This window comes from Centroberyx affinis, unplaced genomic scaffold (assembly GCF_046629955.1).
Source record: "Centroberyx affinis isolate AG114_WGS23_722 - 3 ecotype Tasmania unplaced genomic scaffold, CSIRO-AGI_Caff_v1 ptg004400l_1, whole genome shotgun sequence".
NCBI classification, from domain to species: Eukaryota; Metazoa; Chordata; class Actinopteri; order Beryciformes; family Berycidae; genus Centroberyx; species Centroberyx affinis.
In genome coordinates this window covers 123,704-189,732 of record NW_027282084.1, presented here as the reverse complement: position 1 = coordinate 189,732, position 66,029 = coordinate 123,704, and the positions used below count along the sequence as shown (strand labels likewise).

Here is a 66,029-nt window from a genome sequence, read left to right as displayed (position 1 = left end):
CTTCCATTTCTTATATAACTACTACATAATTTCATGCTTCTTTCTTGAAAACTCCAAAAGAAATGACCAGGTACTTACCAGCTCTAGCATTGCAACTCTTCCTCTATTTTCCCAGTAATTAGTACACCATGTCATGGCTCTTTCCAGCAAACATCCTGAGAAATGAACAGTTCCTATTATTAGGAAGTTGCGGACCAGGAAAACAAAGCGTTGCCTAGCTTTTTCCATTTCGTGCCATCAGAGCTTCAAACTGCAAAATGTGACTTTTTCTCAAGCTGTTCCTGAAGGCGTCCTGTCCCTCCTTTGCTCTTTCCAGACAGTCTTCCATGACGAGTGCAAGTTCAAGGAGAGCTTGCTGCCAAACAACTACAACGCCTACGAGTCTTGGGTTTACAGAGGCTCCTACATCGCTCTCAGCAAGCATGGCCGCGTGAAGAGGGGCAACAAGGCCACCACTGCCATGACTGTAACGCACTTCCTACCCCGAATATGATGAGCAAAAACTGGCAATAACAAACTTATTTGCACATGTGGATTATTTCCCAGGTAACATAAATACCGTATACGTACATGCATACACAAAAGACAAAATGGACTGTAAAAGAAAGAAATACCACTATATCTGATAGTATTTATTCAATCTTTATATGTATATTTGGGTAGCTTACTTTGTATTAGAACTTATGGAAATGTCATTCTTTGCTGCTTTTATGATTTTCATCATTTTGTTATATGAAGGGGATGGAGAGGCTTTGTTTGCCCCTTCAGTTTATATGGGTGCTTGCCATAATTGGTCGAGTCCTTGCCCTGTCAGTGGATGACGGTTCATCCTCTGGAGACGAAATGGATAAGTTTTATTACCTCAAAGCGCCATATCCCGAGAAGAAGAAGAAGAAGAAGAAAAAGAAAAAACACGTGTGCATGAAATTTCTACAGAGAAGAATGCCTGTTTACTTAAAACCGTTTTGTCGTCATCCATCAAGGACTTGGACCGTTTCCATCCTCCATGTTTGATGATTATTAGTATTATTGTCTGTGTCACTGTAAGGGCAACTAGAGCACTTGCAAATATGGCGGTGGTTTCTCCTGCTTTGTCATGAGGTAGCGGTGCCTTGGATTCCTACTTGTGGCCCCCTTACCCTTGCATGCGAGAAACGCGCTGCTCGAGTCAGAAATAGGAACGAAACGCAAGTCATCACTCCCTCAGACACCCCCGGGGGGCTTTAGCCCAATTCCTAGAGGGCCAGAAGTATCTTCACTTTATTTTCTTTCCAGAATTAGATCAATTAAGTAATTGAGACCGTGTGCTGCACAGGACCCAGTGGAGCCTCTTGTTAATATGGAAAGCTCGAATTGGAGTCAGTATTTAAACCCCCCATCATGTCCAAGGGAGCTTTGACAATCCCGGGTTTTATTTGTTCAGATATTGTAGCTAGATCGTCATGCCTGACTGATTTGTGTGTGTGTGTGTGTGTGTTTGTGTGTGTGTACATGTGTGTTATGTATGTATGTGGAATTGCTTAGTTACAGGGCCGCTTAATTGGAAAGGGTTTTTCCGCCCATTGTGGGAGGTCAAAGGAGTGTCTGTGTAGCAGAGTATCTATGCCTGAGACACTATGAAGCTAAATATCCTCCTTCACCTGTACATTTATTTATTTGACTGTCTGCTATATGCTACGTTCCCCCCGGTTCAGACGGCCCGGGTTCGATCTGCATCTGGCCTTGAGACTCTGTGAATTTGCTTAGTTGAGGACTCAAACAGTAATTTGTTCGATTTGTTTTTGAAACTGTTGAGAGATCTAGCAAAACAGAGGAAGGGAGCGGTTTGACTTTCGCACTGGTTTGATGATATTTATTACTTGGCACTTACAGGAACCTCTGTTTATGCAGACGGTGGTGAAGCTACAGTGGATGCTATTGATTTTCAAGCCACTATAGATATGAAGGTCTAATGCGTCAATTTGAAATAGTGTAAATATTCCTATTTGATTAAGGGAGAACTAGAACTGTTGCTCAGTTGATGATACTGGGGATTTGTGAACAATATTTCAGGTAACCCAGTCTGTCTGATATGTCTGATATCTGATATTTAGATGATATGGATTGTGCTTATTGATACCTGATTTTTAGGCTATTTATGCATCATTCAAACTGGTCACTGAGTCGTACTATGGCTTCTTGTGAAAGAAAGGAATAGGAGCAATGTTGCAAAAAAAAAGCAATGTACCAAAGGGTTATTAGTTCATTCAGGCTTTGTGTATGCAGCATACCATACTTGAATTCAACAACTGCTCGCTCTCCTCTTTCAAACACTGTAGTTTTCCATAGTGGAGACGAGGGGGAAGGAGGAGGAGGAGGAGGAGGAGGAGGAAAAAGGAGGGTAGCAGTGATGCACAGAGGACTTATATGGGACTCCGCATGTGGCGCCCATTGTTTGTTTAACTTGGTGAGGATGTGGATAATGTGGGGCGAATAGCTGAGCATCAGACAAGCTGGCCCCTTGGTTTCAGTTGACGCTGTGAGAGCGGAGCGGTCAACGCCGGGATTCCAGCAGCGTCTTCTCCCTCTCCCTCTCCCTCTCCCTCTCCCTCGGAGCCATTTTTGGTGCCAAGGTCGGAGGCGCGGGCTCTCTGCCCTCTCTGGTCCTGACGCTGGGCGGCTGCTTTCAGCTCCGTCACAATGGCTTTTACCTGGCTCTGCACCTGTTCAGCTATTCCTCCATCAAGATGAGATGGGTTGCGACTCGTGATGTGCAATGAACCGAGGTGGTGATTTTGGACCTTTCTCATATGTCTGGCCAGAGTCTTTTAATGTTGAACTGAGGTGCATTTGAGTTGAGTTTTTCAAATGATTTAGATGATTTTGAATTTGATTAGACTAAATTTTGGTATTTGGCCTACAACGCTCTGTAAGTAGCTAAGTAAGATCGGCTCGGTGGAATATGATTGAAATAAAGTAGCAAGATATACTTCATCATATTTTACCTCATGCCCTTTCTAACATTACTGTAAAGCGCTGATGAAATGTCTGAGCAATGGTGTACCTTTGGCGCCCTTTAAGATCCAGCTTTTGTCTAGTAGCAGAAACGAATGTGCAGTATCTGGTCAGAATGAGTGTGTGTATGCGTGTGTGTGTGTGTGTGTCAGACTGAGCGCATGCCCATCATGTTCTGTTTCTGCCAAAGCGACAGCAGAGATGGTATCAGATCAATTTACCTTGAGTCAGGAATAACAGGGCATTGTCTGACTGTGCAAGCTGATGTACTGTGCTCTCCTCACAGGAGAGGGAGGGCAAGAGGGATGGGAAATGCAACACAGAGGCTACTTAGGAAGGTCCGCCACTGTCAAAAGGAGACGCCTGGCTGTTGGTTGAGCAGGTAGTTATGTAGCAAAAGACCATGTGAAATAGAATCAAATGCTTCCAGGAAAACTACTGTTGAGGAACGGGGTGCTGCTGTTAAAATGGGTGCTGGCTGGTCGACTGAATACTGTGATCTGAAGGAGACACCTGAATACTCCCAGGATGTCGTGTTTAATGCTTTGGGATATCGACAACAGTGGTAACTGTGTGTGGAGAGTTTGCCTTGAGTGGTTATTTCAGCATCTTATTACCCAGTCTGACTGGACAGAGCAAAATAGTGCTGAAAGGAAAAGTAGTGCTGATCAGCCTTTACCCGCAATCTGCATCAACGGTCAGAAAATCACTTGTAGCTTTTGTTTTCTTGGCTGATACTGTGGCAGTGAGTAGCTGGTAGAGAGGGATTTGTTAGTTTGTTGAGGCGTACAAGGTGCAAACTCAACTAGAGGTGCAAATGGTGATATTTCTCCACGGGGTGCCATTTACCGAGCAGGGGCAGACGCTGTTTTCTGTCACTCTCCCTCGCTAAAACCTTTCATCACCATCAAAACAAGCAAGACATGCAAGATCAAAAATACTTGTTTTTGATGACAACATTGTGTTTTTTTTTTTTAATGTCACTTATGGTTTTATTATGGTATATTTTAGCCGGTTCATACAGACACTAAGACACTGTCAGGACAACAAGCAATTAATTTGAGCTGGCAGGAGGGGAATCGTCTGAAGTTATAATGGCTTCTGATGAGTTGATGCTTATGGAAAATGTTTGGTGTTTATGCCAAAGGTAACTCAGCACGTCAACTGGAACGGCATCATGGTGTCGGCTTTTCAAAACTTGAGGTTCAAGTCTGAAGGAAGGTACTAATATTACTCAAGTTGTACAACTTTTGCAGTGATGTTGTTTGAGGCAGAACAGGTTGTATGGTAGCAGTAACTGAGAGACGGTAGTTAACGGTCAGAAATGTATCACCTTTTCATATCAACCCCCTACTTCCTTAATTCCCTATATACCTGTTGAGTTCTGAAGGGACTGGGTATGTGTTACCCCTGTGATTATGGATCCAATGTCTGGATTTTGCCATTGTGCTTATACCTGTCCAACTGATTTTACAATGTATTGGTTCACAGGGAGTAGGAGGTCTGTGGGAAGATGTGGGATCAGACTTGTGTGTGTCCCTGTGTGCCGGCAGCCTTTGTGTTTCTCTCTCAGTTTTCTATTCCTGCACTGAGGGGAGAGTGCTTCCTCTGAGTCCCCCTCCTCTTTTTTAACATATACCTCACCTTCTGCCTTAGTTCCGATTTATTGAAATGATTGTAAATTAGTTTGAAACAACAGACTTCTCCAATCATTTGTTTCTGAAAAATATGATGACGAGTAAGTAAAATACTATATTACAAATGGTTTTCCTTTTATTTTTGTACGTATGTGCTGTGCACAGCAGTCAACTGTATTCCTGAAATGATAATAAAAGATGTTTTGTAAAAGCTGTTGTGGTTGAATGCTCATCGTCGCATGTTTCATTTATTTGATGCTTGTTCATCTCCAGTGGCACATACTTTAAGATAAGTGTGTATAACTGATAAGATATTATGACAGTTATGGACAAAACTTTGTGGCTCAAAATGCCTCAAACCCAAATCAAGTGAACTGGGTCATGAGTGAGCCTCTGGCTCCCTCTGCTGGCAAAGGCAGACATCTAGATTCACAGAGGAGACTATCTTTGTTTTCTCATCGGTCCAAATGAATTCTGGACAGATGAGAAAGCAAAGGTATAATTGAAACATGAACTCTTATGCTTTTCTGAAATTGATGCAAATTACCATTTCATCACTGCCAAATAAAAACAATCCAACAGAGCACTTTGCTGCCCAAATCACTGTATAATTATCATTGGCCTCTATACAACTACCTCACCAGCAGGTACACAGGGTCTATTCATAGTATTCTGTTACATCATCACACGGCCATCTTGGTAGGAAAATAGCAGGTGATTGTAATAGATTAACAGGTGATTATAATAAAACAACAGCCACAGCCAATGAACTGTCTATATTGTAAAGCACCATATTGGTAGGAAATGCATGTGACATCATGGGAATACTATGAATGGGCTTTTCCCTTTTTGACAGTTTCTATGTCCACTGCCTACCTGAAAGTGTCACTTATAGCAGGACTGTAAATGTAGAAATTACACCAATTCAAAGGTAGCCTGTACCTTTGTGAACCAAAAAAAGAAAAGAAAAAGGAGGCGTTGACATGCATCAGTATATATACTCCACTATACTATACGACTATACTACACATAAAAACAATCCTAACCTACAATATGCAGTCTTATGGCAGGACGAGACCGGCAGAGAAAACAAATGTGTACAGTCAATCAATAAGCAAGGCATGGCTTGTTCTACTAATGTCAGTCTACATACTCAGACACAAGAGAAACAAGTCTTCATTAGAATTATTAAATATTCATATATAATACAATTTATGTTGACCTCGGTAGAGCTACTATGAAAAACTGACTTCTCGTTAAAAGGTCTCAACTGAAACAGTGAAAACACTGATGTAGTAACATTGTGAATTGTTAATATACATATTACAATGAAGATTCTGGGTTAAATTTAAATTATATAGAGTGATCAACAATAAATTATGTTATGAATCTGAGAAAAATCTGACCCTGCTTGTAGACTTGTACTTGTCTGCTTGTTGAGAACCGGGTGAAGTATGATTGTCTGACATCTGGCCTTTGTTCTTTGCACCACTACACTCACAAAAGTGCATTTATAAGTGTAGTAAGGGGTGTATGCACTGCGACCCGACCATAATATCCCTCTGCTTACTTCTTAACAGAGAGTCCTTGCTGAAACTGCCTGCTCATATCCTAAGCTGACATTTGCAGTCCACTGATATAGAACTGCTTTTCTGTTTCTCCTTGCATGTCCAACCAAAGCACTAACATCACACTTTAAGAGTATGGGCCTCTGCCTCTAGTTGATGTGTTTCTCTCGAACTCGCTGAAATCACTTCTTTGAGCCATGGCAGCCAAAGCAATGGGCCACTAGCATAAAATGACCCAGCATAATTATGTACATATTATATGCAATAATCACTTAATTATCATAGGGACTGCACTTGTGACCTGTAAATATCCCAATAACGTCCACAAATTCAGAACCTGTCCAGCTGGGCTCTGAGCTGTAGGGGCCCTGCGCTCACACGCTCTCGCATTTCTAGACAGTGATGTGAGTGTTTAAAACACTGGTTCTCAACCTAGGGATCGGGACCCCCGAGGGGGTCACAAGATAATTTTGGGATGTCCCAGGATAATTTTGGTGGGTCCTGAGTTGACTTTTTGTGATAGGAAAAAAACAATATTCAACGTGTATTTTTTCCGATTTTTCTCCAATTTATGCTTTTTTCTACTTAATAGTTTTCAGCCCTAACGCCTCCCTTGTTGACATAATGAAACAACCTGAAAAGGGGAAATCATTCTGTGATGGGGGGTTGTGAGTAGGCATCACTTCATTTTAAGGGGTCGCGAGCTTAAAAGGTTGAGAGCCACTGGTTTAAAAGATGTTGGCTCTGTCAGTGTGTATGTACGGAGGACCAAATGTGACATGACAATCAGAATCAAATAAAAGGCTATGTTACGATTCGTCAAGCCTTCATTCATCATTGTGTAAAGTTGGTAGTCAAGAGGGTCAAGGGGGAAAGTGGACCTCCAATCACGTTTGCACCGGGGGCCTCTGAGCGCGTAATTATTATAGATTATCAGTTATAGTCTCCAGGACTGCGACCAATGCGACCCTTATCCACTGAAAAACAGGTAGGCTTTTCAGTAATTTTGGTAAATGAGTTAGCCAGTTTATTGACCCTCTGTTTAAATAGACCTGCTGGACTTTCTCCTCCTCCAGTCGCTGCCCACCCAGCAGCCTGAGCATTTGTGGTTTTAGAGTGAGCACATGGCATCCTCACTGATCATGCGACCGGCTTGCTTCTTGCTCCTCCTGGTTGCCATACATCAGTCTGTACCGGTGGATTGTAAACCCGGGCTGCTGGACCCAGAACAACCCCAACATCAGCTGAGCAGCTTTGGCACAGCTGCACGTCCAGGGAGATCCACCGGTACGGGACGCTTCTATTTGGAGATGAGTGGACCAGTGAGGAAAGGCATCAACCGGGACTTTCTGGGTAAATTTGTCTATTCCTCTATAACATAATAAGCCTGTTTAAGACTTTATGTAGCAATTTTTTTGGTCTAGATCAACTGTTTCATTTCCCATAATTAAAAAAATAAAAATAAAAAAAACAAAATATATATATATATATATATGCTTTTCACATATATTTGAGTGTTTATGATTTCACATATTTATGCTTATGTTTATGTTTACAGGTATGTTTCAAAATCTGCAAAAAATTGCCAAAAATTGTATTTGTACATATAGCTGACATTCACTGGAAATACATTTAGAGTGGCATTGTTTTGGATGCACTTGCAGATGGATGTTGTATTTCTAGTATTTCCAATGAATGTCATCTGCAGCAACAAATACATTTTTTGGTCAATTATGTATATTTTGAAAAATATCTCTGAACATAATTCTTAAGTAGTATATATGAAATATATATTTTTCAGTATAAGCAGATTTTTTTTCCCACCTGAAATTAATAATGGCATTTTAAACTTGTTTTTTTCTTTTACAGTTATTTTGCCAGTAAGAACAGAGACAAGCAACTTTGTGTCAATATTTGATTTGAGGAGAAAACGGTTTCTGTGCATGGATTTAGAGGGAGAACTGTACAATTCGGTGAGTAAAGTCTTTAGATGTGGTTCATTTGAATGAAGTCGGGAAGTGAGACCAGGTAAAGAAATCATTTTAAACCATTTTGTATTTGTTTTCTACCAAACAGAGGGAAAAGGACAGAGAAGAGTGTCTTTTCCAGCGCCTCTGGTTAGACTTGGAGAACCACCAGGATGTCTTCTACTCCGCCAGTGGGGGCCGACTGCTCAGGCTGGAGGAGGCTGAGATGCACGCTGCTCGCCAGAAGTCACCGAATCCCTCCTCTGCCCTGCTGGAGAAGTTCCTGGGTCCCTTGGTGAAGAGACAGAGGAGGAGCGAGCGGATGAACCCCTCCGATCCACTGAGATCAGAGTCGCATTCCACGAATCCTGCCAAGGACCACCAGGACCCGGAGCACGGGCAGCCAGAGCAAGACCAGGCAGGCGCTGTATCCAAAGAGACCATCACCTCCTGCGATGACCCCTTGCGGGTGTTGCATTCCAGCGGGCCGGTCAGTCCCGTCAAGACCAATATTGCAGACCGGGCAGAGCAAGACTAAGATACTGAACTTGGGTTTGACTGGGAATCCATTAATAAGTGAAAGCTGGGGTTGGAAGTCTTTCTTTTTTTTTGTTTTGAAAACTCACTTTTTGTTTGACTGCATAGTGGATATAGTTCTCTGTAAGCACCTTGTCTTGTGTTTGTGGAACGCAGGATCAATCAAAGTCAAGGTCAAGAACCTCAGAAAAACTTAGAAAGGGCTGGTAGACTGACACAAGGAGATGGTTTGGTATTATGAATAGAACAAGCATGACAGCTGATACATACTGCTATGTTTCCTCAACTTTCTCACCTTGGGACCCAGGCTAATCAAAACACACTTTTGTCATACAGCGAACCACAATTGTGGGTCCTGACCCATAATTTCGGACAGTCTGACAGTCTGGGCTGGATATCAAGGCTATAATATGTTATAGCTAGAGTAAAATATCCCACAGTTAAGAAATAATGGGAATTACCACGTTTCAAACAACCGTAATCTCTGAAGACAGCTGGCCAATAGTTACGCAAGTTTGGTGATGCACTTTGAAATATTTGCATTGGAATTGTGAACTCTTTCGGAGAAAGTTGTTTTTCTGAGCATTAAATATTTGACAACTGATTGTGAGAATGCAGATGCTATTTTTATGAGATCTTAAATCAGACACGGTGATTCAACACACTCGCAAAGGGCGTTACATCATTGTTTCTTATCATGCGGCGGCTTGTACAGATCCGCTGTTTGAATAGCGAGAGATGAAGGGCAAGTTTGGCAACATTCAACATTATGCTAACCTTTTAGGTGAGGCGAGTTTGGACCAGTGTCCTGCTGTCCTTTCACCTCTTTTGTCAGTTAAATTTTAAACCAGGTTGGCATAGGGCCAGATGTGGCAATGTTTGTTGTGCATGTGTAAAAATGTGTAATCTGTAAGTAATTATGAATATTTATTCAGGAATCTAATGACAAAGATGTTGCATAATGGGAATTTAATTATATAAAAATCAACCTTAGATGTCACTGCATGCCGAGATGAATCAACTGTCATTTGATGCCATTTATAAACAAAATCAAATTATTTCAGGTGCCGGACACCGATAGCCACAGCAATGAGCAGGACAAGAGTATTTATTTATTGAAATGTGTAAAATGAATTCACATATAGCCTACTGTTTTATTATTTATATGTTTCGTGTTTTGTTATTTCTCCTGTGGCAAAATAAATGGTAACTATTCAGTGGATTGTCTGATTTTAACTGTTCTACACATTCATGCTGTCCCAAAAATATATTGTCAATAATACATAGTGTATACACTTTCTGCTGCACTCATGAATACATTCTTGTTTTAACAACAATGGTGTCACAGACATGAACCTGGTCAGGAACATGTGAAACAGGCCCTCATACATCAGAATGAATGGAGGAATGACCTGTAATGACCCTTGATGGTCTGTGCACTCTCATCTTTATATTTTCTAATGCCAATGATTACTTTGAATAAAACTAAAAATGAGTTCCTATCTCATAAATCACTGCATACTGCAGGGATATGAGTAGGAATTGGGACTGAATGTGGGTCCCTCTTCCTTTGTCTCCTCTCCTTTGTACTTACTTGATCACATGTTCATTAAGGTCCCTTAATAAGAGTCATGAATATGTGATCATATCCTCTACAAAAATGTGCTATACACTGTTTATTTCTGAACGGCTTTTGAGAAGTACATTCCCCAAGGCATCATGAAGTGTCGGAGTCACTGAAGATTTAAACATTTTCTGTTCACTCACCCCTCTCCAGAAATGAAGACAACTGCACACAACATGCCAGAACAACAAACAAAACAACTGCATCAGCACAGTTTGCAAGCTAACCCATAGTTTTCCAGGGAAAGGACACACAAATCAGATGGTTATTAGCCACACTAATTTCAGCCAATTGGTTATGCAACTGGCAAATATTAGTTCTGGACAAGCGCAATGTCTGTGCTTTTCTGAAAGTACAAATATCCACACGAAAAATATATGTCAAATAAAGACACATGCTTCTATGAAAAAGCATAGTCAATGAAAATATATGCTTTTTATAATAAAACAAATTCCTTCTACTGGAGCCGGTATATATTGGTTGTGAGGTGTTATATGGTGTTTTTATATGAAAAGACTTGTACAATTGATATTGATAATGCTATGATGTGTGGAAAGGCACAACAGCTATATTTCGTAATTCAACAACTAATGGACAAGAAATAAGGAAAACTTAGTTAGTTTTGGTTGATTTTCCCTTAAACACTCACACATAAAGGGTAACTGCTTCACTGTCTGACTTGTATAGTATGTCATAAAAGGCACAAATCATTTTTGTTTGACAACTATAAAGTGTTTTCATTACAAACCCCCTTTGCCAAGTGCACTTGGGTCTGTAAACCTTTTTCCCATGCACTCTAATTCCTGAATGCTAGTCAGATCAATATTCTCTTGATTATGGGATTGAAGAAATAATCATCTAATATCAAAGGTATTACCCTAGTCTAAGAGTAAGTTTAGTGAAAAACTGCAACACAGAGAAACAGTATATTTATACATGGTACAGTACAACACACAAAGTGTTGGCATGCATGTGTCCTTGTTGACCATAGTGTTAATTCACAACAATGACAAAGTCACTGATTTCCAAAAAGTCAACACCGGTGGAGCTCTGCTCTATGTCCAGACACTCATCTATAAACTGCCACAGGATAAATATAGAAACAGAGACTCATTAGAGCACAAAGCTGCCCACATTTACAGTAATGAACAGCCAGAGAGCCACAAAGCCATGATGACGCTGCACCGCAACAGCAAGCATCCATCTAAGGTTGAACGAAGGTGCTGAGATCCAGTTATGATACAGCATACAAACCAAATCATAAAAACATATGTGTTTTATTGGAGGCCACAGTACAAAATGCAGAGGAAGAAGCATTATATTTGTACGATTCAAAGATTATGATTCAATTTAGTTAAAGCTGGAAACACCTTGAATGTACAAAGAAACTGGTTGGCGGATGTCGCTCATCTTTGTAATTTACTCCATATCTTTGTGATTTGATTTAATGGAATTCCCAACTAATTGGATATCTAATCAAATGCCACAAAAGTGTTTGTAGGTACACAACCTTTTTTTTTAGTCAAGATTTCCAGTGGTTAACAATATCTGACCTAAGCAATGTATTTTGCAATTCCATTGTCATAAAATGCTTACAATGAACTCCTATGAAAAAGCTAGAAATCAGTTTGTTCAACCAGTGTTTAACATTTGAATCAACTGCAAGGTGAGGTAATGACTGAGCTCCTAACGAAACAAATAAATACACAATATAAATATATAATGTGTTATATAAAAGTTTCATATAAATTATAAACTTTATTTCAGTGTTGAGTCTCTGCAGCTTTTTCACCTCCTTCCTCCTTCCCTCCATCTCCTCTTCTCTCTACCCCAGTTGTTTCACATGGTCGCCCCTGTGGACGAACACACAGCGGATCCCCAGCAACTTGAACCTGTCCTCCTCTTTTCTCGTGGTCAGGATGAACCGGCACAGGCCCGTGTTGGGACACAAGGAGAACATGTGTACTTTGTCAGAACCCTGAGGCAAGGGGCAGTGCAACTCCTCCACAAAGTAGCGCACCGCCACACGTATGTAAGCCCCGTGGCTGACCACCAGGGCGTGGACTGGGACACACCGGACCCCATCGTCCGCCTTTCCCTCCACAGGAGACGTTTCTTGTTCAGCAGACGAGGAGGCTTCATTCTGCCAGTGTTCGGCCCCGATTCGCTGCAGCATGAGCTCTAGAAACTCTTTGACCCGCTCCTTCACCTAAACAGAACAAGGAACTCGTTGGAAACTGGGCTTTTTTCTACTGTAACAGCATATGTTATTGATATGGACCTCTCCTGTTGAGGACACTTTCATCCCAATATGATTCCCTGTAAATGTGAAGGACATAAGCTAGAAGTACAATGTATTCAAAACAACACAACACAGCCTGAACCCCTCCCATCCATCTATCCAGATCACACATGCCAACACCAGTTTCATCCTGATGCAACAACCTGTAACTAGCTTAGGAAAGCTGGGAGGGAGGCAGCTAGGCGACATTGATTGGGGCCCTGTGTATTTACGTCACATATATCTTTGCATATCTGCATCATCACCCCCGGACCATGTGCTGGTCACGTACTGGGTTGGATCATACTGGAAGAGTTAACGTCCAAGCCAGGATCTAATGGATGAGGCCCGACAGGCCGTCTTTCAAATAGAACATCCTTCCTTCCCACACCCACACACACACACTGACCTCTCACAGCCTGTAACACAAAACTAAGTGGTGACTTTTTAATCAGGGGCAGTGACGAACATTGTATGATTGCGTGACAGTAGAAGAACATGTACTTTGATCCCACTCATTTCACACCAAGCGAACCGACCACATTCATAAGAAATAAACGCATGTGGATGCAGAGAGGCCCTGGGATACCAAGTTACATCCTTGCAGAACCAACGGTCGACTGAGGAGATGTGTGCATGCTGCCACCTAGTGGTACTTGGGGTACACTGCACCAGGTGAAACCAGTCTGGAGTCTGGAGTAAAGTCTGGATGTACATGCACATACAAATTCAATGTTATTACCATATGCAGTACAGATCTGATGTTTTTGTTGCTGCATTAACAGCTGGAACTGGAAATCTTCAGGAATCGACTTGATTGCATGTCAAATCAGTTAGGTATAAAACAATGCAGAACGTGCAATTTGTGTCTAGATATTTTTTTTCACTTAAACAGGAAAAGCAGTGCAAATGTTAAGTGAGTTAAGCAACTTACTTAAACAAGCAAAGACAGCAAAGCCACTCAGTTAAACTAAGTTGTCCTGTCTCCTTCAATCAAGAACATACAAATCAATTCCAAATAAATCTGTAGCATGCTTCTTTGTCATCATTATACTATTCTGTATGTCAGGAATGACCTGAAAGGCAGTCAGCACTTTTCCTATGAAAGAGTGCAGCCACTAGGGACATCATTAGTATCAGGACACACAGGCTTATCCTATGTGATGAGTCACTGCTGATTTATATCACATGTGCTGACTGAATGGTATGGCTCACTAATGGTTGGCCCACCCTGATGCTATGAGGTGAACAGAGGCTAAAACATGAGGTGGCCAAGAGAAACATCTTGTGGCTCTCTGTTCAGGGATAAATGCATTGAACCAGAGTTATCATTTTGGATTTTCATTAGTTTTTATTTGTATATAGTTTTACATTTTTATTTAAATTTCAGTTTAGTTCTAGTTTGTTTTCAGTGTAGGTTTAGCAATTTTAGAAGTTTCAGTTCTAGTTTTAGTATTTTTTGTAAGGTTGGTATTTTTTAAAGGTATAATGACAGAAGTCCAGAACAGATACATTTTGTACATCTTTCCAAAAGCTTTTGTGTAGCACAAACAATAAATCACACATTCCTCATACATGAACTTTTTTTCAACCTGCACATAAACAAAAAACGCACAAGCTTGAGACGTCAAAAAAAGTGGTGTTGAGACTGGACTTGAGACCGAAACTGGGCTTGAGTGCTACAGCCCTGGTACACTGGTTACACAAGCACCAGCGCTTTTTCAGTTCAAGTCTAAGCTTTATAAATAAAGACGGTGATGTGGATTGCTACTAAAATAGATTCAATCATTTCTATTAAAGAGGCCATTGATCTGTGGATTAGTCCAGGAACTAAAAGTTGGTAACAACTTGTAACTGATAAATGAAATGTATTATTTATTTATTATACTTATTTGTATAAATCAGGCTAACACTGGCAACTTGATTACTAACTGAAAATGAAATCCAATGAGTTGACAATGAAATCCAAGTAGGCTATGTGTCTATGAATGAGGCACCAGCTGGCATTTAGCAATCCACTTCAACAAGTCTCATGACCACTGGGTTTTGTAACTTGGCCTGTGGTGCACATGGATCCTGAATCCAAATCTGATGGTGTGCAGTTCATTCTAAATGTTAGCCATGCACAACATGACATGCTATACTATGTTAAGCCAAGCCATATGACTATATCACAACTGGCTACTTGCTTCTAAAAGAAGGGAGAGAGAGCGAAAGGGAGAGAAATAAATAGAGAGAGGGATAGGGAGAAAGTCATTGAGTGGGACAGAGAGAGAAAGAAATAACAAGACACTTAAATATTAAACATATGAAATGACAGAGAAACAGAGACTCTTTCTCAGCCTCACCTGCTCTTGAGTCTCCCCCCCTGGAGGGGTGAAGTCCGGACAGGACTGACCAGCTGCCTTGGCCATGTCTCTCATGTCCTGCACCGGTCGCCCCTCTGCTATCCCAAAGCTCTGAGAAATGACAAGTCATTTACTGGATGACTCGGGGTTCAGGTTTAACATTCAGGCCACACAACTGAATAGAATACATATGCAAATGTAACACCAAACACTCACCCTCTCCTTGAGTAAAGGGTCACACACCATTTCTAGACCAGAACAACTGCTGTTGTGTTTTATTATGGTTTGTACAGTCTGGAAGACAGAATACACAATCATCTGCATTACATACTGACATACTGTATTGAAGAGCAGAATGGCCTCAAAAGCTCTCTCAATAAATCTATCTATCTATCTATCTATCTATCTATCTATCTATCTATCTATCTATCTATCTATCTATCTATCTAACATTTCATTATATGGTAAAATAAAGATGGCCCACATTTTGATTTGCTGTACATTTTCAGGTTTGTGTGATAAATTATATAATCTTAGCCTTAGCATATTCCCTGTGTGAAAGCAGAGCATGTTACCTGCCGGGCCCGCAGCATGTCGCTGACAAAGACGTTGCTGAACTTGACATCTTTAAGGTACTGGCCTGCAGCCTCCGCCTGCCGCAGCCCTATCTCCGACAAGGAAGTATCTATGGCCTGGCCTGGGTGGAGACGGTGGGGAAGACAGAGAGAGAGAAAGCAAGACAGAGACAGATGGACCAATATGAACAGCAGGCTTTAGAGGGCAAAGTAATTAGCCACAGATTTCACATTACTACTGTCTGCTTTGTGATGATACTTTCAACCATACTGTACCTTGTAGCAGGCCATCTTTATTGTATTGCGTTTCCCCACTGCAGGAGATAAAAGATGAGCAGTCAGTTGGAAGGTAAGTAATGTCATCTTCAACAGGTTGACCAACGAGGCTCATGAAGTCTGCTGTTCACCCATCACATGCTCACTTCATGTGGGCCTGTTATCATATCTGTGGAGAGAAGCAGCTTTCTTCTAGCAGGTTGGAGAATTTTGTCTTTTGCTTCCCCCCCTCCACAGGGAGGTCAGAGGTCACGCTCAGCTACAGAACAGCACTGGAGCTGGTGGGGATTCAGTGCCTTGCTCAAGGGCACTTCAGCAGGGCGGATGCTTGAAACTGGTTCCTGTGACTGAGGGACTGTTTCCCTGCTCCACCCTGCTGCCCCCTGCTGCCCCAGGTTTTCTTTCATAGTCGCATGGCTGAGCACTCTGATATTTTAGTAAAAGTTGGATATGTGCCTCCATTCTGTCCAGGCTGATTTATGAACCATCACCTGATGCTTACAGAAGTCACATTATCGTTATTATATTATTTTTTCTTGTATGATTTCTCATATGCACATTGTTAACATTGATTTATGTGAACACACTTGATATGACTGTTTTAATTTGAGCTGAATGGTTTCAGCTGTCACCCACAAACAATAGGCACACTGATAAAGGCCAGAGTGGAGAAAACGTTTTGTCCGTATTGAAATAAACAGACTGCTGCTTAAAAATATTCTCTCTGTCAGTGCAACTCCACTCTTATTAGAGACTTGTCACTGGGAAATGTGACACCAGTTCAGAGCAAACTTCATACGATATATATATATAGCCTATACACAGGCAGCTTGTGTTTGCTATTCATTTTTCAGACCGATGTACATATCAATATGTTCCTTTTGTTATTGTTACTTTAAAACCAAGTCAGGTCCTGAAGCGGCTGGCAGCGACAGTCCGAGCCTCGACACTAGCCGCTCTAGGGAAGGTATCGACTACATTTAATTAAACACACACACACAACACAAACTATATCAACTGCACTTACTGTCGAACAATGGTTAGCCCAAATGTAAGCAATGTCATGCTTTGGAAATTGAGGTAACGACGAAGTTATGATGGATTAACTATCTGGTAGTTCAGTTGCCGTGTCTGTCAACTGTGGACGACGTAGCGTGTTGGTGACGCAGTCACGTCGACGCACTAAATCTGGGCCAGCCACGTGCTTTAAATTGCACCGGTAATCAGTATTGGCCCGGTAACGCGTTACAGTGATAGCATTACTCTCCCCGTAAATGAGTAACTAGTATAAAGAATTACTATTTGAGTTCCACTAATAATAACCTACTACAGCCTACTGTCATTGTTCACTGAAGTTGTTTACTCAAGTTGTAACCCTACCCAAATATCAGGTTGAAGTTAAATTATCCAAAAACTGTCTCCATACCACCATAAGGCCCTGCGCGTCGTTGACAAGTTTACCTCTTCCCGGTGAAAGGTTTCCCTGATTATCCACAGGAGAGGTGATTCAGTTATCCCAATTTCTGAAGGTAAGAGTGGATACAGTTGCCAATTTTAGTGTAGTGGAAGAGTAGGCTAATGTAACGAGTTTGAAATAAGTAGGCTACGAGTCGCCAAATTAGTAACATTTTAGGTTACTTTTTTGAGTAATATTGGTCGTTGTAAAATAATAATAATAAACCCCTTGTAAACCTTGCTTACTGCAGCTAGGCTATATTAAATATGAATTATAAAAACATAATTTCTGATTTCATTTCTGATTTCATTCCTCATTTCTGATTGGCTGAGTAAACTTGTAAAATACCTGATATGCATACACGTGACCATACAGTCAATTTAAATATTAATGCGCAGACCAAATTCATCAGTCATACTTAAGTGTTACTTAACCACTTTGTTTCTTTCATTTTCAATATAATGGTGTGCTACCTGTCTAATGAAAGCAATAAAGCCTGGAGGCCGTGCTCCACATCACGCCTAACAACGCCTCTTAAGCAGGGCCTCACACCTTACTGCTTAATAATTATGATCTAACTTAGAACAGCAAGGTTAGTTAATGACAGAGGATCATTTCCCAAATAATAACATCTAAGGAACATTGTGTAGCCTACTTTCTTTGTTTCTTTTTTTTTTTTTTTTTAGCTTAACCTGTCATAGATCACATAATATCATGTATGAAGTTTTTTTTTTTTTTTATACAGGTCTTCTTGCCTCATTCGCTTGATTTAGCCATCTAAGATGTTCCCCAGCCCAGACAGGACTATTGGGAGCCTAGTATCCCTCTGATTGTTTTTTGTTTGTCTGAGTGTGTTGTTCTGCATACAGTTTATTGTCCATAAGCACCCCATTACATTTCTATTTCCCAGCCATCTGGATAGGGCAGTCTTTGATAAGTGTGTTTTTGGTTGAGAGTTGTTTTTTTTTCTGATCAGTGTGTGTTTCCTTAGTTTTGGTTTTGGATTTACTGGACAGCAGGGAGCAACAAGGCATTTTATTGGTCCATTTGTTGAACACATTTGCATGGTGTGTTTATAACTGGTCTTCCTCATATCTTGACCAGAGGAAAACGTATTGTCCCATGTTCGTCATCGCTGCTTTGTATTGCTTTCTAGTGATTAATTGATACAGCTGAACTTTGCACCAAAGTAGCATCACTGGCTATGTACACACACACACACACACACACCACATACAAATATGTGCACATGAACGCACCCACACAAACTATTCTATTGATAATCAAACAATTCAAAACACAAATGAAAAGGAAAGCAGGCGTGGGAAATACCAGCGAACTGATATGGTGTCACACTCTTTAAAGCAGAAGTTTATTGAACAGAGGTTGTGCAACAGACATTGAGGTACATGATATGATTTATAGTGGAGGGGGGGGGAGGGGGGGGGGGGCAACTAAAAGGGAAATCTGCGCCATTGAAACTTCCAGATATCAGGATATTTATGGTTGGTTGTGACAGGTGTAGGCCGACCCATTATTTTGTGGCAGTTACAATGGCACACACACAATATTTCAGACCAAAACGTATCTTTATCACATACAGAATCCATATCAACTGACATTCAGAATGATTGTGGTGTATAAAGCAAGTACTGTACTTTGGCCATCATAGGAATGCTGTTTTCCCTCCCTCGCACAAAACAAGTCAGATGTAGCACCAACATGAACTTATGAACATGCTTGAACTATCTACGGTATAAACACCCCAAGGAAGTGTTGCGATGTCGTCATGCCCCCCCCTCCAATATAGGTTCAGTCCAGGTGGAAGCCTTGCATATTTCCTGTTTCTCATCTCACTGAGCAAGATGTTTTCCCCGCCAGAACAGTAGGAATAATCCACAATAAAGCGATTTTTTTTTTCCCCCACTGTACCATTCTTCTCCATTCCAGGCTCCCTAACTGCAGAGGTATAGGTGATGGATTTGTTTTTGTTTTTTTTGTCCAGTAATCCTGAGGTATAGGAAATACCACTGATGCAGAATGTGACTGAAAAAGGAGAGCAAAATAGATAAAAAAAGGAGGGGAAAGGAGACATGCTATCTAAGCAAACTGTCAAACTGTACAAAGAACATTTCCAGTCGAATACTCATTTCATGTTCTTCTATCACCATCTACTTCGGTTTTCTGAATGTATCTCTTAAGCAGTAAAATAATTATATTATAATACAAATGTTTATAAAATAGCAGCACACTCAAGTGACACATCACAACTAGGTAATGTTATTTTGTTGTATATAAGAAATGAAACAAATTCATAGCTTTTAGCAGCGCAAAAAGACAACAATAACTCAATAAAAATATTGACACTTTTTTCTTGATGTCTTCACACCTCCTCCTCTGTCCTCTCTTCACTTTGGAATACAGTATCTCTAAATCTTAGAAAACTCTTTTGTGGGTCTGGTCACCCCGTAAAACATAACAAACACAAATTGAAAGGTGGTCTCAATACATAACACAGGCAACAGTAAATCGCAGGAAAGAAAAATCACAACTAGTATGTTCGGGAGAGAGCTTACATAAGGCAAACAGAGGCAAAATTCAGGGGTTGTATCAATTGCTCAAAAAGGGGGGGGGGGGGGGATGTTTTGGCGTGAGTCATCAAATTGCCCAGTTTTATCAGTTAAGCTCCTCCATGATGCTTCTCTGAAAACATTTCACTCACTAAAACATTAAATCCCCACATTTTTCTTCAGTCTGACATACGCACACTCAGCAAAGTCAACATACCCTCATGAAAACTCAAGCATAAGGCAATAACACCTTGCTGTGGCAACACCATGTGTCAAAAAAAAAACAAAACAAACAAAAACAAAAACAAAAAAATCATCTGTCTCTTGTTTTGCGCTGATGTCTGCCTGGCTTACGAAACCCCCTTGCCAATGATCTGATAGAAGCAGCAAAGCTCATAGGGGAGAGAGGTGTTGACTGACAGACAGCAGGCCTGAACTACACAACATAGAACAGTTTGCAAACACAAGGCAGCGCCGTAAAAAAAACTGACCGACCATGGCGACGCACATCAGGTAAGGTGGTTTCGAACAAAGGCTCTGGTCTATCTTAACAGTTAAAACCTCATTGCCCTCTGAGGAACATGTGCAAATATTAGATGTTACGACCACCGTTTCTTTGTCGCTCGTTGCCTGCGTGACGTTTCGTCGCTGTGATGCAGATCAAAATGGAAAGAAAAAAATTCAAGTAAAACAAATATTTCATTTCTTGATAACCGAAAGAAAATAAAACAAAGACAAAAATCCATCGATCAGTGAACTTTGTATGTAGGCATTTTTGCAATTCATATTGGCATTTTTGTATTTGTTCAAATTACATGAAATGGTCAGACTCCCCTTAAACTTGCACTTTATTTGAATCGGAATGTTTTTTTGTTTTTTTTCGATGGGAATGTCCTCTCATCATAAGTTGCGATAAGCCTCTTAGTTTGACTCCTGCTTGACAAGGGTACGTCTGACGATTGGGAAACCAGCCCTACAAAGTAAACCAAAGAAAAGGCTAACAAGGAAATAGAACACATCCATTCATCTCCAATCCCCACCCACCGTATTTCATTTCATTTGTCTCTTGGGGAGCATGTTTTCAAAGTGCTTTGCCATTGAAATCATATAGGGGAGCTGAAGCAACCCTATGTGGGACTCCAGATGCATTGATAGTATATTATCTTCCTGTAACTCCTCTAAAACCCCCCCGAAAAAAAAAAAAAGTTCATCCTCAAACGATGATCTGGCAGCGTACAGTCTTAGTTCCTCGTTTATTTTCCGTTTACTTGGAAAACCAGAACTTTTCTTTTTTTTTTCACTTAGCCGTGTCACTGTAGACATCCGTTACGAGAAATTACTGTCGATTCAATCCAGCCAAATATGCAGATATCAAAGTTTTAACGTGAGGCCTTTGGGCGTCTTTTGTTCTGTATCTTCCAGCCACTGGCCGTACATCATCCCCGTCTCCTACACAGCAGCAAGCTCCTGCACCTCTACCAGCCCCCCTGCCCTACCGTCCCGTGCCCTCCACAGTTCCACAGTGCCTTCCTAGTTGCAAACTGTCCCTCTCTCTTCCTCATTCTCTCCGCACCACACCCTGTTCCCTCGCCGCTAACACAGAGGAGTCAAAGTCCTCCAGACTTTAAAAAAAAAGCCTTACTCTCTTCAAGACATCGTCCTTTCCTCTGTTTTCACATGTGCCATACGTGGCTGTACGTGTGAAAGTGTGACCATTAACTCCTCTGTCAAGACTCAAAGCAGCCTAAAACACCTTTCACAACTAAGGAAACACCATATAGTAACAATGTGAAAAATGAAGTATCTGGTAATATTTAATTGATAGAATGGCAGTGATCAACAAACACCTAAAATGACCTCTGAGTTTGAGGTGAAACACCTCAGGAAAAATGCTCTTGGAAAGATGAGGGGCTCCAAGTGACGCCCCCCTTTACCCATATCCTCTCTCTCTCTCTAACTAGTTTTCGTTCTCACTCATAGTCCATGCACATGAGTTTATTGTTGGCCAACAACGAACCATGAGACATTGTTAACGCATGAAGGCAGTGACATAGCGTAGATGCCCTGTTAAAATGACGGACATAGTATCTGTAGCCTCGGCTTGCTCCATAGTCTTTTAATATCGAACCGCAAGTCTTTGACTCGACTCGAATGTTTGCTCAAGTGCCTCACGCCTTAGAACGCACACTGCTGATATAGATACAGGATCACATATAGCAGTCACATACACATACAGACACACACGCACGCGCGCACACACACACACACACACATGCACATACAAACACAGAGACACACACTAACAAGCAGCCTGACAAAAGGAGCTTATTGATCTCTACTACTCGGAATTCCAAAATATGTTCAGTAATAATAATATTAATAATAATAATAATAATAATAATCCTGTCTCTTCCCTGGAATTGGGACCTACTAGCTCTCAGCATTATGTTCTCAATGCCTCCTCTCCGTTTCGTCTCCGACACACAGCAGAGACGTGGAGAGGACCTTCTCACGGTCTGAGGAGCTCCAACAAGTGTCCTCTCTTAGACCAGCCAAAAACATAATAGTGATAATACTAAGAAAAAAACAAAACAGAGAAAAAAAAAACGGTAGCCCCACTGTGATCCCATATATGCAATTTTCGAATGGTTTCCCCATTTCTAGGTTTAAAAGCCTCATTATCAAGCTATGGTTAAGATATAACTTAATGATCATACTGTACAATCAAGAGCAGAATGCAAAATATGATTGGCTTCCCTTCTGTATATCCAAGGCACCACAGAGCTTCTCCTCGTATCAAATTCATCGCTTTTTTAGAGTAGAACATCGTAGAACATCTATTTTTTTCTGTCTAAGATAGCTTTGATTTCATGATACATGGGCACGTGTTTTTGTATGGAAAAATAGAAATCTACAAAAACTAGCAAGCATTTTTTTTCTCTTTCTCTCAAGGGCTTGTTTGTTTTTAAAATGTTTTTTTGTTGTTTTGTCGTTTTTTTTTTCTTCTTTCAAAAAAATAGAGATTTTTTTTGATGTTGCTTTTTTTTTAAAATCCTGCGCAACGCCGCCCCCTGGTGGTTCACAAGTTGACGTCGCGGACGTCTGTCGGGGTGGAGGACTGGTCCAGCTCGTCCAGGCCTTTGCCTCCGGAGCCTCGCTGCGTCTGCTGCTGCTGCTGCTGCTGCTGCCGGCCCTCGCGCAGGCTGCTCACCAACACACGCTCAATCTGCTCCTGGCACTCTTTGAGAACGTCCTGCAACGCAGCGAGAGAGAAAGCACAGGCTGTCAAAAAAGATGTCCGTCTCATAGAAGTCGTTTAAGCTGCTAATGGGAGGGAGAAATCAGTTCTCTTGGTTCCAATTCAAATCAATCAGAATGTTCTTGAAATGTCTTTTTTTTTTTATACTAGTGGAGTGATCTGCTTTATTCTGCCTTGTTTCTAGAAAATTGATGCAACAAGTAAAACTGTACCAGCAACAAGTGGAAGTATCTCTTCCCACTGGCTGAATTTTTCACTTGTTTTTAAGAAAATAAGATTTTCAGACTGAATATGACACAAAATGTTTTTAAGATTTAGAATTTTGTGTCCGCATGACTTCTTTGGCAAATCCAAGACTTTCAGCGCACAAGCCAAAGCAAATATGAGTTTCTCACAGGTGAGTAGAAAAACAGCTGCTGTCACAGTTACTTATCTGCTCGATATTTCATATGGCTAGAAGGCTGTTCGGCTTGTCCTTAATCACACAGTTTGGCCTGAATCGGACAAGTTGCTCTCCCCCTGTGGGGAAATTGCCCTTCACAGCTATCATCAGAAGTGACAAGAGAGATAGGGAAAACTGTAGTGAATTTACGGGAAATGGGGGTCTGTGGTGCGGTGGCGCAGGGGCCCCTGGGTAGGAGAGGCCAGGGGTTTTGAATGACCGCTACCCTCCCAGCAGCTCCACACACTGCCAAGCCTGAGCACAGACAAGGAGCAGACCAAGCATTACATCAGCCCACCAGGGTTGTGCACTGAACACCACCCCTATAGTGTTCACGCACACACACACACACACACACACACACACACACACACACACACACACACCCATACATACACACATGCACACACATTACTCCCTGCCCCCCATCCAAACCACCCACCTATCCCACCTCCGCCATTCCAAAAACACACACAAAACCCAAACAGAAGTAGCCTTGACAACGCCGGGTGAAAACACAGGTAGTACTAAAGCTATGTTAATTACATCCACCTCCTGTGGGAACACAAAGGTGGTGCTTTTTTAACGAGAGCCAGTCTGTGTGCCTGCCTGCCTGCAGGGGATCCATCTGAGACCCGGCCGGCTCGCCTTTCACCATCAAAGGCCGCCGCGGCAATCCGAGAATCCTCCCGGGAGAGGAGCCTCTCAACAGCGCAGAGCCCTCATATCCTTCCCTGATGGAGGGTTGACAGAGGGGACAGCACCGCGAAGGCATAGGGAGCGACTAACCGGGAAGGGAGAGAAGCGGGGAGTTCCTACAGGGAGGAGTGTGGGTGGTAAAAAAAGAGGATCGAAGACAGGGGGTGAAACAGTAACAAAAAAACCCAATATGTTGCTTCTGTGTGGTGAGGAGCGGCGATGACAGTCATTCAAGATCTTGAGGAAGTAAAACCAGACTGCTGCCATGGTACAAGCCATGTGATATGTTCATATAAGGTAGGCTCCCATCATCCAGAGCACAGAGATAACACTGCTCTCTGGTGGTGCAATGCTGCAACACACCTGAAGCCGAGTCCTTTGCTCTCTCACGCACACACACGCATAACGCCCCGGACTTAAGCACCAGGCGTCTGTGGGAAAAATGACAGAGAGCGCCCCATGGCCGGAGGGTTGGGTGAATGTATACTGCTTGTGGAGAGGGGAAACATTCTTTAGAAATTTACAGCTAATTTAAACCTGATGGGCCACAGTTTGAGCCTGTGTTATAGCTTCTGGGGGCTGCTGGGCCTCGGTGAAACGAGAACAGAGACCTCACTCACATGGGAATTGCTCCTCAGGAGCTGCACACGGCTGAGTAACAGAAGGTCACAGTGTCAAAGGTCAAGCAGCATGACACATTACAGGGTGGAACATGCACTACGTCCTCAAAGGTAAATTATACGAATTTCTGACTGACAACGACCTCTACTGTTAAAACTAACTGGCAATTTGTTGAAATTCTACACTTGTGGCTGTTATGGCTAACTTGTTTACTGAATGAAAGCTCTTGTAAAGAAAGCTGAGAAACCCCTTACATCACAGGACCATTGACAAAATAATCCATAATATGAGCCTAGAGAGGTTTTTGCTGATATCTGCAGTCTGCCTGAAGTAATTCCTGCCTTGACATCTATATCTCTTTAAGAGCTCCAACATCTACAAATGATTACTTCTAGTGAGTTTTGTTTTGGTCAAAATCCATGAGGATCGATGTGATGCTGGGGAGGTTGGACTGCTCCGGGCCGGGTGCCTCTGGCAGAACGTTTCCCCCGGCAACGGGTTTGACGTGGAGGAAACCCGACCGGCGTCTGTCACTTTAATCTCCTCCAGAGGTTGGCCACTAACACGAGCGTGCGCACACAGACGCACACACACACACACACACACACACACACACATACACACGACATCTTCCCACCAACATGTGCCCCATTAGTCATAAAATCTCAATTCCTGTGAGAAAATTAAGTAAAGCACAGAACATGTAAAGGAACTGCCTGTGTCTTACCGCAAGAATGCAGGCCTTTACTTCTTAAAAGACATTCTGCCCCCCCCTCCTCTCTCTCTGCTGCTCTTTATAGCGGCAGTTCGGATCCCATGCCAAGCCCCGTGGGCTTTATTCGAGAAACTTTAATGACTTCAATGTGTGACTACTGGAAACACCAATACTGTTTTCAGAGAGGCTCAAGGTACTTGGATACCGAGGGGGGGCCAACAGCACCGAATAAGCCGGGCAATGGAAGGCAGTGCTACGCTGCAGCATCTTGTTGTTGCAGCCTCAGCCCCCGAAAAACACATGACCACCTCCGAGCCTCCCTCGCCGTTACAGCCCTCCCTCTGCCCCACCTCAAACATCCATCATATTGCAACAAACTGGCTTTCTGACGAATCGGGGCATGCGGATTATCCCTGGGCGGCCTTTGTGACATCACAGCCGGCGGTAGGGGGAAGTCGTGCAGACAGACAAAACCAAAAGGAAGAAATGTGTGAAGCCATGGAATGTATTTTAACTGCTGACTGTACCACACAAGACAGTGTTTGCTACTCTGGGAGGACTTGGTGGTCAGACAGCTGAAACAAACACACACAGGCAGAGGCACACAGACACACACATATACACACACACACACACACACACACACACACAGATCTTAGGGAATCTTAAAAAATGTATCCTGAGGCTGAGGCTGGAAATAAGTAGTCACCACATGACCTAAATTTGCACAAGCAACAATAGAAAATGTGACCTTTCTCTTTCTTTCGCCTGTGTGCTGAAACATCACAAGCAGTGACGCCACAGGCTCTATTAATGGGGAAATTATCCTTCCCAATAAATGCAATATTGTTGAATGTATTCTGGCTCAAACACATTACTGGTGAATCCCCCTTTGCAAAAAACACTTTCGACCATCTTATAACTTATTTAGGACGACTTCAGCGTTGGTCAGAGGCTGACGAAAGAGTGGAATGAAAGGAGGAAGAGAGGGAGAGACGGGGAAATGTGTTTCCGGACGGAAAAAAAGATGAATGAGAGAGTGAGAGTGGACGAGTGCCAGAGGATGAAAACTAGGAAGTGGTGGTCTTACCCCTTGCATCTCTCTAACCTCTCTTCCTGTTTTACTCCCGCTCTTCCCAAGAATAAAAGGAAGTTGTCCACATTTGGCCTGAATGCAACACCATCATCCTCAACTGTATTATTTTTATTAGAGCAACACTCTACCCTTGCAACAGATTCCACAAAGTCTACATTTTTTTCCGGAGAAGTACACGTGCCAGCATACTTACTGTCACTGCAGATGACCCGTACAGTTTAAAGGAATCACAACTGATCTCCCTCCCTCTCCAAACTCAACACTTTCACACAGTTTTCATTCTTTCTCTCTGCCAATCCCTTTGCCCATCATGGCTCGGCTCCCTGGCACGCAGACTCGTCTGCTGTCCCCAACCGGGAGCCCCACTGGGCCACACCAGGTGTGTGTGAGGCTGTACACACATTCCTCCGGGCGGCCCGAGATGGTGACTTGGCCCTATCACATTTCCACTGGAAAACCACAGCTTCTGGATACCACAGATGCCAGCGGGGTGCCAGGGGGGTGGCGTTGGCCATGATGCTGTTGGCAGCGGCAGCTGCAGAGGCTGGCGAAAGTTGCTTTGCCTTCATATTTTGCCTGGCTGTTTGGCCGGCGAGCTACGAGAAGCCCCAGGTCTCGCTGCCCTACATCTCTCCATCTCGCCAAGCCTGTACACCCCCGGCCAAAACCAAATATGTCGTGTGTACACTTTTACACTCTGCTTCATACCACCAGACTGATGACTGCAGTCAAACAGATAATTGAGGGTGAGGTGGCCATTGGGTGCTAAATTGACGTATTAAGTGGTTCAGCTTATGGGAAAGGAAGGTAGCGTAAGTGTTAAAGCGGCACAGCCAGCGATGACCAATTCCTCTTTCTTAGTGTGTGAAAGCTCGTCTGCTCAACAGTGACAAACAGGGTTAGCAGCGTTTAAGCAACCTCTTAACACGGAAAGTCGTCATGAGAAATTTGTGATGAAGCTTTTCATTTGAAGTTGCATCACAAGTGGTGCACAAGTCGGGGGTGAGTTGTGCGCTAAAGTAACTTTTAACACAAAAAATATCCTCTCCTTGATTATTTTTGGCTGGCTGCTTAGCGTTTCATACTAAAGCCCCTCATACACGTTGAATCAGGAGGGGTGCCCTCTGCTTTGCCTCCTGTGTTTTCTGAGAGCCATGGCTTGTCTGAATCCAGGAATGTGAGGAGTTGATCATGGAGAGATGGAGCGACTTAATTCCCTCAAGTCTAAGACCTCGCTGCCTAGACACACTGAGGCCCTGTGCTGCTGAGGCCAGCTATTTGTTTTTCCTCCGCTGCTGAGCGAGACTTCACACGCCTCGCACCAGAGGGAGCCATGCTTTCCAGCAGCGATGCATTATGGGCCATAGGAGGAGAGGAGAGAGGGCTGACTGTCGCAAGGGAGGCGTGACACCCCCTCAGTGTCCTTTTCACACTTCAACAGCTTTCTTGTACCTCCTCCTTCACCTCCTTTTGGGACAGCTACAACAGAATTTAACATACCAGGCTTGAGGCCCGGGATCAGTGTCATGCCCTCAGATCTGCTCCCTGTGCAGCGTGCACACATCGGCTCACACGCTCATGTTTGATTTACCACAGCTATTACTAACCGAACCAAGGCTTTCTCATCAGCGCCTCTCGGCCTCGCTCCCCTCGCCCCGTACCCTCTGCGGCTTTGCCCACCGACTCGCCGCTCGAAACTGAACCCCGCTCCCCTCTCCGTGATGAAAGCCAGGCATCTCAGAGTCGGCCGAGGCCCTGCCTGTGTTTGGACTGAACTCCCCACCACCGCACCGCTCGCTGTACCCGGAGAGCCACACAACAGCCTGGCCAGCATTCCTGTCAGCGACAGAGCAGCTATACGCTCTCAGCCCGGCTGGATTAAGAGGCTTCTTTATACGAAGGGGCCCCGAGCAGCCGAACCGGAGCGTGTTGCTGGGGAGAGGGAAAGAAACCTGCCGCGTGCTTCGAGGTCAAAGTCCAGTACAGTGTATGACACAGGAGACTAGATAGAGACTGATGTGGTGAGCTTAGATAGTACTTGGATATTAAACCTGATGAACCTGATAAGCACGTGTTGGCATTAAAAGCCCTGATCAGAGTTGGTGGGAAATCATCAGACGTGAATAACAGGGAATTTTTTGCCAGAGGCAAAGTCAGCATGGTTGCAAAGGAACATTTGGGAGAAAAACATTTGCATTTGCTTGTTTTCAAGTGTGACAAGTGTGATTCTAAAACTGTATATTTCAGTGGTAATCAGACGCTGAGTAATTGTGATGCTTCCCTGGAGAGGGATACTGGCTGATGAGATCAAAAACTTCCAATGATTGCAGCAGCTGTTTCAGAGTTGAATCACAGCTTCACTGGAATCACCGTACTTAGATAAATAGCAGTGAACACCAAACTGATTAGATATAGCTATTAAGCCTGCCTGGTAGAGATACTTTACTCCTCCTCATGTAAATATTACTCAGAAAATCATCCTCCCAAATTTTTCCAGGCAGGAATATCAAGCTATATCCTGGGACCACACTGGAAATCACCGTTTTAAAGTCAATTTATGTTTTATAAAAAAAAACAAAAAAAAAACGCCTGACCAAACCAAGCTGCATTGAGTATTCTGGACGTCACAGCGGAGTATAAAACAAACTCACCACTTCTGTGTTTGTGATTTTGGCCAGCAGGTCTGTCAGACTGTCGCCCCACTGTGACTGGTCGGGTGAATCCAGCTGTAGGCCGCAGATCGCCGCCCCCACACTTCCTGTGGCGATCATGGAAGGAGGGTACATGACGAATTTGAAATCTGTTAGAGGAAGAAACACTTCAGTGAGTATCTGGTCTCTTCGAAGCTATTGTTTTTTAAATTATATAATATCCCATCTGGTAAGGGATGACATCACATTTACTGTTGTCTGAAAGTCAGGGGCTCAAATCTTACGCTCAGTTTATCAACTCCAATGACCGAAACAGTTGATTTACCACAGGATGCTGTATTCAGCTGGTGAGGTTTCTGAATTGCACTGTTCAATTCAGATGCTCCACAAAAGGGGTACAGATACGTCCCTCCCAGAGACAATATGATTTGGTAATCTAGCAGTCAGCTAATAAATAATCCTTCTATTGCGCTGGGTCTGAACGCAGCGCTCACTAATGACCAGAGGCCTGGATAATGAGGGTTCACTTGGCTTGTAAAGGAGCTGAAAAGCAACCACCCCCACCCGCTCCCCACCCCACCCCCGTCCCCCTTTCCCCCAGCCCGGCCCCTTTTCTTCCATCTCCTGAGTAAATCGTGTGCTCGCTGAAAAAAGCCCCATAGCGCTTGGAAAGGGAGGAATAAAGAGGCTCAGTGCCTCTGCCAATGCTCACTGCTGTAGGTCCTTTTTCCACGTGTGGTCACAGGCGTGCGTCTCAAAGACCAATAACCTTGTTAGCTCCCCTCACTGTCATTCATAATGCAAATGAGACAGCTTGTGAACGGGCCAGAAGCCCGAAAAGGCAAGGCGACTGGCATAGAGGGAGAGAGAGAGAGAGAGTGAGAGAGAGAGAGAGCAAGGGAGACGGACAGAGAGGGAGAGAGAGGGAGAGAGAGAGAGAGTTCTTCTCTTCACAAACAGAGACACACACACAAATACACATACACACTCACACTCACTCACTCCTTTCTCTATTCTCTCTTTATGTCTTGCTCAACTTCTACCTTTCTTTTTTGGACAACACATGGCCTCCTTAGATGGGGCCAGTGAATGGCACACATGCCCCAGTCTTTGTTGCTACAACAGGCAGCGGTTTGCATTGGCGGCCCTCCTATCTTTTAGCATATTAATAGAGTGGCGGGCCTGCGAGAAGGAAGGCAGAAGAGTGTGACTCCATTGTCCAGAGTCATCACCTCATTTCACCCAATTGAGAGACACAGCATCCATCCCCTCTCTGCTGATACCAATTCAGTCAGACAGGCTGGACAAAGAGTAGCTAGAGGGGGGGTGGGGGGGTGGACGGGGGGGGGAGATGAAGAAGGAGGGATGGATGGTATGGCGACAAGGCAACAAGGAGAAAAAAGGGGAAGGTGGTGGGCGTGGTGGGGAGAGGAGAGGGGGTAGACAACACCGCTCTGCTGCACATCGCTCTCAAGTCTGTGTCCAGACCCTTGTGAGGTTTTGGAAGAAGAAAAGAGTCGCCCTCCAGCGACCCTCGCCACCCCCTTCCTCCCCCCACAAGTATGCCTCTGTTCCTGGGCCACCTATGGGCTGGAGGAGTGGGCAGTGGGGGCATAGAAACAGCCTGCGCATTAACATATTGCCATATTCAATTGCAAAGCAAACTGCGTGCGATGGCTCTGAAGGAGATTTTTCTTCCTTCTTTTTTTTTTTTTTTATCCGGAATCAAAGAGGTAGGCCCTTTGATAGCTGTAAAGGCAGCCCCTCACTGCCTTTTTAACATGCACAGCCAGGCGCTTTCTCATCTTGTGGGCTCAGTGTTGACAAATAAATGAACTTATTATACACCCCTGTGTTAGCCGCTGGGCCTCTGCCAAGGGGCGATTTATTAAAGGCTACCTCGAGCCAAGAGGAAAGAGCACACAAAGCCCCTCGGCATTACATCACTGCTGTAAGAGCGCAGCTTTCTATAGAGGGGAAAAAGGACAAAGGCATACACGGATTTACTGTACGTGTGCAGTGAGCGCAGAGTGACAGGCGAGGAGGCAGACACCTCAGAGACACAGACAGGGAACAATGCACCGATGCGTGCATGCCTTAACACACATAGACGCAGACGCACGGACAGAGAGACCGACACACACACACCGACACACACACACACACACACACACACACAGCACAGACTTAGGTTTGTGGGAGAGCTGAGTGGCGGGCAGTGGGCAGCAAGCTGATTTTTCGCACTCAAGACAAGACAGGTCTGTAGCAGAACAAGGACGCGCGCGTGCAGCCGATGCGGGCTGACACTCCGGCCTGGTGGCTGCTGCGTGTGGGGGGAAGAATGGCCGTATTTTAGGAGGCCCTCATTGATATTCATGTTGAGGATAAACAGTGTATGTAGCTGAGTGGGGACGCCTGCGATGGAAAGCTCCCTGTGAGCAGCGGCTGGCTGGCCTGGCCTGCACGCCTCTCACCCCCTTCAATGGCCCTTTCTCCTCCCTACGCCCCCTCTCCTCCATTCCTCCGTGTTTCTACCCCCTGAAACTTCATCCTCAGGCCTCTGGTCACACAGTCTGCTGCCCTACATGGCCCACTCCTCCTGGGTGGCTGCGATGCACAGTATGCACATTAAACTTGTAAATTAATTAAAGTTGGAAAGTTGAACAACAGCCAAAAAAGAAAGAAGAAAAAAAAAACCCAAACGCTCTCTTGCTCACTCTCTCTTTCCAGTGCTATAAATCAGGGTCTTGTATTCTATACATGTAGAGCTTATTGACTTTGTTTATTAAAGGGGTAGCGTTACGAGGACCCAGGCCTGTTGACTGATTAAGGTCAAACACAAACATCATTTTGGGATTGGCATGACAGTATGTTTCACCACTAATGGAGTAGGGCCTGGTAGTCAAAACAAGGTTTGTAGAGAGCTACTCAGACGGTACACCTAGCGTAGCTCCTTGAGAGGCACAAACAACAACTTCACAACTGGGGCTAAGGAGTTATTCCACACATGACACAGGGAGGAATCCCTGATTGAGAAAACAATAATTTGATATTGCTATCTGTCATATCCCATTCGACTTCTCGTTCCGGACGGTCACTCTGGAGACAAACAAACAACAAAACTTGGGAGAGTTTGAGTCACGCAGTGTGCTGAAATTGAGATTTCACCTCATTTGCCAGAAAGCAGGATTCTTCCTTAATTGTAGCATCCTGTGACAACTTTCTTCAGTCTTGCACCATCATCTCCACTATCACAGCTGCAGCCTAGAGGCTCGGGCAACGGCAGCATAGAGGAGCGTACAGGTTTGGACCGGATCCAGTGAGGGGAGCATAGAAGTCCACTTTTCTCCAAATTGGAAGAGCATGAATTGGTAATTTTGTTATTTATGTCCTGTTGGAATACTCATCTCGCTCTGTACGCATCCATGGCAAACTTTAATCTCTCTCTCTCTCTCTCTCTGTCTGTCTCTCTCTCTCTCTCTGTTGTTGTCTTCTTGGACAGAATTCAGGGCTGATATGATTTGAATAAACAGCTCAGGAGGAGTAGTTGAAGCCTCTTTACCCAGAAAGACCAGCTGCGCTTGCAGAGGGAAAGGAATGGAACGAAAGAAAGAGAGAGAGAGAAAGAGAAAGAGAAAAGAGAGAGAGAGACAGAGAGAGAGAGAGAGAGAGAGAGGCTCTGGTGTCATGAGAACAACATTCAGGTCAAACTACGGAGCCTCCGTACCCCAGTGAGCTGCCACTAACATTTGCTTTACTTCAAACCACAAATGTTAGTCTTTGTGGTTAACATGACCTCAGAGGTAAACTTCCAAGCATAAAAAAAGATTCTGATTTCTGAAGCTTTGCAGGGACAACTGCAACATCCGAACCATAAATTTCTTTCTTTCTCTCTCTCTGGCCTTTCTGGTGTGACTCAGCTGGCCACAGTATTTATAGTGTGGTGCTGATTACACCAGTGAGGTGAGGAGGGGAGCTCAGGACATGCCACTCGATGATTCACTCTGTGTATCACATTCCTGGGCGCATACTGTCAGGAAACTTCCTCCTGCTTCAGCCGTGGACGAGACGGCCAGACCGGACATGATTCCCAACATCAGTGGAGCGTGTGGAGCGAGACGATAATTTGTTGGAGGAGGTGGCTAATTTGTTGGGGTTCTGACTCATCAAACATGAAGGAGTTTTTAGTGTAAACAAACACAAGTAAAGACCATCTCATTGACCACATCTGAGATGAATCATTCTTCTCTAGAATGGGTTGGGCCTGGAGGGGATTCTTCATACAACAGCAACTTGGAAAGGAAGCTGGGAGGTGCATTCCAGCCAGCCTCAGGACCGCTAAGTCTTCACAGCTAAAAGGAGAGCGGGCTTATGGATCATTTTAGAATGTTTGGTCGGTCCTCCGTTGCATAAAAAATAAACAGGCATGTTTCAATTTGCCTACTTCTCTTCCTGTATGGGCAATAGGCCTCTGGGATTCAGGTACACAGCTTGGAGAGCTGGGATCTTGAAAGGCAAACTCGCAAAATCTGTCAGGGTGTAACGGCTTTGGAATGCTTGATTGGTCCTTTGTGCATATATTCATTGCTTTGAAATAAAATTGAAATACTTTGGGTGAATTTTATCCCCATCCTCCTGTGTTCCAGCACTTCTGTCCACGCAGAATCTTGATTTGCTCTCATGTCTTGTAGCAGATCGACATGATGTCCTCCAGGACAATTGACTCTCTCTTGGACAACACTTTGTTGGCCATGTTCCAGGCTTTCCTTTTGACCAACTCCTATGACCATTGTCACCATTCCATGCATACCATTACAGCAAGAGCTATTGGAGTCGGTATAAAAAAACGACACCATAATCCCTGCCAATATGGCGAGAAGACGGAGCTCAATAACAGCAGCAGACAGGTTGGGGTGCATCTGTCTGCCCCATGCACCCCCTCCATTCTCCCACTTTACCTCAATTGAATAAGAATAGAAGAGGAAACTAGGAGTGCTTGGTGTCTGTGTGTAGGAATGGAGGTTCATAATCTCCCTTAATGAGCTTGTTTCTGGGCTATTATCCGGCGGTCTGCCTGAGGGAAACGCTGGTGTTTCCTATCAAGTGGCCCTGCAGCGCTGACCCTCGCATGGCTCTGCATATGAAATGTAGGGGCCAGGCCTTTTGTCTCCTTTCTCCCAGCCTCTAGCTGAGCCCCCGAGCCATTTGCATAGTCCTGAATGGGCCAGCCAATGTTATTAATTAATACAGAGCCAGCCTGCGCCACCTGACAAAATCCCACCGAGTGGCCCGAACGGAACTGTTTCATCAAAAGAGAGGAGCCATTAGAAATGAGAGGCCTTTTTCTCCACTTTCTCCTCGTCTCTCTCTCTTTCTTGTTCCCTCGAAAACAGAAAGCCCCGGTTTTTATGCACGTTTTCTTTTTCAATATAGGGGTAGCAGCGGTGGGAGTGGTGCTGGGTTGAATGTGATTGTATGAAATAGGAAGGCCACAGGTGACCTGTTGTCAACTGTCTTGCAAATGTAAATCCTCCTGAGAGATCTCCTCCTCCTCCTCCTCCTCCTGCTCCGGCTTTACCTTCTCAGCTCTGCTCAGAGGACGTCTCAAGGAGGATTCTCACCAGATAACCCGAGATTTACGGCTGGGAACGTTCCACAAATGGGGTTTCGAATTCCCAGAGATCTTCAGATGCACCAAATTGTTGACTCACTCTCGCTCTCTCCACTCTCTTTCTCTATCTTGCCCTTGCTCTCTGTTTGCCTGGATACAAGTCTGAGGAGAGCATACACAGATAAATGGCCTGTTGCTAATCCAGAGCTATCTCCAGAAAGCCTCTCCTAAAACACAAAATGTCAGGAGGACGACTCCAGGAGGCTCGTAAATTTATTTCCACTGCCTCATTGAAGCAATTAAGGACAAAGTGCATGCTGAGTCTTTCACAATGTTGCTTTGGGAATAGGTCCGATCACTGACACGCTGTCATTCCTCACATTAATCCATTGGCACAAAATAGGGGGTGAGAGAGAGAGAGAGAGAGGAGGAAGAAAAGAGACATTTCTATGAATATTTTTTCACCGTGACGTGTGCTGTTCCACTTGGAAACCATGAACCTATTCTCACCCTATAATATCCATTGCACAATCAGTACAGGGGATTCCATCACTTTATGTTTTAAATACCTGTCACCCTCCCTTGTACCTATTCATCTAGCTATACACACACTCCTTTAAATGATCTCAGCACAAGCAGTTGTTTCCCATGAGGGGGTGTAGTCAGCATTCCTGTTTGTGGCCAGTAATGTGTAGAGAACGGAGCTGGTTGTGGTGGTGGGGGGGGAAGAGGAGGGTTGTCGCTTGGAAAATGGGAAAGAAAGGAGTGCCATCCTAGGGAGAGCCACCAGGTCAACCAGCCCGCTGCTGGAGGTCTGGAGCCGTGCGGATCTCCCTTCCAAGGTGTCGGGAATAGGGTGAAGTTTCCCCGAGATATGGATCTGGGTTGAATTGAGCAATCTCCCCCACAAATGTGAAGATTAGGACTGGTGGAGGTGCGACCCTCTTGCTGCTCCCCCTGCCTCCTTTTGTAGCTTTGAACCTGGCGTTGGAGGTGCCACAAACAGGAGGAACCTGCCCCACAGAGACTCCCAACTATGGGAAAGTTATCATGCCCTCCAGCGGTAGGGCGGGGAGGCGTGAGAAGAAAGGGGGGCGGGAGAGGGGGGGAAGGAAGGCGGGTGGGGAAAGAGATATGAAAACATGACATGCCTCAGAATTTTGGCAGGGCAAAAACAATACACTCCTCCGGCTCCCTCAAACTCCCCTTTCCCCTCTTGCGTCTCCTCCGCCTCCTCGTTCTCTCCGCGTCTTCGGATCATGTTAGCGGCTCCCCGTCCCTCCCGTGACTCGCTGGATGTTTGATCTTGCGGGAACAATTCACCTCGAGAGCAGAGAGACAATGGGCTGCCTGCCTCCGCCCCTGTCCGTTCCTCTCCTCGACCCCGCGCGACATGGGAATGCCCCTCAACCAGGCAGGCTCTCCTTTGAAGTGTTACTGGATGCTCTGGAAGCCACTGATACGCCTCTAAAACACGACCACATACCAGCCCGGGAGAAGACAGATGATGGACGTTAGATCTGAGAGTCTAATGCCGAGATGTCTTCCGTGACACATGTTTTTCTAAGGCCGAATATTTTCACATGGAGGTAATGCGTCTCACTTAAGTTACAGCGCGCCATGACTGGCCCACGACGCGCCTCTGAACGGAGTTGTTCCCGCATGTCACTGTTATTCAGAGAAGAGGTTTTGATTTGGTGCTGAAAGAAGAAGGTGCAGATGAGGATATTTTGCAACACACGCAACTATGTTGACGCAAGCCATTATCGCCTGGTTTGACTTGGCAGCTGATCCATGATTACTGCCACTTGCAAAACTAACACCAAAAAAAGGGAAAGATATGATATCAGGATGATATCGCACTTTTGGATCAATTTTCCAAATGACACCTAGTCAAAACAGAGACATTTCTTCTTTGTTGCATCATGTTTCACTGCGTTACGGTGAAAAATCAGTTAGGAAGTTTATGACATAATTTCCTAAACATCGTGTGACATCGCCTCTCGTTGCGTCCTACCTGTGGCGCAGAGGGCAATGAAGGTCTGGACATGTTTGCGTATAAGTGCTAGCTTATCCTCGGGTAGAGGCAGCTTCCTCACGATGTGCTCGATGAAGTCGTTGGGAGTGACCGCCGCCAGGTTCCACTTCAACTTCCCCAACACCACCAGCTCCCATTCCTAGTGAGAGAGACAGAGAGAGAGCGAGAGGGAGAGAGACAGATCGAGAGTCAGAGATAACTGAAATTGAGAAAAACTAAGACAATGAATAGGTGAGAAAAAGTGAGAGCACCAATGTGTATTGTAAGTTTACACTTGACTACAACACACTCCCTTGCAGTTGTGCAGCCAGTTACACAACACTGCAGCGCAGAGTGTGTGAGTGCCTCTGTGGGCCCCTGGCCCTGGCCCTGTACAGCGCTGAGGGCGGGGAGGTAGAGCAGAGACAGATTGTTATTACGTTAGTCTCTGCTTGGCCGGGCTTGGGACAGAGAAACAACAGCAGCGCCACCAACCCAGGTGACCTCACAACACTGCCTCCCTCCCTGTCTGTCTGGCATCTGGGGACTTTCCTAAAGAGGCCCACCAGAGGTTCTACTGTGTGTGTGTGTACGCGCGTGTGTGTGATGAGGAAGGATAGTAAGACTAGCGCTGTTAGGCATGATGCAGAAAATGGCAATGAATTGGTCATATGTTTCACCTTTTCTCATCTATCATGTCATGTTATTTGTGACACAGTTTGAACACTAAACACTGTATATTTTATATATGATACAGATGACTCTATTATCAAAGTTATTACTATTTCATAAGCAAAGTTTTAAGAAAACTAAAAAAAAGAAATTCTATAATTTGCCTTTATATCATTGTGTAAGAGGGGTGTCACTTTTCAAATAATGGAGAACTTATTTTCTACCAAAACCCTTCCCCTGTATGTTGCAATATGTTATAAGATTATTTTCTTCCTTTCATCTTGTGATGATAAGAACACTGTGCAAGTTTTGCTGCCAACTCTGTTAAAGCCCTTGGGTGCTTATCAATAAATTCAACGTTGTCTACAGTAAATAAACCCTCTTTGCCCATGCTATGCTAGGCCTATATAATATTACCCAAATGCCAAGTGCCAGATAATGCTAAAGCAACGCCAAGAGTTCATTTTACATAATTTACTGCATGGCGTCTGGCACACAGAAAACACAACCTTGGGCAGTGTTTGACGTGAAAATCATTAAGGGAAAGGCTTTGAATTGAACATTACTCAACACCTTTCCTCGCTATAAAAGGCAGATCCACCAGAATCAACTGCTCAGAGCTTCGCAATCCATTTTAATGTGGATCTCTGGGCAGTGTGTGATGGCACAAGCTATAGCGTAGCTCAGAAGTGTGTGTGTATGTATGTATGTGTGGGTGGGCGGGGGGACACAAGGTGTGGCGTCCTCTTTGAGCGTATTGTTGCTTTCGCTTCCTAGAGGAGGAGGTGATTAACGGAAGAGTTGGTGACTAATTTGGGAAGAATTACGTGGTTTGGTTGAGGACTGTTTGGTCGAAGACTGTAGCCTTGTGACTGGGACCTATGATGCTGCTGATTTTCCCCTTCAGAGAGAGAGGACCACATGGACTCAGTCATGAGACAATCCAACATGGCTGCCATTAACCCCACTCCCAGGCTGCATTTGTCTAATCAAAGTGGCCTTTTTCAGCCTGGCAACCTTTCCTTGGTCTCACTGATGCCAGAGACAAGACACAAGGGAACAAAGGGTTTTCAGTAAGGCCATATGCCCACAATTTCTCATATTTGAGGAAAAGAAATCTCTTCTAAATGAAAGGTGAAATGCATTTTCTTCCTCTGGAGTAGGAACTTGTATGGAAAGTTTTAAACAATATTTCTTTGTGATATGCAATACAGGTAAGACAGATGGCTCTCTCCACTGAAAAATGTTATGTCAGTGCTAAATATCAACTAATATCAATCAGTGATTTGATCATATGCAGTCATTCGCGCTCAGCAGAGGCCGCCGAGCGTGACCCATCTCCTGTTTCAACATGGCTGCCCCCTGCTCCATCAGCAGACGGAAGGCTACAGCGAGAGCTGTGACAGCCTTGCAACACTATAGCTCTGTGCTGACAGGGTGGCACGCAGGCACCCACTTCCTTCTGCTAGCTAGAGCCTTCCTCCGGTCACACCTTCTTTGTAACATTTGCGGTTCCCTTTACAAGAAGTTGTTACCAAAGATGAGGACAAAAAAAACGATCACATGCCCTGAGCAGCTGATCTCTGTTTCCTGTATCTGCATGTCAGCCAAAATACTGCCTTATACAGAAAGGCTGAGCGGAGGCCTCAGCAAGCCAGTTCAAGGACTGAGAGCTTCACAATGAACATGAAGGTAGGACAGACTCAGTTTTCCTGCACTAATTACTGTTTTAGACCGGTCCACCCAAGGCTAATCTGCCATTACCCCAAAACAACAACAGCACTGTAATGCACTTTCCATTTACCGGTCAAACCTACAGTATCTACAGTCGTATTAAAACTGTCACAGCTGATTGTAAAAGCCTTCACTGAAGAGAGGGCATTTAAGTCTGTCGCTTGTTTTCACTAGAACGTCTCAGCTGCACGATCACAATCAGATCCACCTATATTCACCAGGTACAATACGTCTTACATGTGCACACACAGGATACATTCAGCCGACATGCCGTTTCCAAGCCGCTTGCATGTTTATGATTCACAAGCAGCAATAGGCTACATTCCAGAAAATTCTCCGAAACCCAAAAAAAAAAAAAAAAAAGCCAAGAGCAGATCGGCAGCAACATGAATACACTGTAGCAATCAGCTGCGCGGGCAGCGCCGCCAGTCAGGCAGGGAGGCAGGCCTAGAACCATCAGCCACGTCTGAATCATAATATGTGGCCTCTTTCACAACATGGGTGGGATTGGCTGTTGTTTACTGAGGAATGTTTTTCCCACAGAGCAGTGGGGAAATACTTATCTGATGTGAAACTGAGTTAATTAATTGGCCTACGCTGGTGAAGGCAGCTGGCATTATCAGGCCAACCGGGCCTTATCAACAGCCTGAATAGGACACAGAGGGATGGCAGATTTGTCCAGAAATGTCATACATTGCTGTTAATACTCCATGACTATATCCCAGCTGTATCAATCATGTTCATTATTTTGACTATAGGCTACATTCATACTCTGAAAATGTCTGAGGGATAAACAGAAATAGTACTATATGACGTAATGTGACAATGTATGCATGGTTATCTTTGGATGAAAGCTACTGTAAAAGGCAAACTTGAATTTCTCTCTCTCTCTCTGTGTCTCTCTCTCTCTCTGACAGGAACAGAATCAAAACTTTGGCTGGAGTTCAAGCTGACCTCGTTGCTCTGTGCAAATATCTGCCACTAGATGGCGATGCAGACCATTACACATACTGTAAAGCCCAGAGGGTCTTTTACAGTAAAGAGGGAGAGAGAGAGAGAGTCCTTGTGGGACAATACACTCTGGGGCTTTCGTTTTCCATGCACCTTTGATGACGGCGCAGTCCAAAGTGAGGGATGGGACGACAGTTTGAGTGAAATGAATACAGGCTGTATTTCACTGTGATGGTCTGATGTGTGAATGATTAAAATGAGCATATTTTGAGTGAACAAATGCCCCAAACAAATGAAATAAAGCCATGTGTTCCCAAAGTTGAACCTGCTGTAGGAAGATGCCAAAATAAGGCACGCAGCCATGCTTTGTCCTATACAGTGTGTGACCACAGCATGAATCCGCAGAGATGCCACTGTGAATTTTGAGAATAGTGTTGAACCAACTGTTGCTTACCAGCAGCTCTTGTGGTCTGATGGAGTTATCTGTGTAGATGCAGAGCTTCTCTGCAGTTAATGGACGAGTCTCTTTCAATTTGGATGCAAGAAACATGCACACTGCTCCCAGCAGCTGCAGGTGACACTTTTTGGTGGGTGCCACGGCTAAAAACCTGTCTAAGTAGTTCATGGCCAAGGGAAAAACTTCTTCCTCGCACTTCTGCTCCTCACAAACCTGCAGAAAGAGACAGCAGACAATGCAACAAGGTTCAGCATTTGGAATCAATAACCCACTCCTCAGTGGCCTGATTTATTTCCCAGCACTTGAAATGTATATAAAACTTTTATGAAATAACGAAACAGAAGAGTAATCACATAAAGAGCACATATAAATTCAATGACACACATAGTTGGGGCCTGGCCAAGAATTTGAGCCCAACCCTAATCGGTTGCGACATCATAAATTAATTCGAAATAGATTATTTTACAAAGTTTGAAAAAGGTCTCAGGCACATACTGTCAATAGAGTCGCATTCCTGCAGTTCATTCACTAAGAAATGAATTCAAGTCACAATCACCCGAGCCAAAAAAACACCCGGACAGCACAGCACACGGAAACACACTTTTTTTCATTCGTCATATTTTCATAAAATAATTAAAAATATAAATAAATTGTCTACGCCGATTTTCTTCGCATCATAATGTTCACGGACGCCTTCCACATCATACCCGACAATTCATATCCAAATCTATGCACGGTAAATATGAATAAAATGTCAAATTAAAACACCAGTAGCAAGAGGTTGGTTGGGAGTGCGTCACCGCCGAGCCGATATATTTATTTCAAAAATTAATTAAAAATCTGCTCTGGGTCGGACCCCGGCGATCTTTACATGATAATAAAGCTCAAAGGGTCGGGATTGTTTTCAGACCGATGTTGACCAAAAATATTTGACCAAGTGTCAAAAATCGAACATAATTCCAGAGCGAGGCAGTGCGACGGGGGGAAGACCGGAGGGACAGATAAGGCCCTCGCCCCTTCCGACATTTAAAATATATCTGTAAAATGTTCGCAACGTCTTTCACAGTCATTTCTATATTCGGTGTACAACCCAGACCCTCCTCTGTCATTTCCAATAGGTTTTAGCCGCTGTTATTGCGTTTGTGACACTGTAAAGTCGTCTGGAAAAGCACAAGCGCTCCTGTAAAAACCAACATGGCGATAGAACGGCGCAGGGCAGCATTGCATTGGGGAGTGCATACGTGTGCATGGAAATATTCAGGCTATCTAAAATAATAACATTAAAAAATCCACGGGGCAGCTTTGACGGACCCCGAGTGTGGCAGACAAAAGAAATTCTCCGCTGTCACAGCTATCACGACGTGTGATTTCTGAAACCGATGTCGTTCATGCCTGGACTCAAAAAAAATTATACACAGAAATTACAGAAAACGACACATTTGGTTATTATGGGGAATAGCCGGTCGGTAATGCGAGCTACAAGCCTTATCTACGCTCGCAAAAATTGCAAACAGCGCTCAGTGAAAGAGTCATGAAACAAATCGGGAGTCTTTAAAGTCGAGCACGGAAATAATAAGGCTTGTCAGCACTCGGCGTTTCGGTACGAACCTCCAACATCCAAGTGGCGACCATCCTCCTCATAAACGGCTGAATATCTTTCTGGACGATCTTGAAATAGGAATATTGGGGCAGAAACCTCTCCTCTATGGTCAACAAGCTCTGTAGGACTCTGTCATCGCACAGGAGGTTCGGATCGGGACGAGCTCGTATGATGGTGTCCATTTCGAGGCAGAGCAGCTCCATGGTGCTGGTGGCTTCACTTGTGTAAAAAAGTGGGGTTTCTCTCTTGGAAACGCGATAACAGTGTTGTAGAGCAAAAATGCAAAGGGATAGAAAGGAAAGTCTTTTGGAGGCATAAAAAGTGAGACTGCAGGGGCTCCCTAAGAGTAGTCCTGCCTCTCCTTGTTGAGAACTTTTTCCTCTCTCCCCACAGTGCGCCTCTACTTTCATCCGCCTGGCCAGATCAGCCGCATTTCAAGCCTGCGCAACTGACGCAATTCACTTCATTACCTCTAGACCAGACGCAACACGCTGCAGTCCCTGTCCCTCTTTCTCCTCTCCTGACATGCAAGACAACTTTTTATCACACTCGTAACATTTCGACATCTACAAGGCTGCAGATGTGACTTGCACACATTCACAAGACCAGACTGACAACGCAATGCAGTGAAAAGTGGAGGATAAACCCACTTGAATTCAAGTTTAGCCACATGTTTATTATAGATAATAAGAGAGTTTACCCACTGTTTTAGGCTGGCATAAATCTTTATAATGTAAATTCATAGGATATATCAAAGAGCTATCAAACTCATAGCCTATAAGTTAGTCTGTAAGAGAATAAGGTAGCCTATGTTAAGAGTAAAAAATATAATTGATATTTATTTATGGTGGTTATTTTCCTTATGATGATCACCGACTGGAGATGATATAGTTTGCACACCTTTTTATTTACCTACGTTAACAGCCAACAAATGAATGAGTGTCTTATTTATTGTGTTATATAGGCTACTAATATGCATATTTCTAAGCCTTATAGAAGCCAGTGTGTCTTGCTGGTGCAGCAAAGTGCCCCCTTGTGAGTGCAATTTGAATAATATCGGCTATGATTAGAAACAAACTTACAAAAGTCACTAATTCATATTGATTTACTTAAGCCAACGTGTCTGCCAACTTTTTCAAATGCACTCCATGAACCTCAGCGCCGAGCATGACGCATGTATGGATGTAGCCTATGTATGACCATGCACGTATAAACACGCAAGTACAGGGACACACGCATGCGCGCGGACACAAACACACACACACACACACACACACACACACACACACACACACACACACACACACACTATCTTTTATAGCAGCCACAAACGCTTGTGGTTTGTGATAGCTTTCTAGGAAATTTGATGCAGCGCTGAAGTTTTTGCACACTCTTCTGTTATAGATAACACTAAGTTGAGAGTCATGGGTTTTGCTCACCCCAAATAATACAAACTATGGTAATGAAGGCTAATAATCCATATTTAGCCCACATGATGTAATTATTTTACAGACAAAGACAAGCAGGTGGAACCGATGCTGAGAATATAGATTATAAAACCGATAGGCTAATTGAAAAATGACTGCCAAACGCTATTTAGAAAGTAACCTACAGTCACAAAGAGAATCTGGTGGATAAATATGCTAATTCCCCCGCCTATTCTTAGTCAACTTCAAAGCCCTAGCCGTGAATGAAATGAGACTTCAATGCATGAGGGAAAGGCTGGGCACAGTAAGTCCTCAGCGCTGTAAAGTTGTTAATTTCCATCAGAAGCCTGTGTGGCAATGCTTATGGTAGCAACACTTGTGAGAAAAGTGGGGGAAATGTCTCTTTAAAGTTTTTTTTTTTTCCTCAGTCTAAATTGTTTCCTCCTCCTTGTGTCACTATTTGCATAGCCAATAGTTCCTCAGCGCTCGACCGAGGCTGTGCGATTGTTACTGGGCAGACTTCTTCTCTATACCTTCCTCTCTCTCCTCTCCTCCACTGCTGTGGTCATTCATCAGTCTCACCTCCAGACGGATGTTATTGCTCCTTATGGGCTATTTAAAAACACACATCAGAGCGCCTTCAGTTGCATCACGCAGGCATGGAGTTGAATGAATTCCTATTTGTGCCACTTTGGGCAGAATATAGGCTCCGGCTGTAAAACATGTCCATCTTAAGTTATTTTAGTCGCACACTCAAGTCTTAAAATCTAACTTAACTTACAACAAGTGGAAAATCACGTTAAAGGGGTGAGATAATTCCACTTGCTTCCAAAGCACTTTCAATTGTCCCAGTAATTTTTCTAGAAACAAGTGCCAGCATCTTGAAATATGGCGGAATGAGGCAGACCACTGCACTCTGTAGCAGGAACATGACACCTGAGTCAAGAACATTCCTGAAAAGTTGATTTCCAGTGGAAGAAAGCGAAATTATCTCAACCCCACTGGCAGATGCGTTCCTTTGTTTAAAGAAAATTAAGTTTTCTAGACTCAACACTGGGATTACATGACTCGTTAAAATGGATATTTTCGCAGTATAACATAATCAATAGTCCAGTAAGATGCGTAAAATGTACAACAAAAAAAACAAATAATTAATTGACACTAATGAATTGTGTTGTTTCTTATTCTGATAAACCAGACTATTTCACCAGGTTCAAAAAAAGGCAAAACGAATGAAATGTGCCTAAGTGGGGTGCTGTGGTGGAGGCAGGTGCTCCACACCTCCACCCGTCCCGTCCCGTCCAGCAGCAGGATGAACTGTCTCCACCTCACCAGAGGATGCGCAATTACGCATGTCAGATCCACTGCTGCTGTGTCTATGTGCTTTTGTGCTTTACCATCTGGGATATAAATACATGCTGTAGAATTCAGTAAACTAAAAAACAAACAAAAAAAACCCAGCCCATAGAGCAGCTCGATTCATTTATTCATTCTCCTGCACAGACTGTTTAAACAGCCGGTTGCAGCTCATATCACCATCATCACCAAGAGACCACGCGCTGCACACATGTCCATCTCCACAAATCCACAAGTTATTTCATACATTTCAATACAGTTTCACCTGTTTGGAGAATTTCCTTGAATCAAGAGAGAACACCTTGAAGTGAGGCGGATCACTCCACTGATGTGAAGATAATCTTTATGTGACTCAAGAAAACTCTTTAAATACGTTTGGTTGCATTGGAAACAAGTGAAACCATCTCACCCCCCCTGGCAGATTGTTTCACTTGTTTTAATAATAACAGCATTTCAAGGCTCAACACTGGATTAAAAACGTAGACGGCTACGCTTTTTTTGCAGTGTGCTGTCTCTCTGACGCCACCAGCGGCTCCTGCGTGTGAGATGAGAGGCAGCGACACATTATTTCCCCGGAAGCATTCAATTATCATATCAGAAACCCAGAAAGCGGAACACGCCCGATAGGCTGTAAACGTTAAAGGGCTACGGCGCCTTGCTCAATGGCTTCCTGGGAATGCGAATATTCAATAAAAACTCAACTTTTAAAAGTTCAATCAGACTCCTGCGCTGCACACTGCAAGAAATAACCGTCTGAACAAACCACTTCATCAAGTCTCGAGTCTTGAAATCCTGTTTTTATTAAAACAAATTAAAAAAATCTGCCAAAGAGAGTGAGATAATTCCACTTGTTTCCGATGGAGATCAACTAGTTTCAAAGATTTGCTTGAATCAAGTGCCATGTTCTCTGCCTCATTCTGCCTTATTTCAAAATATTGACGCTTGTTTCTGGAAAATAACAAAAAATACATTGAATCTAAGTGGAATTATTCACCTCCACTGGCAAAATTTCTCACTTTATGTAACAAAGTTATGATTTTAAGACAGGAATATTAAGCTGAATGGCTTTTTAAGATGGCCACTTTTTGCAGCGCTGGGTGAATTGAGTCATCCCCACACCTTTCAGCGTTTAAAACAGCGTTCCAGCGAACAGAAGCATGCAGACAACACCCCGGTATGACTGGTGATGAGAGAGACGTTTTTTTTGGTCTTTTACCGACATCAAAATGTCCCTCCTAAGGCAGAAGAAAAGAGTCGGAGGGGAAATTATACAAAGGCTTGTGTCGAGGCAGAGGCAGTTGTGAAATGACAGCAGGGCTTGTTCTACTGCGTCTTTTCTGTCTTTGTAGGCAAACCAGACAAAACAGGGCGACACATTGAAAAGCTCTGCCTTCCAAATCATGTTTTTAAGCTTTATGTTCATTCATTATTTTCTATGAATTTATCAGACACCTCACAGACTCAAGAACTTGCCTTCTAACACTGTAAAATAGAAGGAACGTTTGATATCTTTTATTTTTATTACCAAAGCAATTCACGAATAATGCATTTTTATCACACATTTTTGGACATATTAAATGTTAAAATCTATACACAAAAATAGCAGTGTTCATGTCAGTTTTTTTTCCTGGATTTGCAATTATATATCCATCAACCTACACGTGAAACTAACATGGGAAATAAAAGGTTATAGGGATTTTGTTATTACAGAGCTTTTCCACATTGTAGCTAAACTGGTTTACTGCCTTAAATAGATAAGATCTCTGCAAGCATGTGAGAGAAAAATACTTCAAACACAATCTAAAAACTGCAGTACACCTGCAGCAGCAGGTCAGCAACTGCCATGCAGGAAATACACCTCTTCACAGAAAAACAAATTATATTGCTGGTGTGCTATTATAATACACAGCATGATCTCACACTTCATCATATTTCTTTTAAGCAACCAAGTAAGCAGAAGTATCAAATAAATTTCATTTAACTAACAAACAAACATTAGTGGATTTATGTTACAAGGTGGGAAATTCCACCTGTGTCTGCTCAGTTTGAATTATGTATTTATCTCTTGTGTATCTATCTTTTTACAGCTGACACACAGTTATCTTCACTTTTATTATGTTTCATCTTCAGAATAATTTTTGCAAGATTTTTGAGAACAGTATTGACTTTCCAGCTGTAATAGTTTGCTGCAGAATAGCCGAAGAACCGGCTGATTTACTGAAATGAATTAAAAGATTTAATTATTTGTAACATAACGACATCGATGAAGTTAAACATTTCATTCTTAAAATTAACATGCGCTCATTTCTTAATTTTCTGGATAACAAACTTGCTCGATTTCCATTCTGTTTGCATTCTATGAACATATAACACTTATTAGGCTATTGAAATGACTGTTCCAATACAGTACATGTTGGGCAATGTGCAGACAAGGTGGAAATCAGGGGAGGAGAGACAAATTTTGAGTGATAATCATAACAAATTTTAGCCCAATAAAATAGTTGAATATATAGATGTACAACCCCAAGAACACAGGTGTACAAGCTATATAACAAAAAGGTAAAGCAAGAGTGCAATTTATTCCAACTGACAAGCAGCAAGTCACACATCTGTCACAGCCTTGACAAGCTCAGCATCCGCATCCTCCTCCTTATATGGATCAACAAAGACTCTGAGGATTCATCTGATTCCCTGTTGGTCACTAAACATCTCAGGTAGCTGCCAGCCATGCAGGTAAATAAAGAACAAGAGGAACATACAGGAGTCTGGACACTCAGAAACAAGAGCAGAGCAACATGAAACCACAGCAACACGCTGTAACCCTGCTTTTATTGAACTTAGCTATAATAACCTACGCAACAACACATGTAATTTTCATTTTAATACATAAAACAATAGGTTTCTTTGCACAAACCAATGAAGAAAATGTATATGCATCCAATTTCATCTTGGGGAGGCATCGTACGATGGCTGCCGCTTAATCCTAATTTAATTCAGATCAAAACACCACCCATATATGCATATCATTTGCTTATCATGCACACACTTTCCCCCTTTTGCCGTGTTTTTCTGTGGTTGAATAACTGCAGATGTGTGCGCAAAACAACAACAATACGGAGAAAACTTGCTCATCCATGAAACAACAGCAGATTTCATGCAAAGCTTCACTGGCAAAAACCTCTCTCCAACTGAATAGTTTGAAACATGACAAACAGTTTATTGCTAATGTGTAGACATTTACAGACAATTGCTCTTGTGGTATCATATAATGCTCCAGCGCCTTCTGCCGCATCTCACTGAGCCATGAAACACCGAGTGCAAGTGCTTCTGTGTTCGGGTAGTTAAACACAGAATCAGGTGTTACGTTTTCCCTCGGCTGAATTTTCAAATGGTTACAAACTGTTTTTTAATGTACTCAGAATCTAAATCACAAAGCATCCTCAATGTATTTAAACCCAGTTATGTAAATGATAGACTGGCAGAACCACTGGAAAAACAGCCAAACATCAGTTTTGATACAGTTGGATCAATTCTGTCTCTCAGGATATTGCTTGGATAAGATCATTTATTTAAACACTGTGGTTTAGTCTTCACATCCAGGGTGGAGACTGGTCCTTCAGCTCAACAACAAAAAAAAACAAAAAAAACAGAGCAACAATCAAGCCATCAAGTCATGCAAACACAGGAGAACCCTCTTGTACCTGAGCTTGGCCACCAGTGAGACACACCCACGCCCACGGCCACACACACACACACACACACATACACACACACACAAAGAATCAGAAGCCATTCACACCAATGCCGAACTGACTTCAGAAAAGGGTCAGCTCATGATCAAGTAACCAGCTTCGTCTGCACATCTGCACACTTTTTTAGCTTCACCTTAAAAAATAAGAGGCAACTATCTGCTCAACAATCCACTCTCCATAAAACAAATGCCACTTTCCCCCAAATCAGCATGGATGAAGCTGCACTTTTGAACTGCCTGCACCGTCATCATCTCTCCACGCTGATATGATGTGGGTGTTTCCAGCATCGCGAAGCTTGTCCCTGACATCTCCACTAACCACCTGTGGGATTTCTCTGAATCCCCATCCATGACTGATGTTACAACAATGCAGCTTTGGCACTGACCACTCACTCTGCAGACCTCCCTCAGACTCCCTTAGAAATTCTTTATGCAAAGATGTCCTCCCGAATTCTTTTAAACATGCCCTTATCTCATTAACTGAAAAAAAACCAAACCCTCCAAACCCAAGAAAGACAAGGGGGAGCAAAACGTAAAGAACAAAGTCTTAATTGTTGTCTGTTTGACGTCTTTGGGACAAGATGTTGACTGTATGATAGGATGGATGTCTGGGAGAGGAGAAAGCCCCCTCTGTTGAAGAGGGGTCTTGCTGAGGTAGATGCCCCTGACAGCCTCTGTTTATAATGCATCCACTGAGGGCATGACGACGCATTAGTGTGAAAAGGCACTGAGCTGCAGCAAACACTACAATCTGTATTATGTGTGTGACACATACCTGTTTTATCTCTCATTAACTTAGTGAATAACACTTTCTTATTTACAGCATTAGCCCGGCAGAAGAGGTGTTGCAGGCAGAGAAACACATACACACACTCTCACTCACACACCTGCCTACCATAGTTATGTGCTGTTGGCCAATGAGCAGCTGCACAGGAGCAGTGGGGGGTTCAGTGCCTTGCTCAAAAGCACCATGCAATACAAAAGCTACTGATGGAAGTGTTTCTTGTTCACTCCCCCTGCCCAGATTTTCCTACTCTGAGGATTTGAACCAGCAAAGCTCCAGTCCATCCCCACCTCCACTTCTATTAGCACGGACACAGCAGTTTAAATTCGACAGGGACGTACAACCTTGACATTATTGTATATGTGGGCTTTGCGACAGTGTTGCATTGCTCTGCAGGTGCAACCGACCATGGGAAAAGTGATATTGAAAATCACAGAGAGATGACTAACTTGTTGCATTCTGTTCTTGGCTGTCACAAAAACAAAAATTCCAAACCTCGAACTACAGTAGCATTTCTTTCCTTGGGTTTTTCACAAAGACGGTGGCCCAGTCCTTTCAAACAGAATCGGCCCCTGAAGAGAGTTGAAAACGCAAAGTGAAAGCATCATTAATAATGAAAAGCGGCCTTATAGTAACGTCCCGATCGATCACAGAGGCCGGCGACAGCTCGCTGAGAGACGGATGAGTCTCTCCACAGAGCGAGTGTTGTGGAAGCTGCGTCAGTCGGACAATGAGGACGTCTGGTAGCTACGGCCAAACCTTGAGCTAACACAAGAAACAACCGTCTGGTATTCATTTACCTTTCCTCTACCCCTCCACCCCATTCCTTCATCCCTCCCTGCCTCCCTGCCTCCATCCCTCCCCTCTTTTGCATGCTTGACCCTGTCTTTTGAACTCCACCAACAACCTTTCATGCGCTCATCAGAGGTGGGTTTTGAGCACCGCCTGCTAAGTAATGTCAATATTTCCTTGCCCTAACAGAGGATAAACTGCTTTGTTGAAATGTTCTTTTTTTTGTTTCTCACACTGTTTTTTTCAACATGACAACAGCAACACTGAAGGCAGCCCGTTTCTAAAGAGAGCAGTGCGGAGCGGCTCAGCTGCTGCTGCTCTGTCTCTTCCCCTCCAGCTCCTCCAGGATTTTCCCATGTTCATATCACTAGCCCTTGAGTTTGTCACTCACGCAACAGCTGCTTGCTGATACCACACCACAGCCCCAGCCTATTGCTCTCCCTTCTTTCACTACGCACGCCGAGAACAAAGGCATTGTTAGCCCGACTGGGTCCTTGGTGCAGAATGCAAGGACTTCTGGGGGCAGGTCTTGTACCGCAAGACAAGAACTACATTTTTTGCACAAAAAAGACCTCCAGATTGTCTGAAAATTGTGTCTGTTGGTCCTTAGGGAGGATCAACATCCTGAGGACTTCCACCTGGGACCACAACAAGCCCAGACTAAAACATGCTGGGCTTGAGGTCAAACAGATCTCATGGCTGTGGCTTATCAATAAAGCTAACTGGGAGGATCAAGCCCATGAAACTGGCGTAGGAATAATACCGTCAGAAACAAATAAACAAATCTCATCACAAATAACTTACTATGATGGTCAGTATAGCTATGCAAAGGGATAAGGGATGATACTAGTGACATTTTTGCACTGTGCACAGTGATCGAGCTGTTGGCACTTGCCACAGAATAACAAAATCAACTTTAGTTGAAGTCATTCATGCAAATCTTGTTTAATCTATGATTCACATACCGCTCCCAATAAGGAACAAAAGAAAACCCGCCTATTTAAATTGAGTTCGTCAAACAGATGGAGAGGTTTGCAAACATGAAAAAGTTAACCATATACTTACCAAAATACCCCAAACTTGATATTTATTCAAACTCACCACTAACATTTCAACAAATCTTAGGGATTATTGTTATTCTTCTAATAATACATTTCCAACATATCTAACAGCTGAACACATAGCAGCCCTCACATACAGTACATGCATGCACTAAATGCACTGTAGTGCCACCGCTGCCCTGGTTTCCCTATCTCTCCTGCAGATGGTAACAGATGGTATATAGGGTGCTAAAGCATAGAGGGCAGAGATGAGAACAAGATTACTTAAACAATTATACACTACTTCCCTCCTGCTCCAACTGCATCAGGTGCTCGCTCATCTGCTGTCACTAATAATAACAGCGGGTGCTCCGCTTTGGGAAGAAGAGCTTAATAAAGCGATCACACACGTGTCAGTGGGGAGAGAAGATACCAACGCAGATGTAGCAAAAGAGAGCAGACACACGGCACCTGATCTTTTTGACCTAATCAGAATCATGCAGACATAAATGAATAATAAACACTGAAATAGACAGACAGGGAGACAGATATGCACTCATACATTACTCACAGACACACACGCGCACACACACACACACACACACACACACACACACACACACACACGGTATCTGATCTTCTTACTGATCAGTGATAGAGACAAATGAGAGGGGCCCACCAGAGTGGCTCCCCTGCCAGACGTGCAGCTAGAACTGCCCTCTGCTTCATTACAGCACCGCACATGAATGTACACCGTCCTCCCCACCATTTCAGATCAGGCTGCAATAATCTGATCCTTTTGGGAAACTGAGGTGTCGGACTGTAATTTATAGGCCATATCTTTCAAGTCTTTCCCTCGGCCCCGCCGGTGGCGTCAGCCCTGAGCCACTGTGTGTGTTTAACGGCTACATGTGTCGCTCCCTATCTCGCTCTCTGAGTGGCACAAAGGTAAAGGGAAGCTTAACAGCCTGGGAAAAAGTTGAACAGTGTGAAATTACCTTGATCCAAAGATTCCTGCCGCATACCAGCCCAATGAACCCATAACAGAGCAGGCACTCACTCAGAGAGCCCTGCCTGCAGGGAACAGCTGAGACATTACAGAGAGAGAGAGAGGGAGAGGGGGAGAGAGAGAGAGAGAGAGAGAGAGGGAGAGAGAAACGGGGGGTGGGGGGTGGATGAAATAGCAGAGGGAGGTGAAAGAAAGATAAATGAGAGTAGGAAAGAGGCCCACCTCCAGTAATCTCCAGTCTACAGTCGGTGGTATAGGGGTCAGAGTGTCTGTATCTAATGTACATCCTATGATAAAGTACACAGACTTGGACAACTGGGTAGGTAGGGTGGGTGGGGCGGGTGGGGCGCCACTGACTTGGTAAAGTAAGATTCCACATTGGGAGGCCCTTTCAGGGGATTCTAGGGGAATCGGTTGTATGGCTGTACGGTACTGACAAAATATTACGGGAAATGAGATGTCAATGCTTTGAATTTGTCCAGTTTCAATGAATTGAATAGAAATTATGAATAGGAACAATGAATAGGAAACTGTCTGATTCATCATTATCTCTAAGGAAAACATAAATTTGAAATTGAAATCCTTTCAAATAATATAAGAACATTAATGGATGATGAAAAATTGCAATGACTTGTATTTCAAATAAAAACACTGAAAAAAGTTAAAAAAAGAAGAGCCATACTACTTGCCTTAATCATTGGAGCATGCCTTGATATCCAGGTAAAGGCATGTGGCCCCAAAATGTGACGGTAAATCATCTACAGTAAATAGAGGCTTTTGAATTTTTTTCACTTCCCAAATCCGTGCCTTGTTGTTTGGAGAATGACTCTTACTTTACACTTTAATTATTCATTCATAAAAAGGAGCCACTGCCTATTCCCCTTTTCCAAAGGGCACCATTTTTTATATTATCAACTTAACAGTTTTTAATGCTGCAGGCTCTTTTCTTTTTTTTTTTTTCATTTCTTCACTTTATAGAGGAACATCACTAATCTCAACTCAATGCTGTGGAGTTTGTTTGAATCAGTGAAATGTAAGTATGATGGAAATGAAAGTCAGCTTGGATATTTCAAATGAATGAGATTTGCCTATTTGTTGATTGATTTTATTTGAAACATGAAACAGTTACAAAAGCTACAAAACCCAGCCATCTCTCACGAAAATAAAACAAAAGAAAAAATTTCAAAAGAACTTCGAAGACTGAACTCTTGAAAGCTAAATGTTATTTGCTCATGTTTTTATTTGAAGAAATCTAGATTTAAAAAGATAGATTGAGATTGATGCTGTCGATGGACTTTCCTTGTGTGACATCCTACTCCCATCACATAATTTTAGCTCTTGATTTGATTTTTTTCATACAGCACAAGGATACATTTATCAGTGAAGTCCTGCATACTGGGTCCATCATAATTATCTTTAATGCAACTTTGGGAGCAATAAATACAAAAGACAGAGAAAAACAGCCAATCAGGAAAGAAGGGGATCATTAATAGCATCACCAATGCACAGGAAAAACATCACACATCTCAATATGGTTTCTGAATCAATAAATACAGACAATCAAAAAACACCCAATCAGAAAAGGGGGAGGGGTTTAAATGGCAATACCTATCGGTACAGTACTCTCTCCCGAGTCTGACGTACCAACATTCATGTCAATGTGACTTTGGGATCAATAGAAAAAGAAAAGCAAAAGGAATCTCTCGACTGAATCCAGTAAGCTGTCACACATCTCAATGGAAATTGGGGATCAATACATGATCAAAATAAAACCAATCCGGAAAGGGGGAGGGGCTTAAATGACATCACCAGATCGGAAACTCTCTCCTGAGTCTGATGAACCATCACTCATGTCAATGTCACAGGGATTAATAAATATATGATGAGAAGCACACAATTTGTTTTGCAAATTTCTGGGAAGGACCAATGGAAGAAAAAAACAGCTAATTGGGAATGGGGAGAGGCTTAAATGAATAGTTTGCTCAAAAATGAAAAATTGCCATTATTTATTCACCCTCATGTCAGTTGAAACACCAGTGAAGTTTGTGTATCCACATAACACACAGTGAGTTAGCTAGTGTAGCTCCATGTCAGCCTTCTGAATTGGTTCTTTAGAATTCCAAAAAGGGCAAAAAATTACTACAAAATTACTCCATATGCACTACCAGTCAAGTCAAAGTTTGGGCACACATGATAAAGCCATTTTGATCTAAAGGCTTATGTTTAAATGCTTGAAATTTGCTTCTTAGACAAATATAAAAAGTGAAGTTGATCCTATGTATGAATTTCTTTCCAAAGCCTTTGACTTTCCATCAAGGCAAAGGGCGGCTACTTTAAAGAATCTAAAATATAAGACAGTTTTGATTTGTTGAACACTTAGTCACTTCTATTTGTGTTACTTCAAAGTTTTGATGTCTTTACTATTCTAATAGTAAAATTCTATTCTATTATTCTATAGTAAAAAAAAAAGAAACATTTTCCTTTATGACAGAGTGATGCTTCTAAAACCGCTAGAGCGTGCACGTTGTTGTGTGTTTTGACTGACATGAGCGTGAGTAAATATGAGAAAATCTTAATTTTTGGGTGAAATATTCCTTTAAATGACATCGCTAATCAACAGGAAACTCTCTCCTGAGTCTGACGAGCCACTACTCATGTCAACAAAACTTTGGGATCAATAGATATAGATGGTCAAAAAAACAACCAAGCAGGAAAGGGGGAGGGGCTTACATGACATCACCAATCAAAAGGACACTCGCGAGTCTGACGAACCATCACACATCTCAATGTGGCTTCAGGATTTCTCTCCTGCGTCCGACGAGCTGTCACTCATGTAAATGCGACTTTGGGATCAATACATATAGATGGTCACACATCTCAGTGTGACTTCAGGATCAATACAGCCAATCAGGAAAGGGGGAGGGGCTTAAATGGCTTAACCGATAGGAAACTCTCTCCCGAGTCCAAAAATCCATCATTCATGTCAATGGAAGTTTGTGATCAATAGATATAGATGATGAAAACTGTAGAGGACAGAATTGGCCATAATTAGAAATAAACAAATACAAATTTTAAAACTTTTATTCTTTCTTTCATTTATTTATTGACAGATTTCTCTAGGCCTATATATTACTTCATATATTTATTTTTGTATTCATTAATAGATTTATTTATTCATTCATTTATTTCTAAATAAGGCCGATTATGTCCTACACAGAAAACCAGGGACTAACAGACAGATGAACACATGGACAGACGGACAGACGGATCAACCTATAGGAGAACCTGTGTGCATCTCCCTTTACAAAATATCTTCTGACCGCTCCCGCCCACCATTCCAGTCCTGTGACAGTGTTTGGGTTTATTTGGGAAGGAAAGGTCACCACAGCCCAGAATGCAGTTGTGTGAAAACTGCAAACTGTGTGACTGCTGCCTCTGTGTCAGACACAACAGCTAGGGATAAAGTTTGAACAGGATGTCATGTGTGGGCTGAAGACTCAAACTCCCCTGCTTGCCAGCATTTCTGTCACTGTTTTGGTGTATTTACATGAGATGCCATCCAGCTGAAACAAATCACACGCTTTCTGACATGGCAGACAAATAACAGCATGACTCATTAGGCACTAACTGATCATTTGTGGACACCAGAAAAAAGCAGTTGTTATTGTACTATGCTAAAAACAAATGTTGAATAGGTACCATCTAATCCCTGTGCTTGATTTATACAGAAATGTTCCACTTCTTAATGAGGAAAAGTATACAAATAGGAGATTCAGCATACCACATTTTTTTATTCAAATTTGAAGTTAATAGACAATTCTTGGGCGGATGTTATAGGAAAGCACATTTGCTAAATGACTAAAATATGATACAAAAAAACAACAACACATTTATGCTTTGCTTTGCATTGTTCCCTAAGGTATATGTGACAATTTTTTCCAGCTATTAAGTGTATTTTAGTGTATCTAATTTTAGGAATGGCTTAAATACGTATAGAAATGTTGGGGATTTTGCTCATTATATTTTCCGTCAATGTGGGGATTCCACTCCTGCAAGTGATACACCGTCCTAATGAACTACGAGTAAGTCACTGTAACTTGACAAACTGGCTTTGACTAATCAAAACATGGAAGACTGATGACAGCTGGAGGAGACCAACTCATTTCGGGGTAATTTAGAAACAACCAGTTCCTGCGTATGTTGGTTGCACCTGTTTGTTGTCTGCCAGCTTGTAATGAGTTTATTCTTATCTGAATATCTACCTCTGCGTGCCCTACATCTCCGGGCTTGGAAGTGTGACATTCGCCCTTACCCATTTGAGAAAAGTGCTACACATGTCTGCTGGAGGTATTGATTCTGACAGCGCCGGATATGAGCAAAGGCAACACCTTGTGCCACATCTAGAGCAATGCAACCTGGGTGCTGGAGGGGAATGTGACATCAGGCAAATTTGGTGCCACTCTTACTGTATGTTGCAAAATCTAATTGCTCTTTTAATGCTCTTGTATGTTCATGCACATAAACACACATCTATAGGCAAGTAGTGAGCATTCTCTCTCGCGCGCTCTCGCTCTCACACACACACACACACACACACACACACACACACACACACACACACACACACTCTGGACAGCGGTATCTATCAAAGGACATGTACTGTAGTCTCAAAGCAAAATGATTCATCTGCTGTTTTTTCCTCTTGGCAATAGATTGCTCTTTGAACCACTGCATCAGGATACCTGTCATGACAACCGCAGTCTGACAGCAAATTATTCAGCACATAAAGGAATAACTGCCCAGGTGAGTCAAAGCCTCAGTTTCAACAAAAAAAACAACAATTCATCTACGTTTCTTGTAGTTGAACAAGAACTTTGCAACTACAAATTAGTCATCACATCACCCAAGTGTACAAACAAATCCAAATCATAATGCTCTTTCAAAACAGACATGGAGACTCTGGAGATGAGAACTCAGGTATTTTTCAGAATCAAATTCTGCCTTTCATGACTGTGTCAATCAGGTGAATGAGTTCTTTTCTTTCATCTCCTGTTAGTGATCCACGAGCATCTGGATATCCCCCTGAGGCTGGTTCTCTTTCCTTCAAACACAGACTTGCTTTTACCAGTAATCAGCGCTTATTGATTTGATTGGCCCACTGTCTACTTCATGTTTGACATGTTTGGCGTGTTTTTGCTTTTCCCCCTCCTTTTCTCCCTGCCCTGAGTTGAGACCAAATGCCTGTAGTTTAAAGGGCCATGCGTACGTGTATACTGTATGTGTATGTGTATGCCATATGTATGCATGCACGTGGATATCGTCAGTGTCCAGCGAAAACCTTGTATCTCCAAAATGTCAACTTTAGAGGAACAGAAAAACAAAAAAAACAGCCTTGATTTTAGCTTGATGACAACGCATTTTTGAGTTTATCCAATTGGTCATGAAAGTGTTTCAAATCCCTAGAGGTCAGAGAATTTTCTCAACCCATAGAGGAACCATGTAATCCTTCAACCAAAATGAAAACTTGAAAATCACCATAAATGGAGATATGCTGATTTCAAACGACAGCAGCGATATGGGTGTATATACTGTACATGGAACACAATGCGATTGGCAGTAACTAAGTGTGTACTGATGTTTGCATGACATGTACTGTGTCTGGGGCTAAGGTAAAGTAAGTGAAAGTAAGTGCACAGTTCATGCGTGATGTGCCCTTCCGTTTCTTCAGGGAACTGGGAGGAATACCCATAAGCTACTGTTCCCTCTTGCAGCTTCCCCTCTCGGTCAGCTTTTGGTCATTTCCCATCTGTACGCAGGGAGATTCATTCATGTTCCATTACCTCTGGAATGTCCACCGCGGAATAAGGGAGCGGGGGCACATCACAGGCTGGCATTCACCTTTCAATCACCCCCCCCCCCCCCACAACCCCTCACCCCTGTAATCATGTTAGCTCATACATAATCGCATTTCAATTACTGACAGGAGTGTGACCCTTGCCTCCCAACTGGCCTAATCTAATACATGTGTTTCCTTAAAGACAGAGGGATGCCTTGTTTTGGTGGAGGGAGGAGGGGAGAAAAAAAAAGAAAAGAAGGAAGCATCTACATGCTGTGTCATGCCGAAGCTATAAAAAGGGATGCCGCGGCTTTCTCCTGATTCAGCCTGGGAACTCGGTGGCTAAAAATAGCCGTATACTGTACGTGGGGCCTGGGCGCGATGTAAACACTTCCCGGGACTCGGAGAGGAGAGGAGAGGAGAGGAGAGGAGAGGAGAGGAGGAGGAGAAGCAGGAAAAAAGGCAAAGGGAAGGGAGAAGATGTGGAGAGAGGACAGCTAACATTCCCAGAGACCATGCGTGTCTTTCTCTCTCTCTGTCTGTCTCTCTGTCTGTCTCTCTGTCTGTCTCTCTGTCTGTGTGTCTGTCTGTGTGTCGGGGGCCCTCTGAACCTTTTAGGCGATCCCAGCGTTCTGGAGAATGGAGAGAAAACACCAGAGATACCCTCAGTCGTAAATCTCCCCCCTCTCTCCCTCTCTCTCTATCCCACTGGGTAAGGTAATTCTTTCCTGCAAGACTTTTTTCATCTTCTCTCAGTCTCTTCTCCTTCTTTTCCTCTTACCCCCTCTCTCTCTCTCTGCCTGCCTTGTCTTTCACTCTCTAATTCCCACTCTCAGTCACTCTGTCTCTGTGTGCTTAGCGGCCTTGTGTCATTATTATGGGCCAATTTGTGTCAATGCTAACATCCCATTCATCACGGGGGGGAATGGTTTCCGCCAGGGGCTCGGGGGGCTCGCATACCTCACCTCTTGCATTTTCACCATGGTGGCATCAGCTCCGCTGCGGGGTCACAGGTCAGAGTTCCAGACCTCCTGAGTGATCACTGACTTCTCTGACTTCTCCTCCTAACCCCGCCCCCCCCCCCCCGCCTCTGCCAGTTCTCTTGCATTTCCAGTCCTCCCCCCCCCCCCCCCCCCCTGCACTGCACTCAACGCTCACTGGTTTTCTCTTCGGCAACTCTCCCCTGTCACCACTTCCATAGTTTTTGTCTCCTGTCTCCTCCTCCTTTTGTCTACATTTTTTTTGCCTCTCTTCTCTTCACTCGCCTCTATCCTGACCTTTCCTTCCATTTCCTTATTTTCTCCTTCCTCCTTTCCTTTCTCTTCTTCCCGTCGTCCGCCTCACCTGAGAGAACACAAACCTGACTTGGAACTCGTCACACAAGACTGATGTTCCAGGAGCGGCTGTTGAGAGATCCGCACCGAGCTCCATACGTTATGTTCCCTTTCCCAAGCCTTCTCCCACCCACCCACCGATCCTCCCCAACCCAGCCCCCCCTATCACATCAATGGCTGACAGCCCTTACTCTCACTAAAACCCCTGCATGCGGGTCGATGGTTTATTTCTTATGAATGAAGGGCCCAAAGGAAAGTGCATTCCTGTCTCGGCCGGGCCTCTGAGAGGAAGCAGCTGGCTGTTTGGTGAGCTCATGTCGGACATCGGTGTTTTACATCCTCGTCCTATACGCAGAAGGAGAATAAGATTAAGAGCAAGAAGAAGAAGAAGAAGGAGGAGAATAAGAACAGGAAGAAGAACTGCGCTCGTGTTTCCCAGGAGGATGATGTAGAGAGAATCGCTGTGGAAGGCATGGAAATGAATTCGGAACTCAGCGCTGCCATGCCACCTGAGGTTGCTCCCCCTGTGAACTGTGGGCCGGGACAAAGGAGGAATTGAAGCTCATGTCAGGGTGAAGGGTCAGAACGGAGACGTGGGATACGCCGTGCTGGGCTAGACTTATTCTCTCCCAAACTCGTTTCACATGCCCCTGTCAAAACCATCTCAAGGATAAGTATGTTTCCCGTCTAGCGTATGAAGAACAAATTAAGACGTGTAGCGGAACAGCCGACCCTCTCAATTGTATATCAAATACCAAATTTGCCTCATGAGCTAATATGAGCAAACATATCAACGCAGAGGCAACAATTTCAGAAAAAGCCTGCAAGTGAGACCTTTCCTGCGATAGACTGCAGCGAAGCGGCTGAGCTGAAAGGGTCCTTGTTGTTGTGAAGTTTCCCCTGCTTGTTTAGAGATGGTATTTGCTGTAAATATGTGCAGTGCGAGGTTGGCTCCGCCGTGTCGCAGGCAGCCAGACGGAGGCAGGCATGGGGAAGGAAGGCATGTGGGGCATGCAGGTCCCTCTCCATCCCTCTCTCTCTCTCCCTCTGCCAGCTCCTAATTATGCCCAATTACACCTTTAACACAAGTGGGCTGCTGTGGACATTTCTCAGGGTGTGAGGTCAAGCATTTCCTGTGTCTGTGAATGGCCCGACGTCAGGGGAATTGTCTCGCAGGGGCCTCCCTCTCTCTCTCTCTCTCTCTCTCTCCCTCCCTCCATCATTCACTCCCTCCCGTCTTTTTCTCGACCCCTCCTCCCGACCCAGACCTCCACCATTCACCAAAGACTTAGATAGTAGGGGCTTAACCTCTTGGACTTGCGAGGGCTCTGCTTTCTCAAACACAAACAAACAGGAAAATGCATGCACACCCCGTCGCTCTCACGTAGGCCTACACACACGCACGAATATGCAAGTGCACGCATATACGTGCACGCATTGCATATATTGAGTAAAACGCACACACATATAAGAATAAGATACAATAGCATCCCGAAACCCAACAAGATGCAGGCACACACACACACACACACACACACGCACGCACGAACACACACAAACACATAAGAAACCGAAACCTAATAAGACCGAAACCCAATTCCATCCGACTTATGCAAGCTAGTTGCACACACACACACACACACACACACACACACACACACACACTACATCTGAAGTCGTGGTGTCCTGCATTCGGTTTGACACTCATCCCTCTCCAGTTACACGGAGACTGGTTTTCCGCTTTCTGATGGTCCAATTCCTTTTTTTATCCTTCTGTTATCAAAACACACCTTAAGGTGGCTATCGGTGTGGGCCTGTTTGTTAATTACAGATCTAATCTAATCTAATCTAATCTAATCTAATCTAATCTAATCTACAGAGCGTGTTTGTTTGTGCGAGTGTGTGTGTGCGTGTGAGTCACAGCTTCCTGAGCTGAAGAAACAGCAACCCGCCTCACAATGGTAGTGTACCAACAGGTTGGGTTCCCACACCCAGTAGGAAAATAAATACTCCATAATCACCGCCTATCAAAACAGGCGACGCACGCGGGGTGAACCGAAAACGGCGCATTCCATGGGAAATCCATAGCGAGCAAGTACATGCTCGCTCCTCCGCACTGACATTTCAGAGACACAAGGGAGAGATTAGAGGCACATATGGGAGGGCCACAAAACCAGGATGAAAGATGGTTGGGAGAGATGGGGGTTAGGCCCCCTATTTTTATAAGATGAATTGGTGGCTGACTTGGATGAGAAAATGACGCTACGGTGAATGGTCTGGTACGGTGATGCTAGAGAAATGGTAAGAAGGTGAAATCTGCATTTTACTTGGGTGGATGATTTATTTTAAAAAAAATCTGATGTGCATGCAGAGCTGAAGAGCTGAAAAATGTATCGAAATAAAATCGAATTGAAAAAAAATATTAAATATGAGCATCTGCAATTCCTGAATTGCAGAGGCTGCAAATAATTGCTTAAGAGAGAAGCATCCAAAATGGATTTCTAAACAAGGTGTTTTAGTGCTCTGGGTAATGTTTGGAATATACAATACTGATGAAAACCTTTCATCATACTCAAACTCAGTAAATCCTGCACACTGACATCTATTTTTTTTTTAACAAAATCACTTTTCTTTAAACAATTTTTCAAAAAAATGTATGACAAGAAAAACTGTCAGTATGAATCGCAGTTTAAATCGCAACTGCAATATAATATATTTTTGTCAATATCATTCAGCCCTACATTCAGTTAGTGTTCAGTAACATTTCTTCCATGGACCATGGTTATGTAGGAGGTGACATTTTTGTATTGTGTATCAGGCCAGATTTTTGTGACATTTTTGAGTCTCTGTGCAGAAGAAAAAGAAACACGAAAGAGGAAACAAGTCCACATGGAGATCAACAAAAGCACAATCCTCAGAAAGAGAGAGTGGGAGTAAGTCATTGTTTTGAAAAACCCCATCGGCAAGAGGATGTCTGCTTTGAACGCCTCTTTTAACCCCCCACCTCCCACAACCCACCACCCCCCGCCCACCGCCCCCCTTGCACCCTGCAACTGCCCACCCACTAGCCCACGCAATCCTGCAAGCCACCATGCAAGGGATAAAGTTACTGCTATGAGCTAGCGTTTGGCTTTGCCAAAAAGACAGGAGTGGAAATAAATATGAGAAAAAAAAAAGATTCTTTTTTTTTGTTTTTTTCTCAAATGCTGAGTAGAGGAGTTTGGTTATTATTGGAGGTGGGGAAAAATGAAAGAGGTCATTCATGACAAAGAGCCAAGATATGAGGAAACCACACTTGTGTCTGAAACAGGCAGGGGGAAGGCCGAGCCAAGTCTTAGTCTCAGCTGTTGTTCCAAGCCACGCATTTATCACACAGGCATTTCCCCGGCAAGAAAAGACCCTCACAGGCAGCCGTGGAGGGGTGCAGACTTGTTCAAGTGACTAGATGACCCCGAATGCCAGAGAGTGGCAGGTCCATAGGATGAAAGGGGACCTTGTCTTGGCCCCTGTCCGTCCATGTGACTTTAAGTGCTGTCCCACGTTAAGGTAGAGTGAGCCTTTGGAGAGAGACAAACTACCTGGCAAATATTTGTGTGTTGGATTCACATCCTGGGCCATACGAAGAGGAGGAAAATTGAACTGGGTGGAATATGGCCTAAAGCTATTAAACACACTGCCTTCTCCTCCTTCACATTCTTCACCTTGGAAAAAATGAACAGGATAGAGAAGGTGGAAGGAGTGGGTGAGAGAGAGAGAGAGAGAGAGAGAGAGAGGGAGAGAGAGAGAGAGAGAGAGAGAGAGAGGGAGGAACAGAGTCCAACCAGCACTATACTAAAGAGCATTGTATGTAGCACTTCAGTGGGCTAACGATTATAGGAAAGCTTTTCCAGGTTTTGGCCATCTGTCACTTTTATGAACAGCGCGGTAGGAAATTGGGTCTTTGGGTTGTTTGGCCTGGGAATAATGAGCCACTGAAAATGATTGTTATAGATGACCTCTCGGCACTGTTCTCATATGGAGCCAATCGAGACACAGCTCCAGCGGCCTCCTAACAATCAGGGATAAATCAATTGGATGTTATGGGCCAGGGGTTCGGGTGCTGCAGGAGGCAGGTCTGGGAACAGGCTAACAACGTCCTTCCTGCACGGAGGAGGGTTCTGCTATGGAGAGTTTCTGGAAAAGAAAGGCTTTGTGCCAATCACAGTAAAGCATCATCAAAAAAAAAAAAGGTTTTCACTCTTTTCTTGACGTGCCCACTTTGCCTGACGTCTTGAAATCGACTGCATGCAAAGATCAGGGAGGTACTTAGGGAGTTACTCCTCCAATTAATTTTGAGAGAAGGGGGAAAGAAGGTGGGCCATCAACGGAGGACTTGATCTGCTTTAAAGGCTGGCTGGAGGGTGGAGTTTGGCGAATGGAAGGTGAAGAGAGGAGGGGTGTGGGAAAAGGGAAGAGAAAGAGAGAGAGAGAGAGATAAAGAGAGAGAGGACAGAAGAGGAATGGGGGGGGGGATGACAGACGAGGGGAGGGAAGTGTGGAAGGAAAGAGGAGAGAGGTGTGTATTCCAAAAAGCCTATCAGTCGTAACGCTAAGCCCTCTTTGGATGCCCCATAGACAAAACAGACCAAGCACCCGATAAGGTGGATTGTGAGACACATTCCTCAGTGGGATGTGTGTGTGTGTGCCGATGAGGGCGCTCTGTGTGGTCAACAGCTCATACAATTAATGCAAAAAAAAAAAATCTAAGTCCCCAGAGACCATGGGGTATTCCAAAATCAAGTCATAGTTGTAATAATAAAGCTTATCATCGACAAAGAAATGACCAGTCCCTTGAATGCTGTAACAAGATCAGTATTTATTTTGTTACCCATGACATTGTCAATATATATTACCGGAAAACTCCTCTGGCTGCATCACCAAATGCGGGAACATATGAGAATAACGTGTAATGTTATATTCCATGGCTTACTAATCATTACAATGATGATAATCCCTCTGTTACCATGCAGTGGTAACAGAGGGATTATCATCATTCATAGAAAATACATTTTAGACTCTAAAGTGAATCTAATAACAATAATAATGATAACATTAAATCAATAAAATATCAAACAAAAGCTGTCATGCTTGCTATCCATTTCACCCTGAGGACGTCGCAACCAGGAAGACTTTTTCCAGACATCCTCCTGCGACTTTCCAACAAGCTCAGCTCAGTTTGACTTCTCAGAGTGAAACCTCCTCAGCAGTTCTTACTTCTCCTGACAGTTTGCCCCCTGGGGTTTTTACATACAAACTGAAGATGCCAGTATATCCCCAGGTGATATATCCCCAGGCAGATGCAGAGGGCAATAAATGTGTCATGTGTGAGCGGTTCGTATTTCAGCAGCTCCCCCCCCCCCCCCCTCATTGGGACAGGGATGGCCTTGTTACTCCCATATCTCTTACTGTGTCTCTACGCTTTCTTTTACTGTCCCTCATTCCACCTGCTCAGGATCTGCCTTATCTCCTCTTGCCGGAGTCTCTCTTTGATCCTGAGGGCTTCCTTGTCTATAGACTCGCTCATGCCACACATGTGGAACTGGATGGTACCTGCATGCATACACCGCTCCTACACTGATACACTAGCCGAGAGGTGAAACCAGGTAATAAAAGTTAACAAAAAAGGACGAATAAGGAGGAAAGAGAGAGATAGAAAGATATACAGGGACACTACTCCTGTCCTTCCCAGTACTCATCGTTCTCTTCCCTCCATACATCCTCCTCCCCTGGCCGGCAGCCTTGAGGAACTATCTGTGTGTGTGCATGTGTGTGTTTCCCTTTGTCGGGAAACATAACCCAGGCATCTCTCTCTCTCTCTCTCTCTCTCTCTCCCTCTTTCTTATTTCACCCTCCCCATTTATGTATTAATCAGTAGGTTGAAGGAATTGTTTCATGTCCATAATCTATGTAATTTCTCACGATGGACTAGCGATGGACTAGCGATCTGTCCAGGGTGTCTCGTTGCCTTCCGCCCCCCTCGACCCTGACAAGGATGAAAGAATGAATGAATGAGAAATGAATTTTAATATAATAGGAATGTGTTAGATATTTGACAATAAAAGGAAATAAAAGGAAGTGCTCGGTGAAGTGTGTTCTGAACAAAAGAATCTCTCTCTGCCAATACGGTCCAATACGTTTCGTGGACATGAAGTGCATCAAGTTCTCCCTCTCGCTCTCTCTGTGCAGCTTGAGTTATGAGGTGCCACAATCACTTGCCGCATGCAGACAGCTGCCCTGGCAATCGGTGACAAGCAAGGCAGTGTATGAAGCGATGGCTGCCGGACCTGCTGGAAGGGAACGGGC

The 66,029-nt window shown here is 43.6% G+C and overlaps 3 protein-coding genes across 5 annotated transcripts; 1 reads left to right on the top strand and 2 right to left on the bottom strand.

The window, feature by feature from the left end:
• Positions 1-7,341: 7,341 nt before the first annotated feature.
• On the top strand, positions 7,342-8,704 carry LOC139664910 (fibroblast growth factor 23-like). The gene is made up of 3 exons (XM_071543908.1): positions 7,342-7,552; positions 8,069-8,172; positions 8,276-8,704. The coding sequence occupies exons 1-3, from the start codon at positions 7,342-7,344 to the stop codon at positions 8,702-8,704; spliced, it is 744 nt and encodes a 247-aa protein (XP_071400009.1).
• Positions 8,705-11,692: 2,988 nt separating this feature from the next.
• Positions 11,693-16,943, bottom strand: LOC139664914 (probable fructose-2,6-bisphosphatase TIGAR A). Its single transcript, XM_071543914.1, has 6 exons — positions 16,835-16,943; positions 15,808-15,845; positions 15,532-15,653; positions 15,173-15,250; positions 14,957-15,067; positions 11,693-12,536 (listed from the first exon to the last, which is right to left on the bottom strand). Exons 1-6 carry the CDS (start codon positions 16,870-16,872, stop codon positions 12,153-12,155), a joined length of 771 nt encoding a protein of 256 aa, XP_071400015.1. The 5' UTR covers positions 16,873-16,943; the 3' UTR covers positions 11,693-12,152.
• A 1,703-nt stretch (positions 16,944-18,646) lies between these two features.
• On the bottom strand, positions 18,647-48,277 carry LOC139664913 (G1/S-specific cyclin-D2-like). 3 transcript variants are annotated; one of them, XM_071543910.1, is made up of 6 exons: positions 48,266-48,277; positions 42,367-42,555; positions 40,756-40,971; positions 36,945-37,104; positions 29,317-29,465; positions 18,647-23,086 (listed from the first exon to the last, which is right to left on the bottom strand). In XM_071543910.1, exons 1-6 carry the CDS (start codon positions 48,275-48,277, stop codon positions 22,913-22,915), a joined length of 900 nt encoding a protein of 299 aa, XP_071400011.1. In that variant the 3' UTR covers positions 18,647-22,912. The 3 variants fall into 3 exon arrangements, with proteins under 3 accessions (XP_071400011.1, XP_071400010.1, XP_071400012.1); XM_071543909.1 differs by lacking the exon at positions 48,266-48,277 and having other exon boundaries at positions 42,367-42,763; XM_071543911.1 differs by lacking the exon at positions 48,266-48,277 and having other exon boundaries at positions 42,388-42,763.
• Positions 48,278-66,029: the final 17,752 nt, after the last annotated feature.

Bases quoted from the DNA above. Each gene is read 5' to 3' on its own strand.
- LOC139664913 (XM_071543910.1), bottom strand. The intron at 40,972-42,366 runs GTTCGTACCGAA...CTCTTTCTGCAG, and splicing joins TCGCCACTTGGATGTTGGAG to GTTTGTGAGGAGCAGAAGTG. The intron at 23,087-29,316 runs GTGAGTTTGTTT...GCTGCGTTGCAG, and splicing joins AAATCACAAACACAGAAGTG to GACGTTCTCAAAGAGTGCCA.
- LOC139664914 (XM_071543914.1), bottom strand. From the start codon at position 16,872: ATGACATTGCTTACATTTGGGCTAACCATTGTTCGACA. The intron at 15,846-16,834 runs GTAAGTGCAGTT...TATCTCCTGCAG, and splicing joins GGGCTAACCATTGTTCGACA to TGGGGAAACGCAATACAATA. The intron at 15,068-15,172 runs GTGAGTGTTTGG...GTCATTTCTCAG, and splicing joins ACCCTTTACTCAAGGAGAGG to AGCTTTGGGATAGCAGAGGG.
- LOC139664910 (XM_071543908.1), top strand. From the start codon at position 7,342: ATGCGACCGGCTTGCTTCTTGCTCCTCCTGGTTGCCATACATCAGTCT. The intron at 7,553-8,068 runs GTAAATTTGTCT...TTTCTTTTACAG, and splicing joins CATCAACCGGGACTTTCTGG to TTATTTTGCCAGTAAGAACA. The intron at 8,173-8,275 runs GTGAGTAAAGTC...TCTACCAAACAG, and splicing joins AGGGAGAACTGTACAATTCG to AGGGAAAAGGACAGAGAAGA.